This window comes from Palaemon carinicauda, chromosome 39, assembly GCF_036898095.1.
Source record: "Palaemon carinicauda isolate YSFRI2023 chromosome 39, ASM3689809v2, whole genome shotgun sequence".
NCBI classification, from domain to species: Eukaryota; Metazoa; Arthropoda; class Malacostraca; order Decapoda; family Palaemonidae; genus Palaemon; species Palaemon carinicauda.
In genome coordinates this window covers 47,879,219-47,951,307 of record NC_090763.1, presented here as the reverse complement: position 1 = coordinate 47,951,307, position 72,089 = coordinate 47,879,219, and the positions used below count along the sequence as shown (strand labels likewise).

Here is a 72,089-nt window from a genome sequence, read left to right as displayed (position 1 = left end):
ATCAAATATTCATTGGCTAGTTATTTTGATAATCAAATTTTAGAATAGTTCAATCTTATAAGTGCAATTATTAGGCCCTAATAGTAGTTTTTTGTTGTTGCATAGTCCCTAGTAGTAGATTTGTTGTTGCATAGGACCTTGTAGTAGTTTTGTTGTTGTTGCATAGTCCCTAGTAGTAGTTTTGTTGTTGTTACATAGGTCCTAGTAGTAGTTTTGTTGTTGCATAGTCCCTTGCATAGGTCCTAGTAGTAGTTTTGTTGTTGTTGCATAGGTCCTAGTAGTAGTTTTGTTGTTGTTGCATAGTCCCTAGGAGTAGTTTTGTTGTTGTTGCATAGGTTCCAGTAGTAGTTTTGTTGTTGTTCAATAGTCCCTTTCATAGGTCCTAGTAGTAGTTTTGTTGTTGTTGCATAGTCCCTAGTAGTAGTTTTGTTGTTGTTGCATAGGACCTTGTAGTAGTTTTGTTGTTGTTGCATAGTCCCTAGTAGTAGTTTTGTTGTTGTTGCATAGTCCCTTGCATAGGTCCTAGTAGTAGTTTTGTTGTTGTTGCATAGTCCCTAGTAGTAGTTTTGTTGTTGTTGCATAGTCCCTAGTAGTAGTTTTGTTGTTGTTGCATAGTCCCTTGCATAGGTCCTAGTAGTAGTTTTGTTGTTGCATAGTCCCTAGTAGTAGTTTTGTTGTTGATGCATAGTCCCTAGTAGTAGTTTTGTTGTTGTTGCATAGTCCCTTGCATAGGTCCTAGTAGTAGTTTCGTTGTTGTTGCATAGTCCCTAGTAGTAGTTTTGTTGTTGTTGTTGCATAGTCCCTAGTAGTAGTTTTGTTGTTGTTGTTGCATAGTCCCTAGTAGTAGTTTTGTTGTTGTTGCATAGTCCCTTGCATAGGTCCTAGTTGTAGTTTTGCTGTTGTTGCAAAGTCCCTTGCATAGGTCCTAGTAGTAGTTTTGTAGTTATTGCATAGTCCCTAGTAGTAGTTTTTTTCTGTGCTTTGAAATAATGAATGTTAAGAAACATTCTTTACAAGATGACAACGTAATGAACCCTCTTCGCACATTTTTTTTCCTTACATGGAAATTTAAAAGACTCCAAATTGTAATTTCACCCGTCTTTGTTATAAGGATTCTTTTAAAGTCTCCAATCATGCAAAGTCACCCTGGGGATGGGGACCCATCTGTAGATAGGGTCTAAAAGGAGCATCTAATCTATTATGATGCTTCGGTATATAAACCACGCGAAGGTTACCGAGGGCCTGTATTCCTTCGACCGTCGCTGTAGGATCTTCACGTTCAGTATGAAGGTTGGTTAATCTTTTTATATTGACTTCCAGGATTGTTTTAGATCTAACAGTTTTCATAATAATCCTTCAAATAAATTTATTCCGAATGGAGTTCTAAGTCAGTAATGTCATTCAGTATTCCACCGAAGACATCTGTGACTTATTTTCTATTTGATGTTATCATATATTCATAGTTAACATATTATGCCATATAGTATACAATTTTCATAATAATCCTTCAAATAACTTTATTCCGAATGGAGTTTTAAGTCAGTAAGGTCATTCAGTTTTTCACCGAAGACAACGGTGACTTATTTTCTATTTGATGTTATCATATATTCATAGTTAACATATTATGCCATATAGTATGGTGGGACATTTCGTGCAGAACAAATGTAAATCATTTTGAAAATGTACATACACCTCTGGTACGAAGATTTTTTAAAACATTAACTCTCTTGCAATGGAAAGAGTATGGGTAATTAACTTACGGCGCAAAGTCATTGCAAGAATGGTTCAATTTTACCTATCATTTTACTTTTGTTCACGTTAATGTTAATAGGGTTTCGATAATTATAAAAAGGAAATAACAAAAACACCAGTAAAAGGCCTTTCTTCTAAAGGAAATATTCACAACTCTCATGGAATGGAAAGAGTAAGGGTAATTAACTTATGGCACAAAGTAATTTCAAGAATGGTTCAATTTTACCTGTAATTTTACTTTTGTTCACTTTTATGTTAAAACGGTTTCGATAATTATAAAAATTAAATAACAAAAACTCTAGTAAAAGGCCTTTCTTCTAAAGGAAATATTCACAGCTCTCTTAGAATGAAGAGTAAGGATAATTAACTTATGGCACAAAGTAATTTCAAGAATGGTTCAATTTTACCTGTAATTTTGCTTTTGTTCACATTAATGTTAAAAGGGTTTCGATGATTATAAAAAGGAAATAACAAAAACACCAGTAAAAGGCCTTTCTTCTAAAGGAAATGTTCACATCATTTACAAGTATTTATTAATGTTGGATAACATTTTGAAAAAAATACTTACATTTCTAATCTTCCTTCAGTTCTCTTAAGTTGCTTTTATGTCAGTATATATTTAAAATAATCTTACAGGCTGCATTATTGCAAGAGTCCTTGCTTGTCCGCAAAAGCCAGACAATCTTCAGCAACAACAAATCTAAATGAACAATTAGGCTTTGAACTTCATATCAAATCTCTTCTAGTTTAATCTCACGTTTGTCTCAATATCTCAAATTCAATATGGAGAAAAACATAATTCACAGAACGGATTTTAGGTCACAGATCAATAGAAAATTCAATTTATAGATATTGATGCATATTTTTGTCAATAATTTTTTTTCAAAGAATTTATGGTATTGCAAAAATAGTCGGAAACCATCTGAGAATCTGAATTATTTTATTATTGGTGTAATCTTTATTTTCAATTCGGAAAAATCATTAAATTTTTAACTATCTTGTAATGTTTTTGGCGACCAGTAATATGGCTTCAGTAAAGATTACAATTTGGTAACTATTTTATCGTAGTCTGAAGAAAAACCGAGACAAATTTAATTTCAAATATTTCTTAATCCTCCATAGTAGTGAATCAGACTGTAATTGTGTTCATTAAAGAACATATATTTTGCAGAACACAACGAGCTATCCGAGATTTTTTTTTTTTTTTTTTTTTTTTTTTTTTTTTTTTTTTTTTACCAGATTTCCCCTTGGCAGTATTTATACTAAATTATGCTTCCTGGCATTCACCCTGAATTACGTTTCAAGAATTAAATACGATAACTTTCCGTCGTTTAACTCCATAACAATGTAGTCATTTTCGGAAATAGCATTCGGTTTGCTTCTTTTTTAAAGATTTGCCTTTAATTCGATTTTTCATAATCAATAAGAATTTGTACTTTCTAACAACTTCACCAGCTTTGTGAGCTAGGAAACTATTAGGTCTACCGGTCATTGTCTGGCTCTCTTTGGTCCTAGATTGACGAATAAGGGCTTGGGCGCTGATCATATATCATATATTATTGTTAAGCTTAAAATACACGTTCAAAAAAAGCGTCAAAATTTTGCACTAAAATTTTGATGCAAAATTTGAGTATGTGTAGGACGTTTTGATGTCAAAACGTCCTACACACACTCAAATTTTGCATCAAAATTTTTGGTATCAAAATTTTGATGCAAAATTTTGACGCTTTTTTTTTAACGTGTATGGGCCCCTTTAGACTCCAGGGCATTGTCCTGTCCCTTGCCTCTGCCATTCATGAGCGACCTTTAAACCTTTAATTTAAAATATACGGTAGGCCTATATGAGTAGTAACCAGTTGCATTTGATAACAGTTTAATAAAAAAAAAAAAAAAAGTTGGCCTTTATCACAACTGACCCTAAAATTTGTGTTGATTGAGGTAGAAAGAAATCTTTGAGTAACCAGAATAAGATTTTAGTTTTAATTGATGATTCATACACAATTGTGGCACTTGTTTTCCCATTTTCATGATTTTTTCCCACCATACTGCTGTAATAATTTTGTAATAATTTTACAAATATCTTTGGTGTTGATAGGGTTAGAAAGAAATCTTTGAGTAGCCAGAATAAGATTTTAGTTTAAATGATGATTCATTCACAATTGCGACACTTGTTTTCCCATTTTCATGATTTTTTTTTCACCATACTGCTGTAATAATTTTGTAATAATTTTACAAATATCTTTTATAACAAAACACCTGTGATATATTGAAAATGTCACAAAATACGCCAACTTCAGATCTTCAAAACACCAGTGAAACTTTTCAGAATAACCGAGAAATTAAATAATTTTCATTCTCTTGATACTTAAGAATTTCGAATTTACCTCTCATCGGTAGTATGTTGGCCAGGGCACCAGCCACCCATTGAGATACTACCTCCAGAGAGTTATTGGGTCCTTTGGCTAGACAGTATTACATCTGATCCTTCTCTCTGGTTACGGTTCATTTTCCCATTGTCCATACATACACCGAATAGTCTGGTCTAATCTTTACATATTCTCCTCTGTCCTCATACACCTGATAACACTGACATTACCAAATAATTATTCTTTAAATGGATTAACTACTACACTGTAATTGTTCAGTGGCCACATTCCTCTTGATGAGGATAGAAGAGACTCTTTAGCTATGGTCAGCAGCTCCTCTAGGAGAAGGACACTCCAAAATCAAACCATTGTTCTCTAGTCTTCGTTAGTGCCATAGCCTCTGTTCCATGGTCTTCCACTGTCTTGGGTTAGAGTTCTCTTGCTTGAGGGTACACTCGGACACACTATTCTCTGTTATTTCTCTTCCTCTTATTTTGGTACAGTTTTAAAGTTTAAATATGAAATGTTTATTTTAATGTTGTTACTTTTCTTAAAATATTTTATTTTAATTGTTAATTACTTTTCTTATTTTCTTGTTTCGTATTTTCTCTGTTGGAGCCCCTGGGCTTATGGCATCCTGCTGTTCTTACTAGGGTTGTAGCTTAGCAAGTAATAATAATAATAATAATAAGGATTATAATAATAATAATGATAATGATATCCTTTGTAACCATGTCCCATTTCAATTGTTTTATTTTAATGTGTGATTTTTCGGTAATCTTACCCAAGATTAAAGTATTCAGTGAACGCATAAAAACAATTAAATAATGGCACATCGTTTATTAAACATTTGTATTCTTCAGCAGCTCATGTTACATAAATTCAAAGTTCAATGAAATATGAAGAGAACTAAACTAAGTTGTATTATGGTTCCAGAGCTTCTTGGTACTGCCCTTAATTGGCGCTGCTCTTGTAGCAGGCCTCCCGCAGAAGGAGAAGACCAGGATTACCAATTTTGGCGCTGGTGCTGCAGGTCATGGTGCCCTCGGACACGGTGGAGGAATCATTAGCGGCGTTGCCCCTGGTAACGGAGGCTATGGTGGCATTGCCGGTGGCATCGGTGTAGGTCCAAGTATCATCCCCGGAGGCGGTCTGGCAGCGCCTGCTACTTGCAGGTACTGGTGCCGTACGCCCCAGGGCCAGGCGTATTGCTGCGAAGGTGGAAACGAACCTGCAGGACCCGTTGGTGTGAAGCCAGGGAACTGCCCGCAAGTCAGACCGCAGTGCCCTCCGGTTCGTTCTGGTTTCCCGCCCAACCCTTGCTCAAACGATTACAAGTGCGGCGGTCTGGATAAGTGCTGTTATGACGTCTGCTTAGAAGAACATGTCTGCAAACCTCAGAGTTATTTTGGCCGTTGAATATAGCAGGTTTATTTAGACTTCAGAGGCATTAATTTACCAGCTCTATCTTTTTATTATTATTATTCATCATGATGTTTCAGGTATATGTTTTTAAATTCATGTAGGATTTAGCATCACTAAGGCCATGCCATCATTTTTTTACAATAAAATATCTAGCTAAAATTTTTATTTTTATCCCCAAGAGAACAATTCATTGTAAGAAAAAATGAAAATCTCGGTAGTAGGTTGGCCAGGGCGCCAGCCACACGTTGAAATATTACCGCTAGAGATTTATAGGTCCTTTGACTGGCCAGACAGTATTACTGTACATTGGATCCTTCTCTCTGGTTACGGTTTATTTTCCTTTCGCCCACACATACACAAAATAGTCTGGCCTATTCCTTACATAATCTCCACTGTCCTCATACACCTGACAACACAAAGATTACCTAACAATTATTTTTCTCTCAAGGGGTTATCTACTGCACTGCAATAGTTCAGTGGCCACTTTCCTCTTCGTAAAGGTAGAAGAGACTCTTTAGCCATGATAAGCAACTCTTACAGGAGGACACTCCAAAATCAAACCATTGTTCTCTAGTCTTGGGTAGTGCCATAGCTTCAGTACCATGGCCTTCCACTATCTTGGGTTAGAGTTCTCTTGCTTGAGGGTACACTCGGGCACACTATTCTCTGTTATTTCTCTTCCTCTTGTTTTGTTAAAGTTTTTAAATATTTATTTTAATGTTAATGTTCTTAAAATATTTTATTTTTCTTTGTTTCCTTTCCTCACTGGGTTATTTTCCCTGTTGGAGCCCCTGGGCTTATAGCATCCTGGTTTTCCAACTAAGGTTGTAGCCTAGCAAGTAATAATAATAATGATAATTATAATAATAATGAAAAAACAAGGAGCAAATATCTGGCTTTAAAAAAAAATTGAGTACAGTACACCTTACGCTGTTCGTTGTACGCAAGGTCTTAAGGGTTCTTTGAAGCGTTCATTTGGCCCCTTGCTGCACCTACTTTTTAACTCTCTGTTTTACATTAGTCCCCGTTTCCTTTCTTCCATTTTTCTGACCAACCATTTGTAACTGTCTTCATGTTGTAAATATGTGGTTATCCTTACCTTGGGTCTGAACGGTCTCCCCGGTCCGTGCGCTGTCTCAATTCTTTAATAAGTGCACTGTTAAACTGTAATTCTAATCGGAAATTCTTTGTAGAAATATACTGTTCTCAGTCGTATTTCATTAAAATACAGGCAACCGTAATTTTTACTATAGTTTGTTATTATCTTTTACGAGTTGGTGACCGTAATATCACTCATTTACGTCAATATATTTGTTTTTAAAACGGTAAATGCTTGGCAACATTTATTCCTGATATTCACCGTTTTTAATGCACATTTCTAACTGTGTCGTTCGTCAATAGGCGTAGGAGGGGATGATGATGTTGATGAGTTCGTCATTGCGATCCAGCCTACTCTTCTTCCGCCATCCAGATCCCCCCTCTATCACTTCCAGCACCCCTCACCCCTGTCTCCACCCTACCATGGCCTAAACACGAGGCGCTCTCACCTTCTTTTCGCAAAGCATTGGTAACCTGTTCTTCAGTCTCTATGAAACTCCCGTGCAGTGAACAGTTACACCAGGCGAGAGGAATTGACGCTTATTATCTAAAAACTTCAAGCTGACTGCCGTTTTAAAAAGAAGAGAAAGATATATAAGGACACCTGAAATTCGTTGATTTTGACTGACTTTGAAAATAGAATTCTGGTGCTGTTGAACCATAGAAAGATTCTGCTCTAGATTTCAAGTCAATATAGTTTAATCGAAAGAGGAAAAATGCGAGGAAGACTGGGTCCTTTTGTGGACCTTGCGGTCCTGGTCTGTTGTTTTCTGTGTTGCCCAGTTCCAGGTAAGGATTATCTTTAGCCTATTTATCAATTAGTTTATTATGATTCTCTTATCAGCCATAGCTAACTGTGCTGTGACGTCATTTCCTACAGGTAAAAAATTAACCGTGTTTGAACTTGATCATGAATCACTAAGCTTAGATGAATTTTTTATAAATATTTGTTAGTTTTGAGATATTAAAAATGCATCTTACTGGTAAATATTATAAATATTTGTTAGTTTTGGTATTGAAAATGTCTTATACTGGTAAATATTATAAATATTTGTTAGTTTTGATATTGAAAATGCCTTATACTGGTAAATTTTATAAATATTTGTTAGTTTTGATATTAAAAATGTCTTATACTGGTAAATTTTTCCAATTAAAATCGTTGTCTTATTCCATAATTTACATTAGCAGATAATGCAATCTTCGTACTCCCTTTGAAAGATAGTCTTTTAATTATTCACCATATACGCAGTCTTAGGGATGTAAAATATCAAGAAAAATTACACATTGATTATAAGAAAGGATGTAAAGGCATTTAAGCTAGTGTTATTAATAAATCTAATCTTTGTTACTCTTCTTTAGATATTTCATTTAAATTGTTTATTACTTCTCTTGTAGTTTATTTATTTCCTGGTTTCCTTTCCTCACTATACTATTTTTTCCCATTGGAGCCCTTGGGCTTACAGCATCCTGTTTTTCCAACTAGAGTTGTAGATTAGTTAGTAACAATAACTTGTGTTCCTTTCTTCACTGGACTATTTTTCCCCATTGGAGCCCTTGGGCTTATAGCATCCTGCTTTTCCAACTAGAGTTGTAGATTAGCTAGTAAAAATAACAATATGATGTTCTTTAAACGCTTTAATTGTTATATAGAAGATGGAATTAGACTGAAACTGTAACAATAAAAAAAGGAAAAACTATAGCTTTCCAGTGGTGTACAGCCAAACAACGTTATGGGAGAAAGAGAAAGCGGTTTACACAACCATAGAAAGTGTCTTATTAGATGCCTTCCCATACCCATTGTCCTTTTGTACATACGAACAAACTCATATTCTCCCTTCATAAGAGGCGTATATATTAGAAAGTGGGACTCAAGACACCGAGGCACTCACTAGAGGTGGTTTTCACGTATCTCAAAGGGCGAAAGTAGACTTTAATGCCGGAACTGTGGGACCTACAATTGTGCCGGGCGATGTCACAGTGTTTCTCTGCATATATAAATTTATTTACGCTTGTTTCAATAATAGATTTCATGAATTAAATTTATGATCGTTAATAAGAATGTCATTGATAAAAAGGACTGTTTAAGCAAAGGAAATCGTTCATTTAATACTCTTAAAGAAGTTCGAATAACATCGCTTTCTGGATCGTCTTTAGACGTTCCTAGAAAGAGAAAGTCGAGCAACCTCCCTCTCCACTCCCTCCCTCCCTCTATCATTAATTAAATCTATGATCGTTAATAAGATTGTCATTGATAAAAAAAGACTGTTTAAGCAAAGGAAATCGTTCATTTAATACCCTGGAAGAAGTTCGATTATCGTTCTCTGGATCGTCTTTAGACGTTCCTAGAAAGAGAAAGTCGAGCAACCTCCCTCTCCATTCCCTCCCTCCCTCTATCATTAATTAAATCTATGATCGTTAATAAGATTGTCATGTATAAAAAGGACTGTTTAAGCAAAGGAAATCGTTCATTAACCCTTTAAGAAGTTCGAATAACATCGCTTTCTGGATCGTCTTTAGACGTTCCTAGAAAGAGAAAGTCGAGCAACCTCCCTCTCCATTCCCTCCCTCCCTCTATCATTAATTAAATCTATGATCGTTAATAAGATTGTCATTGATAAAAAAAAGGACTGTTTAAGCAAAGGAAATGGTTCATTTAATACCTTTAAAGAAGTTCGATTATCGTTCTCTGGATCGTCTTTAGACGTTCCTAGAAAGAGAAAGTCGAGCAACCTCCCTCTCCATTCCCTCCCTCCCTCTATCATTAATTAAATCTATGATCGTTAATAAGATTGTCATTAATAAAAAAGGACTGTATAACCAAAGGAAATCGTTCATTAACCCTTTAAGAAGTTCGAATAACATCGCTTTCTGGATCGTCTTTAGACGTTCTTAGAAAGAGAAAGTCGAGCAACGTCCTCTCCACTCCCTCCCTCCCTCCCTCCTGCGTTCTTCCGCTCTGAAACAAAAGCAAAAAAAGAAGAAGAATGAAGCTTGAATTAGAAATTCCACACGCATTCTTCGGACCTGACACTGCAACTGGATCCTTAAACTAACAAATATCCGGGTGACACACTTTCCCTAAAGAACCTCAGGTCTAGATGGTGTTCCCCAAGTCGATGTTTTTTTCCACGAAGGTTTTTTTTGTTCATTGGTTCAATGTTTTTCCGCTATTCTGGCAAAGTGGGCTAAAGAGAAAGCTGGTACAGTATACTGTGCATAGGCGAGGCGTTCCTGGTAATTACTTTGTTGTTTGTTTAGTGTATCATTAGTAAAAATTAGTCTTTCAAGTGCATGGCATATTTTCCTTGAGTTTTGTGGGTGCTGTATATTAGATAGAAGAACACAAGATTAAATAGAATAAAATGATTGACAGCTATTTAAACGTTAGTAGAAAATTAGATCTTGAGGGCTCGGTGACCTACTTTGTCACTGATCTTTAGTTCTAAAAAAAATATATAAAGCAACGATAATAACTAGGTGAAACTCAAAAAAAAAAAAAAAAAAAAAAAAAAAAAAAAGCGCCGAAGGATTATCTTGAACTCTCGTTTCAAAATACAAGAATATTTCAGTCATGAATTACATTAATATATATATAATAAGATTAATAGTTTTATTTTTACATCAAAATGCATGAAAAAGTAAACAGATAATAACTAGGTTAAACTCAATTTAAAAAAAAAAAATCTCCAGGATAATGTCATTCGTTACCAGAAATCATGCCATCATACGAAATGGTACAGAGAAATTAATGGGAATTTGTGACTGCTGTAACGTCTTTCTCTCTCTCTTTTTTTTTTAGGTTTGTCAACTTTCTTTTCTTTTCCTTTCTCTTTCGGTGTCAGTGACTTCTCCTGTGAAACTCGTTTTAAGAAATACAGTGATCGTGTGTACGGTTATGTAAATATCTGCTAGCACATGTAAATATGTATATTTCCAAACAGTAAACACCGAATGATACAGCGAAGCTAATACAGTACTGTACTTACACAGAAAATGTAGTATTTGAATCTTACTAGAGCAATAGCGATTAAATTTGTGTGAATACTATAAATGTCTCAGACACGTTTAAAGCTTTTTATATATGTTATGCGCCCATTTTAATTGAGTCATGCTGGGTGCCGACAAAGAAATGGAAAACTATTAAATATATATACATTTTTAGCTTTATTGCAATGAGCCCCATGCCTAGTAAATTGTGATTCCACGCAAGGAGGCAGATGAACATAAATATTGAAAGAAGGAAACTTTATGTACGGTACTCATTTTATTCAATGGGTTGCTCTAGATATTAAGGAGATGAATATGGAAATGTTCTGAAATAAACTAAAGACATATAGTTTAGAAATAGCTAATATGATAAAAGCTTCAGGGAAATCATTAAACAAGTCAGTGCCCACTTGCTGGAACAAGTGAGATCTGAATATATGTATATATGTATACATACATATTTAGGTGATTATTTCGTCTGACGACGATTCATGCCTCAGAACATGAATTCCTTTCAAACTGCATGTTGAATTCAGCATTAAGAAGAAATATAAAATATGAACTTTAAAATGGTACTTAATGTTAGTACTTATACGCCTTTTCCCATTTAGAGATCTTCTTCTTCTTCTTTGTCTACATCTTTTACCACTTCTATGTGGGGTCGATGTTTCTGGTCAGCTTTCTCCATCTACCTCTGTCCCACACTTCATCACCGGTTAAAGATGAGGGCGTTAGGCTAAACAAAAGGGGACTATTTTCTCGAATTAACCCTTTAAATCCACCATCTCCAAATGGGAAAAGTTGTTTTGGCTAAACCCAGCCACTGAGGGGGGCCAAGCCAGCCTCAACTTGGTGCCGGTCCCAAGCCGGGTAAATGGGGAGGGTTGGCGGCAGGAAAGGCATCCGGCCATGAAAAATTAGTCAAAACGACTTTTCCCATTTAGAGATGGCGGATTTAAAGGGCTAATTCGTTGCCGCACGCCCCCATCTGCGACCCACTACAGTTAACGAGGTATCAAGAATGTTTTTTTCTTATGTTGCATAACAACAAAGGCAGATTATCTTACTTAAGGAACTTTGTCCTTTCTATTGAAGTGTCTCGCCAGAGACCCGAATTCCATCTGTTTCCTAGGGAAAAAAAAAAGTCTATTCCTGTGTTAATCATAACTTAAAATTGTGTACCTGGTGGTTGATAGACTGTAGTGTTATAGTAAGGGAAAGTCGAGAACTTATTATTATTATTATTATTATTATAATGATGATAATGATAATTATTATTATTATTATTATTATTATTAATATTATTATTATTATTATTATTATCATTATCATTATTATTATTATTATCAGCTAAGCAACAACCTTGTGGAAAAAGCAGAAAATCCAGATGCTCTGGCTAGAAAAGTAGCACATTAAGGAAAGGGAATAGCAAATAAACTATATACACGTAATGAGTAAAAATATAAAATATCTTAAGATCAGCAACAATGTTCCAATAGATCAGTCATTTATAAACTCTGTACCATGGTCTTCCACTGTCTTGGGTTAGAGTTCTCTTGCTTGAGGGTACACTCGGGCACACTATTCTTTCTTATTTCTCTTCTTCTTGTTTTGTTAAAGTATTTATAGTTTATTTAGAAAATATTTATTTTAATGTTACTGCTCTTGAAATATTTCATTTTCCCTTGTTTCCTTTCCTCACTGGGCTGTTTTCCCTGTTGGGCCCCCTGGGCTTATAGCATCCTGCTTTTCCAACTAGGGTTGTAGCTTAGCAATTATAATGATAATAATAAATGAGATTTGTGTCAACCTAGTCAACAGGAACTCATTTACAAAAAGTTTGAACTTTCCGAAGTTCCACTGATTCAACTACCTGATTAGGAATGTCACTCCACAGACTGGCCATAGCGGGAATAAAACTTCTAGAATACTGTGTAGTATTGTGACATAACATTCTAAGAGGTTTACGACTGACATTATTGTAGAAACTGATGAAAATTATGTTAATCAACAGGAACTCATTTATAAAAAGTTTGAACTTCCTTAAGTCCCACTGATTCAACTTCCTAATTAGGAATGTCACTCCACAGACTGGCCATAGCTGGAATAAAACTTCTAGAATACTGTGTAGTATTATGACAACATTCTAAGCAGTTTGCGACTGACATTAATGTAAAAACTGATGAAAATGATGTTAACCCCTTTCTCCCCTTCTACAGGTGAGGCGTTCTTCTCACTAAATTCCATTTCTCCTACCTTGGAGAGGATGGCCAACTACGGCTACTACATGCTAGGGTATTCGCCTCCAAACTATGGTCACGATGCGGAAATTGACCTCTACGAAAAAGGTCAGTAACCCTATTTAATCATTGACCTTCATTTTATTCTTTTGAATTTTTACTTTGTATAAAATTCAGTGGTATAGTTCAATTGCTGGAAATATTAGAACATTTATCAAGAATAAATATAATTAATTTTAGTATCTTCTTAAATAATTTTGCATTATTAGAGTCAAATATTCATTTATTTAGATGACATACGTTTCATCTAAACTTTCTTTTATCTGATTTCTTAGTGTCAGACAATTCATATGAAATATCATGAGATAATATTCTTTAGATACATACATACATATATATATATATATATATATATATATATATGTGTGTGTGTGTGTGTGTATATATACATACATATATATATATATATATATATATATATATATATATATATATATATAAGTATGTATATATACATACATATATATATATACACATATGTATATATATATATATATATATATATATATATATATATATATATATATATATATATATACATACATACATATATATATATATATATATATATATATATATATATAACCTAAAGTCAAAGATAACTTTGCCTTCTCAATATTAATTGTTCATATCTTCATATAAGGTACATTTAGATGAAGCAGTGTCTGTTATTATTATTATTATTATTATTTTTATTATTATTATTATTATTAATAATAATAATAATGTTATTGTTAATATTATTATTATTATTATTATTATTATTATTATTATTATTATTATTATTATTATTTACTAAAATATAGAATTATTTAAATATAGATAAGCTTAAAGGACCACTAACTTGTTAAGGAATCTTTAGCTAAATAGAAATCCCTCACTTAATTAAAAAAAAAAAACAGCTAAATGATAACAAAATCACAATTCTAATTATTAATCATATACATTTAATACATTCATGCGTGGATAAATGCATTCCAGACGAAGTATACATAGCATATATGACATTTTTTGTATCTCTAACTTAGATTTTATGGATTTTATTGCAGAACCTCTATGGGACGGTCACATAGGCGTTGGAAATCTCCTCGAGCCGATTTTTGATGCCATAAGCTCCCAAACCGGTGATTACTTCTCCAGCACGGATGAGTACGGACGTCCAGACAGAGTTGTCAAAGGTATGTAAATTGGTCAACTTACTTACCTTACTTTACTTTGATGGCTGCTTTTCCGGTCCCATACAGCAGGGGAACCACACTCTCTATAGGACCTCCACTGTCGTTTTACCTTGTTCGTTCAGAGTATTTAACGTTTCATATCGCGTATTGTTCATTTACTGGTAAATCGTCACTGTTGTATGACTGTTGAAATAAGAAAGTCTTCAGTTTCGTGGGAGCTTATTATATAGTCTCGGGGCCGCATATTTAAAGGCTCTGGAGCCTAAAGTAGACATAAATCTAGGTACCAACAGTTTGAAGCCATTTGTAACTATTCTCGTGTCGACACGATTTGTTGCTGCGCAATATGTAGCAATTTTCTTAAGTATTTTGGACGACCGGTTCTGATAACTTGGTGGGTTAATGTACATATTTTAAATTCCATTCTCGCTTTAATCGGCAGCCAGTGTAAATCGATTAGTATAGGGGTGATCCTTTCTCTGAGACCTGTATGGAGGTCACAAGAGTTGGTCATTGTTGGAGAAACGGTTACCCAGTTACGATAGTGGAAACGTGCATTTATTGATCATGAATTGTAGAGATTAAACGTGATCAAAACACTGGAGCTTTAATTTCCAAGGACTTTCAGACGCATAGAAAACGTGACTTTTCAATCCCGTTTTCTTTGGAGTCGTTCGTGGCCGTGTTCATCTTACGTGTGATGATGAATTTAAAGGGCCTTTTATTACCCCCTAGTAGTGTAAGTCGGTCTAAGAGTTCAGAAACCAGTTAACCCAGATCTTCCATGGTAAAATCTGCACATGTGCCTATATTTACTTAGCATTTAGCAAAGATAGACACAATTTATCTTATGATTGATCCTTTGAATAGTGAGATTAAATGTTAATTTCTTATACTGAGATGTAGTGACGTTGTGACATCTATTTGTTTGAACACCTCTGGAAGAGACTTGTTATTTCGTCTCGTTAAACAATGTTGGGTGTATGGGAAACCGCTTTTATATATATATATATATATATATATATATATATATATATATATATATATATATATATATATATATATATATATATATATATATATATATATATATTCTAGTTTTGACTGCGAAAGAAAGATAAACGTTAAATTTTTATTGAATGTAAAAACTGAATTACATAACTATGTAAAGAAAACAATGAATAATTAAAAAATTTAGTTTTCTCATTAAGTTAACAAAAAATTAATTTTCTTTAAATATGAAGATGTAGCGACACGGTAAACCTCATGGCACCCATTCGTATTCAGAAATAGAATATGAGTTTTACTGAATACTTATTTATACAGTATAGGACTATAGATGCTTTATGACGTACAGTATGTACAGTTGGACACAGGAATTCCTGGCTCACTTCTCTCTGAGGAAGTGCTCCCAGTCACTCCCCTACTGCCCAGCGGGTGACCAAACATAGTGTACCACACATGTGTCACCCGAGCATACATAGTAACGACATTTCTATTTTTTGTATACGTTATCCTTTGTATCTTTGCTCTCCCCTCGCACTGACAGCAACTTGCATCAACCTGTCTGCCCATTTCTCATTGTTAACTGTTAACAGAATCGGTTGCCGGTTTGACAAGAAATAGCATGTCTGTATTTTGTGACCTTCTTACCGGGACCTAGTATATATATATATAGTCGATGTGTCGTAATAAAGTTACTCATTTGCTTTCATCTCGCCTTTGAGTCACAACCTACTCTTGGCATGTCAAAGTGTGAAGGGCGAGATGACGGGTGGTGGGCGGAGTGACAGGAACTTGACGAGCAGTAAGGACGTGACAGGAGTTCTCATCCTCAGAGCAAGGTGTCCCATAAATTCCTGTGTCTAACTGTACATGACTTTTGGAGTGTGATATTATATACATATTTCACCTCAATAAGCCGACCTAGACAATAACATACTGTATGTACTTTTCCCTTCTCCCTTCAATAGGATTCGACAACAGATTAGGCCTTCGTATCGCTTTGCCCTACGTTGGGGACTTCCAGGTGACGAGAGAAATTGGACCTGGAAGGTTCCTGGATAAGTTGGGGCCTGGAAAGTATCCTTATTCACACGTAAGTCAGCTTGAAGTTGAATAATTCCAATATTTTTATTTTTATTTCACTCTGTACTGTATTTTTCCAGATGGTTAATTCATATGTTGATCTACATTCGCCTCCTCTCTTGACTCTACACTTCTTTCATATCCCGACATTCTCTGGTGCAGTCGCTTGTTCGGAGACTTGAACCCCACCTCCCCAATTTTTGCATAGCATACACAAATAGTTGATCATCATCCTACTGAAAATGATGGTTATCAGTGTTTTAAGGTATTTGATTGACTCTCTTATTCAAGGAATATGTCATTTCTTGCGACCATTCTTGCAATTAACCCCATTATGAGAGACGAAACTCTCTTTACTTCCATATCACTCATTTCAACCTGATTAAGATCGTGATTACTTTATGTTAAAGTTAAAGTTGCGGGTTTTAGGTCTCCCCTGAGACGACCTTCATCGTCTCCTCGGGCGACCATGAGCCAGATGGGAATATCACTAGCCCCCTCTAACCTCCCCCCCAGGCGCCACCCTGGGGAGTACCCCCGGTAGAACATCTCACACTATTCGCTCCTTAGCGGGGACGCGAACTCGAGACCTCTGAAACAGAAGCCCATGACGCTACCAACCTAGCTATCCGATGTATAGAATAATGGTCTCTGGCATTGTCGATATAAATCCAATTTGATGCCCATCAGAAGTTATTAAATCTATTTTCTAAGGATTTTTTTTTACTGAATATAATCATTGCAACTATCTCATCAAACAATATTCAACTGAAACGTTCATACCTTCTCTTCCCAGCTACCTCCAAAAGCTGGAAAGGGAGATGACTACGGAAGCGGTCATCAGGGCCATGGCCATGGCTACGGCTCCAAAGGCCACGGAGCTGGAACCGGAGGAGGCTATGCCTCAAAACCCGTCCAAACGTACCAGTACGTCATCAAGCCTCAAGTTAAGGGGACGTCGCCACCCATCAACGCAGCAGCTTATCAATCCATGCAGAATTATCCCTGGTATTACAGATAGAAAGAACAGATGAAGAGTTAGGAACATTTGGGTCTTTCTGAGAAATGGAAATAAACATTTTTAGTCTATATGAGAAATGGGGATAGAAATTTTGAAATGTTCACTTGTTCTTAAGAATGGAGATAAAAATTTTGGTCTATATGAGGAGTGAGGATAGAAATTTTGACTTTTGAGGACCGTACATAAAAAATCTGGTCTTAATGAGGGAGTGAGGATAGAAATTTTGACTTTTAAGGAACGTACATAAAAAGTCTGGTCCTAATGAGGAGTGAGGATAGAAATTTTGACTTTTGAGGAACGTACATAAAAATTTTGGTCTGAATGAGGATTGAGGATAGAAATTTTGACTATTTTGAAGAACGTACATAAAAAGTCTGGTCTTATTGAGGAGTGAGGATAGAAATTTTGACTTTTGAGGAACGTACATAAAAAGTTTGATCTTAATGAGGAGTGAGGATAGAAATTTGGACTTTTGAAGAACGTACATAAAAAGTCTGGTCTTAAGGAGGAGTGAAGATAGAAATTTTGACATTTGAGGAACGTACATAAGTTTGGTCTTAATGAAGAGTGAGGATAGAAATTTTGACTTTTGAGGAACGTACATAAAAAGTTTGGTCTGAATGAGGAGTGAGGATAGAAATCAACGAAATAGATTTTGTTTTGCGGGAAAACACGTCGGGATGTAAAGTAACGAGAGATTTTTCTTCCCCAAATAGCAAGACATGAAATGCGGGAAAATCTACTGAATAATTACTTAATCAATCGGCAATAATTTTATTAATTTGATATTTCATTATGAATAAATTTTAGTAAATACAGTAGGCCAACGTTTGGCAAAACTTTTTGGGAAAGAAATGGAGCCTAAAAAAAAAATCTCAGATATTTGTTATTATGAGATGAAATGTCATTTCAACATTGTTTTTATTTATAGAAAATATAGTTTATATTTATAATTAATCTATATCATTCTGGTAATGATATAGAACATCAATGTATCTAAGTTATCATGTGCATATATGATTAGTGGCTTAATAAGCTCTAATACCTTTAATCCCTTTTTCATCATGATCTTCACCTATACAACCTTAATATTTATAACCTCATCATATTTGTTACTGTTATATTTATTTGATTATTGTATTTATAAATGACCTTAAATATGATATTTCACCTCAAGCTTTTCATTGTTCATCTTTTAATTGTAGAGTTTAGTTTAAGAAATTATTGTTTGTTATGAAGTTTGCAGTTATCTTTGCATATAAATAGAGTGTATATTCCTTGTTCTATATTTAGATTATTATGAAATTATTCTTTTACAAAACTAAACTCTATATTGCTTCTTTCTAATAAGTTATTTGAATGAACCAATTTATTTGCACATGACGAATTAATAGTAGAATTTAGATATCTTACATAGACATTGCATTGCTTTCTTGAACATATATTAGACTTTTCTTGTGTTGTTCAGTTCTTTATTTCGAGGTCCTTACCTGTTTGACCAATATAAAAAATTTTCAAATCTATTTTATGGGATAAGATGTACGTATCATTTGATGCTGCCAGAAGAATTCTTTATAAGGGCTGTTTTCATTGTATTATTGATTTTAAATGCTGCATTAACATTGTGTTTTTTAACAATTGGGGAATTTATTATGAAAGAGTTTCTATATGGCAGTACAAGTATGTTTTTTTTTTTTATTGCTATAACGAGTGCTTAAAATGTGGTTGATATTCTACCTAGAAGGTAGAATATCAATCTATAATACATTATAAATGTCCTGCGCAATATTAATCTATGCTTGAATTCAATGAAGTTTGTATCTTTAAAGTTAAAGTTGATGCATTGATTTCTTAAACCGTTCAAGAAATGTATAGAATATGTGGAAGTTGTCAGTTGAAAAGAGGGCCAGTGTTTGGTAGCCAAATGAAACAGTCTTGAGTATGTAATAACTTCAAAAAAGGAGAAATTAAGTGTTTTTCCATAACTGAATTTTTGTTTATCTATGTGAGATCTTATTATAGAACCCCTATTCCATTAAATCAACAGTTTCACCAGGTCAAGAATAAAGCACTTTTATGTGGCTTTAAATTAACAAGGTTTCACCAGGTCAAGAATAGAATTGAAATCTTTGCCAAACATTCCGTGCGAATAATAATTAGCAACCTTTCCAGTTTTCTACATGTTGCCTGGTGTGCTAGAAACCGACCAATTCGAGAGCCCATCTCCTCCCCTAAAAAAACTTGCACTAGAACGGTTGATGGGTCCGTAGAAACCAGGAAAGTAAAACGAGTCCATGCCCGTTCTCCTAAAAAATCTGAGAAATTTCGAACCACCAAATCGATAACTGCTAGAGGTTGTGTAGCTTTTTATCACCGACATTTTCGGACGTGGAGGGAATTAGGGTGAGCCTGCCTGCTAATGGTTGAAATGCTACCCATTTTAAAAATAAAAACGTAAGATATTTGTAACCCTTTGCCTGGTCAAATTTTCTACCTTGATGGTAGTCATGAACTGACCAAGACTTTAAATTTACGTAAGTATATTATAACCTTTACTTACAATCTCGCTTTTCTATCACTGGTCAGTTTGTCAAAATGGAAATTGAATCTTACTCGAAAATCCTCTCTATTGTAAGTAGAAGTCACTTGGCTGTTCATATATTTCTTTTGTGTCTTTCGTCGTTTGGTTTAATATTTTCTCAGTGAATTTTGAGAACTTAAAGAATGACTCCGAAACTACGAAATTGTATAAGTTATCCACTCGGTTCAGCATGGAAAGCCATGCTCAACTGGAAAAAGGTCAAGCTTCCATTAAAAAAAAAAAAAAAAAAATCTTCTATTCATTTTCTTTTTCTTGGGGGTCCTTCTTTCAGCTTTCATTTGGTTCATATTACAATTCTAATTTTTATGTTGCAGTTTAAACTTTCGGTGAAAACTTGTTTTTCTTTGTTTTTACTGATTCTGAAATGCAAGTTTCTTCTGGAAAGTTTTCTAGTTCTTGTAGCAACTTGCTGAATACTCTAGGTGTCGTAAACAAAGGTTGTCTTCCAGAGTATTTTCCTTGCATATATTCATGCTTCAGGGAGTGGTATTTTTTTCTCAAAGTATTTTACCTATATCGGGCTTGTTTTTCTTTATCGAACAGTAAGTGAAAATCCGTTTTACTTTAACTTCGGCATTACTGCATTCTTGCAGCTTAAACACGACGAGAATAGATATCCCTATCTAATGGACAATTATCTATGATTAATTTGGTTTCTTGGTTGATGAAACTATAGCTTTTATGATAAGATTTTTGTTTCCCATATCATAGTATTTGGTGGTCAGCGTTGATAGGACCATAAAACCGAAAAAGCATTTAAGCCTGAAACTTGCCATAAACTTTTATTAAGAATTCCGTTTCTTAAATATCTTTACAACACTAACTTACATGTCTGATACGTGCCGTACTGGATCAAGACTGTACAGTTAGCTCACACTAGACAATCGTAAGACTAAGGATATTAAGGGTTTCAAGAGGAAACTGAAGACTTGTTTTTCTAAGTGCTTCGATAATGCGGATTTGACAATAAACGAGCAATGTGCAGTGTGAAATACTGAATGCCTTGGAATGTATACAAGATTAAATACGAAAGGTCCTGTAGAAAATAGGGTTTCTCTGCAGTATAGTATCATTACAGTTTTATTATTACTAGCTAAGCTACAACCCTAGTTTGAAGAGAATGATGATATAAGCCCAAGGGCTCCAAGAGGGAAAAAAAGCCCAGTGTGGAAAGGAAATAAATAAACTACAAGAGAAGGAATTAACAATTAGAATATTTCAACAGTAACGATAGAATAAATCTTTCAAATAAAAAAAAAACAAGAGGAAGAGAATTATGATAGAATAGTGCGCCCGAGTGTAGCCTACCCTTAAGCAAGAGAACTCTATCCCAAGACAGTGAAAGATCATGGCACAAAGGCTATGTGCACTAGCCAAGAATAGAGAACAAATGTTTGATTTTGGAGTGTCCTTTTCCTAGATGAGCTTGTTAACATAGCTATAGAACCTCTTCTATCCTTACGAAGAGGAAAGTAGCCACTAAATTATTACAATACAGTATTTAACCCCTTGAGCGAAGAAGAATTATTTGGTAATCTCAGTGCCACCAGGTATATGAAGACAGATGAGAACGTGGAAAGAATAGGCAAGACTATTCGATGTATGTGTAGGCAAAGAAAAAATGAGCCATAAACAGAGAGAGGGGTCCAATGTAGTACTGTCTGGACAGTCAAAGGACCCAATAACTCTCTAGCAGTAGTATCTCAGACAAGCAACCCTTAAAATAAAGTAAGTAGTATGATGCTATAAAATTAACAGGACAAAGTAACTAAATCTTTTATAAAATTTTAGGCCTTTTGGACATCATTCATAATGTACAGCTGGATATAAGAATTCCTGGCACACTTTACTTTGAGGAAACGCACCCTGTCAAGCACATCCTTACTTCACTGTAAGTAACCAAGCATATAGTGTAAGCACTAGGCATGGTCCAGATGAAGAAATATGGCGGGTGGAGAACTCGCCGTGCAGTAAGGATATGACAGGGTAGACTACACATCCTCAAAGAGATATATGTCTGAAATTCCTGTGTCCATCTGTACTTAGATAATATATCAATTCTGAGCTCCTCTCATGAAACCCCCTGAGATGGCAACAACTTCAAATATACTTTACAATTCTGGGATTGAAAGTAAGCTTCGAAAAGTCATCTCCGAGGGATCGGCTACACTGAACGCGACGAGTATGGAGGTTGCGGGGAAGGGGCTCCTGCGGCAATTTGTAACGTAAGGTATCTTATGTAAAATACATGGCCGCACTAAGCGAGTGTATAGCCTTGAACCTCTGCTGCTACAGCCAAGCTATGAAACATGTTTCATAAAACCACGGTGGTTTCCCGCGTCTTCACCCAAGACCACGTCATTTTTCATCAGTTCCTGAAGGGGCACGCGTTCAGTTGTTTGTTTCTAGCCATTGGTTAGTGAAAAGTTTATTGGGGATATATATATATATATATATATATATATATTATATATATATATATATATATATATATATATATATATATATATATATATATATATATATAAATAGAGAGAGAGAGAGAGAATATCTAACCAAAGGCTGGAAGGATAACCACAAAAAATCTAAAAGATAGAGTAGAGAAATTTCAAGTGAAAAACTTTCGGTTATATGTTTAAACAGTATATTTTATGCAAACACTTTTTTAATTCGGAGAGTGAAAGTGGCAATAGATTTTCACGAAATAGTCATATTTGAAGCAATGATATTACCTAGTGAAGAGAGTTCGAGGTCGTCTATAGTTCGCCATAAATGTCTTTATATAAGGGGAGGTCCAAAAACTCATGAACGGGTGGTTTGCCCCACTAATCATGTTCAGAAATGCATAAAACACAAGATAGTGAAGAGGAAAATATAGGATTCATGTATTTGGTTAGAAATTAAAGTATCATATATATACCCAAATAGGAAGTATAAACTATTTTTTTTATTTGAAATGTGGAATATTTAGCCTTTTTTGGTTATTTTGCCAGGAATATATATATATATATATATATATATATATATATATATATATATATATATATATATATATATATATATATATATATATATATATATATATATATATATATATATATATATATATATATATATATATACATACATACATACATGCACACACACACACACACACACATATATATATATATATATATATATATATATATATATATATATATATATATATATATATATATATATATATATATATATATATAACATGGATCAATTGAGCTACAACCATATGAAGAAGACTTTAAAAATAAGAGGATTAATTTAATTCATTAAGATAACTATAGAAAAGAAGAAATAGATTTTATACTAGATATGGAAGAAAAAATAAAAAATATGAAAATACACAGCAAGACCACTAGTCAAGGCGCCGTTACAGAGAAAATGCCTCCACCCTGGGCCTGAACCCGAACTTGTACTGTAAAGTGTAAAGTCGTAAATCGTAATTAACACTAGAATTTGTCGCACAAAATTACCAATTTGTCAACTATATCAGATTAATATTTTATCTTATATCATATTTACGGGGGAGTACATTGGCTCCAAGAAGGGGCCATATTTCCTACTAAAATTGTAAAAGAAGAAGAAGTCGTAATTTCGTAAACAAACCAGTCTTCGGCTCTTGAGTCTTGCCTCTTAGTTTAGTTCCGATTCTTCTGTGAACCAGCAAGTTTAAGCAATCGCTATCTGTTGTACTTTTGAAAATCCATTTGGCTTTTCATTAGGCTCTTGGCGGTTTTGTACCAGCACTGCCGATCAACGAAATGTTTTCTGCGACACGTCTCTCCGTACCAATAAGACATTTAGTAAATTCTCGTCACATTCACGAGGCTCTCCATGTCCGGCAGTTCCAGAGTGCAATAAGCCTGAGGGCTTTGTATCCCAAGAGTGATTTAGATATAACTAAAAAATCAGAGGTAGGATGATATAACGTTATTTTAGAAGATAGTGTAAAATAGAGTTTGCATATTGGCAGACGCAGGTTGACTTTGACACATGAGCATTTCAGTCCCATTTTACGAAATCTTTATCGTAGAAAATTGTCATAAGTTAAAATCCCCCTACCTAACCACACTTGTAAAATTATAGGGATGTATGTATGATAGCGGCCACCTGTATGTATTGTTATGTCTGATATAGAATACAGTAGTGTAAGAGGGGTCGCAAAGGGGCGTTAGCCCCCCGTTAGTTAAGTAGGTAAGGACACGGCATATAGGTTAGGGTAGGGGGTAAAGTTTTAGTTGATGTCCATTTCTAATGAACATGTGAGGAACTGGCCGCTGATATACAAAGGCTCCAAATTATAGCTAAGGATGGAACAACGTTTTGAACAGGGAATAAACCTAAAACCCATTAGAACGCATTAAAAGATATTTTTTCGAAAGGAATTAATGGCTTTTGCTCTGCCATGCACTCTCCTCGCTCGCAGAAAAAGAAAAACATCGAGCTCCTGTGTACTGGCAAGCGATACATGCTAAGCTGCCCACGCTAACACCTTTGGTTATTATTTCTTAGATGATTTTTTATTTGTAGTGGAAATCAGTGTAATTTTTGAAGAAATCTAATTTTTTTCTATAGTAAACACTTGTCTCTCAGCAGAAAAATTTTTTCTGTCCGTAATTATAATAAAACCAAGATTTTTTGGGGGGTTAAATTTGCCTGTATAACAACTTTGCTTGACATCAAAAGGATTGGGGGTGATTGATTATTTAGGCAGAGTAAGCTATAAATAAGGTAGTGTGTGGAGGGATCGCATGGAGCGTAGCTAACTGGTAGGTAAGTAGGTAAAGCTCCTAGGTTAGGTTAGGTGGTATGCTAGTCACTAGTGTCTGTTTACCTGTTAAAGGGGGTTTTACATTCTGTCCCAACGAACTACGAAGGCTCCAAATACTGAAATGCAGGCTTTCAAACAGAATTTGAAGAAATTTTTATTCATAAAATGCTACAATAGCATGAGTTTCATAGTTGATGCACAATAGGCTATATGATTGTCTTTATACTTGAAGAATGTATACGAAATGCAAATCATGTAGGTCCTACAAAGCACAGGATTTTACCATGCGTAACAGGACCTGGAAAACAACCTTTAAAATAAACTACCGTGAATACTTTTTGCATGAGAAAAGTTTAGGCTTATTATAACTGTAATAGGGTGCAACGTGAACTAGGAGTATAGCTTAACTAATTGGTTGTTCAGAGGTATTTGTTTGTGCTATCACTAAGAAAATTTTATGTCTTGTTTAAGTAAGGATGATTGAAGCCTCCTTCAGTGAATAGAGAGACGGCATCTTATTGAAGGGTTGTTTAGAATAGGGGGAACAATTTGATATATGTGTACTGTATTGAGTTTATAATCGCCAAAAGAACATCATATCTTAGATGGTTGGAACTTACAAATTCAAATGCATCTCTATAAATGCGATTTATTCCGTAACTGGAATACAAATCTACTCTATTTATTAGGGGTTATTACTTTTGGTGAAGCTGAAAGGACGAGCCATTAAAATTTTAGCGAAGGGTAACTACCCATTCCGCTAGTTAGCAAGGGTAGGGGGGTTAGCATGCTACCGCTCTCACACCTGTGATTTAGCTCACTTTGCTTTTGGCTTGGATGGTGAACGGTCGTTGCCGTTCTTCATCCTTGGCTATTTTGGACTGCCATTTATTGCTTTTGTTTGTGCTTTCTCTTTATTAGTGTGTGTGTGTTGATTCTGCCAACCATGCAAACCTACTTTGGACTTGAGGGCCGGCCCTGCGGTACCTTCATGTCGGCCATGGACACCGATGTCTTTCACTCGGTACCTTAGCACATGAGAAGGGATACGCCTATCAATTATGTTGACTAGATTCTCATTCAAAGGAACAACAGGATCAACACTATTATACAATTATGACCAATTCAGACCCAAAAGATCACTCAAAATGCCATTCCAGTTTGCTTGAGATTTTATATAAATCTTACATGAGTATGATACATCAGGGACAGGCTGCTCAGTCTTCACTACTAATGAAATCAAGGGATGGTCAGATGTCCCAACTGGAGAACCAACCTTATTTGTTCTAATGCCAGGGGAGTCATTGTATACTCTGCCATTCCTCTGGCTCTAGGAATGGCATCCCATTTCAAAATTATTGGTTTCTTATAACCAGTTATAAAGAGCTCAGATGAGTGCCTCTTATTAGAAACCAAAGTTTCTGCACACAAAAGAATATCTTACTGCCTGGATGCAATTGTAAAGTCTTGAATATTTGCATCCAGACTATGAATATTGCAATGAAGTAGATGACACTGACAAAGTCAAGGACGTGCTGGTCCAGGATTTTGCTTAAGGTCTCCAGACAGCATAAGAATTAATGGTAATAAAAATATATACATCATACTTAAAAACTAAATTAACAATGATGATAAAAAAAAAATATACTGTATATACAGAAATATGAATAGTGATTGATAAAACCCATAGACTATTGATAAAAAGTCGAAAAACTGTTCAACTTGGCGGAGCTGATACACCATGCAAGGCTAAATACCCTCCAGGATATTCATTTCAACTGAAGGCAGGACAGTAAGGATGGTTTTGGAAAGAAAGTAAAACATAAGGAAAAGACAACCTCTTGATAAACCACCAGGCATCCATGGCCGTTCTATTAAGCCTCCCCATCTCACCATTGAAAAAACAAGCAGAAAAAAAATTAAGATAGAATAGTGTGTCCGAGTGTATCCCCAAGCAAGTGACGGTTGTTTACCAGTGCTAGTTTGAGCAGGGTGCCAGGTTACCCCGCTACCCGCGGTGGGTAGTTACACTTCACCAAAGCTTTTAATGGCTGGTTTCAACTAGTGCGGAAATAATACTCTTATGTAAAGAGCTTCAGGCTTATATAGTTAGAAAAAATTAAAATTATTCCAAATTTGTCATATTTAACTATTTTCTCAGAAATATTTTTTTTGCTATTTGTGCTGTAGATACTGTTTACATAATCTTTAGTTTAATTAAATGGAAGAAGCTAATCTATTGAGGTTAAAAAGTTACTTCATTATTTGCATTTAATTATCATTTTATATCTTCATATAAGAGCTTTGTTAGTCATATTGTCTAATGTTACTAAGTTTAATATTTTTATGTGGTGGGACCTCCAAATTAAAGTATGTTCCTGTCATTTGAAAATATATTAAGCTTACTGAAACTATGTCATGGATTGGTCAGTTATACTGTTATTTTTTCTTTCTCTTTCCAGCCTCCAAAGAGCATAGGTACAACCTTCTCAGGATATATTCCTATGGGTGAGTGCTTAAAATTCTTTATCTATTGCTATTAGAGTTCAAAGTACAGTCAAATCCTATGGGTGAGTGCTTAAAATTCTTTATCTATTGCTATTAGAATTCAAAGTACAGTCAAATCCTATGGGTGAGTGCTTAAAATTCTTTATCTATTGCTATTAGAATTCACATTACAGTCAAATGCAAATGTTCTGTCGTCCCCAGCCCCCCTCTGTCACCCCCAATATCTATAGATTCCAGAATTTCAGGTGTAGAAGAGTTTGGTGGTTAGGGGGGAGGATAACAGGCAGAAGCGGGACGCCGGGCATGGGGGCGGGGGGCGACGGGCTAGGGGAGGACGCCAGCAAGGGGGAGGTACTACTTATTGAGCTGTGATGGCTGTGAAAACACAAAACATTATGTATGGATGTAAATTCAATATAACTTCATGGTTCCTAATTATATCATTATAGTGATACTTAACTTGCAATTATATAGTATATGTGATGTGATAGTTGCTATGCCATTCTCGCGAACAAGTTTTTTACAAAAATTATCGATATTTCGTTTGACATTGTATTTTGTCCCGACTGAAAAATCTCCCTAAAACACAAGTGCGCTCTCTCTCTCTCTCTCTCTCTCTCTCTCTCTCTCTCTCTCTCTCTCTCTCTCTCTCTCTCTCTCTCTCTCTCTCTATATATATATATATATATATATATATATATATATATATATATATATACATATACTGTATATATACAGTAATATGTGCCTTAAATGACCTAGGGTTTTCGGAATGATAAACCAATAACGGCTTGATTTTGCAGTCCCCTCTGGCGTTGGCACATAGGGCAAGAGTCAACCGATCCTTCGTAGGCTTATGTCCGGGCATTTTCTTCTCTTCGGCAGTGATGTGTGTTCGACTAGGCGTCTTTTTCCAAAACAGACTGGTTTCATCACAATTGAAAACTTGCTGCTCTACGTAGCCTTCATCCTCCACGATCTTTTCAAACTTCTTTACCAAATCGTTAGCAGCCTTGGTGTTCGAACTTGAAGCCTCTTTGTGCTGAACAACTGAATGAATCCCGGTCAGTCTCTTAAATTTCTCAAACCAACCGCGAGACGCCTTGAATTCCTCCGTTATTGGATCGGTTGAACTCTCCCCCGCGTCACCCCAGAGCCCGGCGCCAAGTCACAATAGATAGCGCTCGCCTTCTCGCAAATGATCGTTTCAGTGATCGTATCGCCAACAATCTCTTTGTCCTTTATCCATATTAACAAAAGGCGTTCCATCTCTTTCAGGGTAGGGCTGCGACATTTTGAAATAATGGTGATCCCCTTCGATGGTTTGACTGCTTAAATGGCTGCCTTTTGCTTGATGATCATCGATATCGAAGACATATTCCGGCCATATTGTTTAGCCAGATCACTCACACGCACACCGTGCCCATATTTTTCTATAATTTTTTGCTTCAATACCAATGAAAGCATTGCCTTCTTCCTTTTCTCACCACTAATAATACCTGTACCGAAACTAAGCTTCTTAGGACCCATGATTATACGTAAAGTAAAAAATGAAACATGAAAAAAGGAAGATACAGTAATAAGCACTGTTAATAATGGACTGAACAGGGTACAACCACACAATGCGCACGAGAACAGAGAACTGACCGATGTAACGCTCACCGGTGTCCCTCCGACGTGCTGCCGTCTACCGGCGTAAGCAAGAAACTACGACCGCGTATGGTCTACATCAGATGTTGGAGCATGACTTCGGGTGTCGAGACGAGAATTCGATCGAATTTTATGTCGGATGTTGGAACAATCGTATGTAGAGGTTCCACTGTATTTTTATATAATACTTTGTTACGTCCCCAATATCTTTTAGAGGGAGGGTATTGGGTAAGTCTTAGAACTTTAGGCTTGTACTGTGCTCGAGTTCCTACTTAGAGACAAGCCACTAGTCTCTCACACGCAAGCTTCTACAGGCTGCTATCAGTGCGTTACCGTGTATCGGCACTTGATTTTTGCGAGGGTATGGTTCTTACTACTTCATTCTCAGATCGAAATAGAGAGAACCCCGGGTCATAGCCAAGGCCAGTTGGTAGGACTTCCTCCCTCCTGAAATTAAGTTACCCCTATAAATAGCGAAGGGTTTGTATTTGAGCTGGATCAAATAACAAATTTGGAGATAATTTGTATTTTTCCTAGCATACAAACCTGGAGCTATTTATACAAGTTGGCCAGCCACCCTGTCCCCCAAGAAGTCCTGCCAGAAAGCAAAAGAGGTTACTCAGCCGACTGGTGTGAGTGAGTGGGGTAGCTGGTCTACCCCACCCGCTAACTAGCGGATGGAGGTAGTTATCCCTCGCTAAAATTGTCTTGTCTAGTCTTTCAGCTTTGCCGAAAAGTAATGCCCCTATAAATATCTCCCGGTGTATATGTTAGGACAAATACAAATTACTGTATCTCCATATTTGTTATTTTTGTGTCAACAGACCTTTGTCCCGTTGTGCCTTGTTATGAATCAAAATCACTTGGTTTACAAAACGTAATGTCAACACATGTAGCCATTTTAATTTGACACTCTCTACTAATGTGTCTCTCTCAATGTACTTGTTCACCAAACATATTTAATTCATATATGTCTCTCTCTCTTTTAATTAAAGAAACAAATATATTCATGACACTGGTATAGTTCTTCCGTAAATGACTGTCGATGACAGTAACCCAGCCCTATCCCCTGAAACTCAGATGATAGGAAGTGTATTGGAGTTAAAACACTTGCTCTTCATAAGGACTGAGTGTTAGACTCTTTGCTATTTTAAACCAGTCAGTTTGGTTTTAGGAATTTCCTCCCTCCTAAGAATAAGTCTCCTATTAAAGAACAAAGACTTGTATCCTTATTGGAACAAATCGCAAATTTTCAAAGAAAGCTTTATTTTTCAATATTAAACTTAGCCGGTGATCATATAGCTGTCAGCTCTGCTGCCCGACAGAAAAACCTAAGGACAAAATACGCCAGCGATCGCTATACAGGTGGGGGTGTACATCAACAGCGCCATCTGTCGAGCAGGTACTCAAGTACTCCATGTCAACACAGAACCAATTTTCTCTCTGTCGTGCCACTGGCAAGACCTACTAAATACGCTGTTACTAACTGGATTTGTTTTCACAACTATTTGGTGAAGTACACTATTCTAGTTTTGAGCTTTCGCTATGCAGGGGTTTTATCTTCATCTCAAAATCTTGAACTCGTTTTGGATAGATTTAATTATGGTGACAAAGAGAGTATGGACTCTCTTTCACTTTTAAATGGCCGACCCTTCCCTTAGACGGAAGTGTGTTTAGGTTTTTAGTAATTTTGCTTAACACGTTATAGATCTATATATTTTATATCTCTCCGCCTTTATTAGGCCTCTTCGATTAACTTTCCATTTATTATAAACATATAAAAATAAATTTTTATGTTTTGTTTATATGCGACCTTTCCTGATAGTAGGCGGTCCTAACTTGGAACCGAAGTTAATCAACGTTGAGCCCGTTATATCGTATTTAGCCTTTAAAGAATTTAAAACTTTTTAAATTTAATGTTTTATGAAAGAATTTCTTTGATAGTCTTCGTACTGTTTTCAAAGATGAACTAACGTTTAGTTTTTTTAGACTACGCAGTTGTTGACGTTCAGGACGTTCAACATGCGCTCTATCGTTACGATAGAGAGAGAGTGTATCACGGTTTCACTTTGCAGTAAGAGTAAATCGATTCTGACGTTTCGTTCATTCTTTCTTAACTTAAATGGTTTAAATTCTAAATCAAAGGAACTTTTTATTTGGAAAACCTTTCAGTTTTTTCCTTTAGCCAAATAACATGTTTTTTTTTGACGATATATAATTGGGCTCTTCTCTCAGGTGCGAAATCAAGAGAGAAAGAGAGAGAGAGATAGAGACGGAGGGAGAGAGAGGAGAAAAAACGTTCCGTTCAAGCGGGTAACGTTGTTCTCGTGTTACTCTCCTCCCTAGTCGCTGTACGGGGAAGAAGGTAAAACGTTTCTAGGGTTTTATTCTTGTCCCCAGGCTATGTGCGGTGAGAGATTGTAAACGTAGTTTAATTGAACTGGTGTTTAGTCTCTTTCCCAGCCACTGAATTCTTTATCTTTATATGTTTTCTGTTTTTGCTAGTATTAATGAGCTGCATTATACGACTGTTTTCGCAATTACTACCTTTTAATGAAGGGTAGAATTGCGTGTTTCAGGTAGAAATCAGTAAAAGTTTCGATTTCAGTGAAATAAGTGCAAAACAGAAAATCGAAGTGATAAAGTGATATGCGCAAAGTGTTACAGTGTTGCGTCCGAGGGTTCGTCTGTTCGTGCCTGTCGTTCACCTAGTCCGGGACCTCTTGCAAGCTCCCAAGCCCAGGGGAGAAGTAATGTCGAACGACTTATGGGTTCGTCAGGCCTTGATCAACGAACAGACGTTTCCCTCCGTGGTTTCGGGCGTATCTACCCAAGATCGCCCCACCCACACAAAGACGAGAGAGCCCATTTACTTCTCGTCTGCGGAAGAGGTTTCTCGTAAGAAACCATGGACCAAGGTCTCGCAGCTTATTAAGCGCAAGTCGGTCCCTTCCGCGCAAGTCCAACGACCCAGTTGTAGCCACTGGGTCAGTTCGGACTCGCTGCAGTCTTCCGACGACTGCTCACCTCCTAAGAGAGGCAAAGCGGTACCGCAACAGGCAGTAACACCGTCTGTTGCCGCACCTGCTACTGTAGACCCTAAGTGGTCTTTGCTACAGTCTATGCAGACACAGTTAGCATCTTTTATGCAGGAGTATCGTGCGGAGAAGGTTGACGCTGCACCCGTTAGCCTACAACCAACCAAGGTTGTGCGTACAGTAGACGCTGACGCTACCTGCTCCCGCACTCCGCCTGTGAGAGTTCCACCACCCATGCGCAGTGTACCCTGCCAGCCGCACGTTGACGTTCACAGACGCACGCTACCCTCCGTTGACGTTTGCGAGTTACCACAACAACAGGAGGGTGGAGTTAAGTTGCTTTGTTTTGACGCTGTGCGTCAACCTCCGCATTCTAGAGTTGTTTTGACTGCTCAGTATAGACAGTCAAAGCAGTCTCGAGTGAACACTGTATGTCCTCACGCTCCTGTTGTGGTTGACAGTTCAGTTGTTGACAGTTCACAGTCTATCAAGCAGTTACATGACGTTGCCTTCTGGTCTGCTACTAATGCACCAGTGCTGTATGTCCTCACGCACCTGTTGTGGTTGACAGTTCACAGACTGTCAAGCAGTTACATGACGTTGCCTTCTGGTCTGCTACTAATGCACCAGTGAGAGACTCACTGAGATAACCTAGCTTTTATCGGACAAGGTTCCTGTAGATGAGAAAGTGCTGTTCTCCCTCCTACTGATATTCCTTTGAGGACTCTGTCATTTGGAGAGGAGCCGTAAGCTGCTTAGCCTCCTATGGACTTTAATTAAATCATGATGATTTTTTAAGGATCTTCGTCCGGATCTTGTAACTGCTGCTCCTCGTTCGCCTAAACGTCAGAACTTACACTAGGCCTAGCTACTTCGAAGCCGTTGTTGTTAAGCTAGTGCTCTCTCGCTCTCCTAGAGAGCGTTACGTTGGCTAGGCGACTGGTTTTTGCACCAGGAGGAGTTTTAGGGATACAGCCTTTGATTTCCCTTCTTTTAAACTGGCTTATAGAGCGAGAGAAGTTCTCGGCTTGGAAGTTCATGCCTCTGCCCATATAGACTTCTCAATTCTGGTAGACTCGCCCTGGCGCCTAGCCAGGAGACGCTCCAAGTTGTTTACAGGTCAACTTCTCAACTTTTGTCGAGCCTTTGAAGTTTTGGTGTACTATTATGTCACACATAACAAGGCTTCCAGGGATGGTAAATGGTTCCGCCTCAGTTGCTAACCCCGTCTGTTGCCACACCTGCTCCCGTAGACCCTTAATGGGCTTTGCTGCAAGACATGCAGTCCAAGCTTGTGTCCTTGATAGAGGACTTAAATGCGGAGAAGAACCTTCTGGCCAACAACCTTCCAACCGGTTGGTTGTGCGCCCTGTTGCGCTGAGGTATCCTACTCGCGTCTGCCAGTTGAGGTGGTTCCTCCACCGATGCGACCCAGTGTGGGTTGCCAGTCGCACGTTGACGTTAAGCGACGCTCGGAGGTGGTTGTTGACGTTCAGTGTGTCACTAGGAAGACGTTCAACAACCAGCAGAGGTGACTTGTTGTGACGCAGTGCGTCAACCTCAGCAACCCGGTAGGGTGTTGACTGCACAACCCAGCAGTCTAGACAGTTTCGGGTTGACGCTGTACTTCCTCGCGCACCCATGGTTGTTGACAGTTCACAGACTGTGCAGCAGTGCCATGATATTGCGTCCGGCTCCGTCACGCATCCACCAGTGCGACCGGATTCAGCGAGTCAGACGTTGCCCACTCCGTTGCCGTTTCCTCATCAGTTTCGGATGAGGAACCCTCTGATGAGGACGTTGCTGAACAAGACGATCAGCCCCAAGCCCTGCTATCCATCCAGAAGATGCTGAAGAAGGAACGCTGCCCAGTCAGGCTGTGGATGAGTCTGGTAGGGACACTGTCATCCGTGGATCAATTTGTGTCACTAGGAAGACTACACCTCCGTCCTCTTCTATACCATCTAGCTTTTCACTGGAAAAAGGACAAGACGCTAGAAGCGGTCTCGATCCCGGTTTCCGGAAAGTTAAAGTCTTGTCTGACTTGGTGAAAGGACTATATTAACCTTAGAGAGGGTCTTCCCCTGACTGTTCAGACTTCCAACCACGTTCTCTTCTCGGACGCATCGGACGTAGGCTGGGGTGCGACTTTAGACGGTAGGGAATGCTCGGGATTATGGAACTCGAGTCAAAGGACAATGCATTTCAACTGCAAGGAGCTACTGGCAGTACGTCTGACCTGGAAAAGCTTCAGGTCTCTCCTTCAAGGCAAAGTGGTGGAGGTGAACTCGGACAACACCACGGCTTTGGCGTACATCTCCAAGCAAGGAGGGACCTACTCTCTGACATTGTACGAGATCGCAAGGGACCTCCTCACCTGGTCAAAAGGTCTAGACATTTCAATAGTAACGAGGTTCATCCAAGGCAACTTGAATGTCATGGCAGATTGTCTCAGTCGGAAGGGACAAATAATTCCAACAGAATGGACCTTCCACAAGGATGTATGCAAGAGACTTTGGGCCACCTGGGGCCAGCCAACCATAGATCTCTTCGCAACCTCGATGACCAAGAGGCTCCCAATATTTTGCTCACCAATCCCAGACCCAGCAGCAGTTCATATAGATGCCTTTCTACTAGATTGGTCACATCTAGATCTATATGCATTCCCTCCGTTCAAGATTGTCAACAAGGTACTGCAGAAGTTCGCCTCTCACGAAGGGACAAGGTTGACGCTAGTTGCTTCCCTCTGGCCCGCGAGAGAATGGCTCACCGAGGTACTTCGATGGCTAGTAGACGTTCCCAGAACTCTTCCCCTAAGGGTGGACCTTCTACGTCAGCCACGCGTAAAGAAGGTACACCAAGGCCTCCACGCTCTTCGTCTGACTGCCTTCAGACTATCGAAAGACTCTCGAGAGCTAGAGACTTTTCGAAGGAGGCAGCCAGAGCGATTGCTAGAGCAAGGAGAACATCCACCCTTAGAGTCTACCAATCGAAGTGGGAAATCTTCCGAAACTGGTGCAAGTCAGTATCCGTATCCTCGACCAGTACCTCTGTAACTCAAATAGCTGACTTTCTCTTATATCTGAGGAAAGAACGATCTCTTTCAGCTCCCACTATCAAGGGTTACAGAAGCATGTTGGCATCAGTCTTCCGTCACAGAGGCTTAGATCTTTCCAACAATAAAGATCTACAGGACTTCCTTAAGTCTTTTGAGACCACGAAGGAGCGTCGTTTGGTTACACCTGGTTGGAATTTAGACGTGGTACTAAGATTCCTTATGTCAGACAGGTTCGAACCGCAACAATCAGCCTCCCTGAAAGATCTCACCTTAAAGACTCTTTTCCTGATATGCTTAGCCACAGCTAAAAGAGTCAGTGAGATTCATGCCTTCAGCAAGAACATCGGATTCTCATCCGAAACGGCTACATGTCCTACAACTTGGTTTTCTAGCCAAACACGAGCTGCCTTCTCGGCCTTGACCAATATCGTTCGATATTCCAAACTTATCGCATGGTTGGAAATGAACTAGAAAGAGTCTTATGTCCTGTAAGAGCTCTTGAGTTCTATTTAAAAACCTTTACGAGGCCCGTCTGAAGCTTTATGGTGTTCAGTTAAGAATCCATCTTTGCCTATGTCAAAGAATGCTTTATCCTATTTTATCAGACTGTTATTACGAGAAGCTCATTCCCATCTGAATGAGGAAGACCAAGCTTTGCTGAAGGTAAGGACACACGAAGTTAGAGCTGTCGCAACTTCCGTGGCCTTTAAACAAAATAGATCTCTGCAAAGTATAATCGACGCAACCTATTGGAAAAGCAAATCAGTGTTCGCGTCTTTTTATCTTAAGAATGTCCAGTCTCTTTACGAGAACTGCTACACTCTGGGACCATTCGTAGCAACGAGTGCAGTAGTGGGTGAGGGCTCAACCACTACAATTCCCTAATTCCATAACCTTTTTAATCTTTCTCTTGAAATGTTTTATTATTGTTTTTGGGTTGTCCGGAAGGCTAAGAAGCCTTTCGCATCCTGGTTGATTTGGCGGGTGGTCAAAGTCATTTCTTGAGAAGCGCCTAGATTAGAGGTTTTGATGAGGTCCTTTAGTATGGGTTGCAACCCTTCATACTTCAGCTCCTAGGAGTCGCTCAGCATCCTATGAGGATCGCGAGGCTCAGTAAGGAAGACGTACTTAAAAAGGCAGAGTAATGGTTCAAGTCGACTTCCTTACCAGGTACTTATTAATTTTATGTTTGTTATTTTGAATAACTGCTAAAATGAAATACAAAATACTTAGCTCTTAATGTAACACATAATGCTGGTCTCTACCCACCCCCCTGGGTGTGAATCAGCTATATGATCACCGGCTAAGTTTAATATTGAAAAATGTTATTTTCATTAGTAAAATAAATTTTTGAATATACTTACCCGGTGATCATAAATTAAAGGACCCTCCCTTCCTCCCCAATAGAGACCCAGTGGGCAGAGGAGAAAATTGGTTCTGTGTTGACATGGAGTACTTGAGTACCTGCTCGACAGATGGCGCTGTTGATGTACACCCCCACCTGTATAGCGATCGCTGGCGTATTTTGTCCTTAGGTTTTTCTGTCGGGCAGCAGAGCTGACAGCTATATGATCACCGGGTAAGTATATTCAAAAATTTATTTTACTAATGAAAATAACATTTTTCCTAACTATATAAACCTGGATGTTTTAAGTTATACCTCCAGCCTCATCCACCCCAGAAATTCTATGTGAAGATCAAAGTGGCTTCTTATTGAGCTGAGGGGACCGCTTCTTCTGATACCTACCTGTAACTTCCAATACTTCGTTATAAATTTTAACAGCCAAGTTTCAAGCTGTGCTAAAATCATGCTCCTATTAAAAGGACTTGGATTTGTTTAGTTAAGAAAACTACAATTTACTTTTAGAATTTGTGATTTTTCTGCCATATTTTGTATGATTTGATGTTTTATAATCTGCTCAAAATTTCATCTTTTTTTTTTCTTTAAGTACCTATCTCTCTACTGCATAGAGTACAGGTTTTTCACATGCATAGTAGATATTTTCTCTGTTCTCTAATGGGATACTCTTTATTTACTTCCTTCATTGCTTGGCTTAAGGCCAAAATTTTATATTCAACTCAACTTACTATATTTACTACCAGTCCCACAATCTCTTTCCACCTTACCCTTGTGGTTTCTACTCTATATCTCCCTGTATTTCATTTCGTTTCTTCTCAATGTAGATTGTTTCGCAAATAGCAGAAGTGTTTCCCCTTCAACTATGGTAAGCAGCTCTTCTAGGAGAAGGACACTCCAAAATCAAACCATTGATCTCTAATCTTGGGTAGTGCCATAGCCTCTGTACCATGGTGTTCCACTGTCTTGGGTTAGAGTTCTCTTGCTTGAGGGTACACTCGGGCACACTTCTATCTAGTTTCTCTTCCCCTTGTTTTGTTAAAGTTCTTATAGTTTTTATATGAAATATTTATATTAATGTTGTTACTATACTTAAAATATTTTATTTTTCTTTATTTCCTTTCCTCACTGGGCTATTTTCCCTGTTGGAGCCCCTGGGCTTATAGCATCCTGCTTTTCCAACTAGGGTTGTAGCTTAGCATTTAATAATAATAATAATAATCTTTGGCTTGTCCTTTCACACTGATTTTTAAAAAGAAAGCTCTATATCCCAAGCATACAATAAAGTGAAAAGAGCCTACCTTCTAGTTATGAATATTTTTTTATCCATTCTTGGTGACTCTATGTGTATGTATGGTCATTAATAATCTTCAAATAATGAATATTTATTACTTTCATTGAAATTATTATTACAGTTTATTATTTACAGAAAAATTAGTAATATCATATTCCCGAAGTGGTGGGCCTGGTGGACAAAACGTCAACAAAGTGAACACGAAAGTTGATCTGCGTTTTCATTTGAATGAAGCTCAGTGGCTTCCAGATCAGCTTAAAGAAAAAGTTAGAGAAAAGGTAAGTGCTTTTATTTCACTTTTTTTTTTAACCCTTTTAGCACCAAAGGACGTACTAGTACGTTTCACAAAAGCCATCCCTTTACCCCCATGGACGTACCGGTACGTCCTTGCAAAAAATGCTATACAAAATTTTTTTTTCATATTTTTGATAATTTTTTGAAAAAATTCAGGCATTTTCCAAGAGAATGAGACCAACCTGATCTCTCTATGACAAAAATTAAGGCTATTAGAGCAATTTAAAAAAAATATACTGCAAAATGTGCTGGGAAAAAAATAACCCCCTGGCGGTTAAGGGTTGGAAATTTCCAAATAGCTGGGGGGGTAAAAGGGTTAATGAACTATAGTGAATGGAGACACTGCTCCAGCAGTTTACGTAAAACATGTGCAGTACGTTTATACAGTGCTATACAGTACTTGAATTAAGAGTACGTACATTGTTGGGTACTCTGGATCAGACCCTGTAAGAAAATTAAGCCTGGCACAGATAATTTCTACCAAATATAGAAATATATAATTTTATAGTGTATGATGTGATGCTGCTATCGACGAATTACATCAAAAATTATTTTAGGATTTTGATTTAGCAAATACAGTACTTTTTCCTGATGATATATTTTTATGGAAGTTTATTTTACTTTGATTCTAAGGTAGTGTATTGTCAGCTGATTTCTTCTAATTTAATTTTGTAGCTGGTATGTTTTACGGTGACATTTTAGCTTGAAATGACACATTTGCAGAAGAATTAATTTGCTAAGAATATGTATCATATTTTCAAAAGTCAAATTTTGATCATACAGTATTGCGAACTAAACATTAAGGAGAAAAAGAAGAAGAAAATGTTGTTCATTGAAGGCTGGACGTTCAGGTGCATCCCAATTAATCTTACTCTTTCCAAATTCTGTTGAATGATACCAGTATTTATATCTTAGAAATGGTGCTATAAGGAGCATTTCACGGAGCGACACAGGTCGAGGCCAGAAATAGATTTTTCCTTCGTCAAAATCCCTTTTTTATCTTCTTATGATGCATCTGCTCCATGGCCTCAATCAACATAAGGGGTCTTGAATTTGCATGTTGCAGTTCTGACCAAGTTTTCAATGGAAACTACTTCTACTGTGCTGGGGCCACTAAGGAAGTGATTTGATGTTTTTTATAAGATTTGGAAGATGCTTATTATTATGTCCCTGTTCGTCTGGAATCAAAGAAACTCCTTTGGTTTATTGATAGCTTGAAAATATATCAATTCAAATGCTTGTGTTTTGGACTCGGACTACTTTTCAAGTATTCACCAGCTTGATAGCTGCAATCTCAAAATTGCTGAGATTTCTGGGCATCTGATTTCTGTTGTATCTAGATGACTGGCTAATTTTTTATAATATCCTTACCAAAGATTTGGCTCTAGCAGTATTGATTTTCATGTTATTGAGGGGAATAGAAAAATCTTTGGTAAGGATCTTCTTTTTGGAGAACGCTGGCCAGAAACATCGACCCCACATAGAAGTGGGAGGAGATGAAGGCAAAGAAGATGATCCTTACCAAAGATTTGGCTCTAGCAGTATGGATTTTCATGTTATTGAGAAGGCTGGGAGTTCTGGCCAATGTGGGCAATTCTACTCTGATTCCAACTCCAAAGGATTCTATATTTGGAAATGATATAGCAATAGTTCCTTTTTTAAATTTTCTGTCTGAAAAGACGCCACAGTTTATGCATTTGTTAGAGAAGTTCAAGCAGATGACAGCACTGAAAGTTTGTATGTAGCTGGTTACTAGGAACCATGTCATCTCTCAAGAAATTAATTTTTTATGGTTTGGTAGAAGATGAGGGATTTTCAGTTTCACCTTAATCGTCATCGGAACAGAATGTGTGATCCAGGTATGATTTTTGTTGCAGTGATGTAGAATCAGTTAGAACTGGTTCAGGGTATGTCATTTGAAATGAAGGTTCCAGACATGTGTCTTTTCACCGATACTTCCCAGTAACGTTGAGGTGTCATCATCATCATCATTATCATCATCTCCTCCTACGCCTATTGACGCAAAGGGCCTCAGTTAGATTTCGCCAGTCATCTCTATCTTAGCTTTTAATTCAGTACTTCTCCATTCATCATCTACTTAGCGCTTCATAGTCCTCAGCCATGTAGGCCTGGGTCTTCCAACTCTTAAATTGTCTTGTGGAGCCCAGCTGAACATTTGGTAAACTAATTTCTCTTGAGGATTGCGAAGAGCATGCCAAAACCATCTCCATCTACCCGTCTTCATGATCTCATCCACATATGGCATTCAAGTAATTTATCTTATAGTTTCATTTCTAATCCTATCTTGCCATTTAACTTTCAATATTCTTCTGAAGGCTTTGTTCGCAAATCTACTAGATCTATTGGAGATTGTTTCTTTGTCATACCATGACTCATGTTCTTAATTGTTATATTCTATCGTTCCTTATTAAAGGTTTAGTAAAAGAAGGATACAGAGAATTAGAGGATTTGCTGTTCGTTACTAAGTGTTTAGTGAAAGAAGCACACACACGATTGGATTTGGGTTAGATGAGATTTAAAGGTTTTGGGTTCATGATATTAGAAGTTCAGCTACACCCCTTAGATTTTGTGAAATCTCTTTTGAAAAGGTTTTGTCAGTAGGTCAGTGGCATATCAAGTCTGTTTTTGTCAAGCATTTCTGAAAAGATGGGTTTTCTTATAAGGATTACTGGGCATTGGGTGTGGTGGTATCAGCAGGGATGTTGGATAGATAGAAGTAGATCTTTTAGTGTAACTCCTTAGATTTGCTTGAAGTTTTACTATTAAGGTTCTCAAGGAGAAATTTCGGACAGTTGAGTATTATAGTAGCCATTGTACTGTACAGTGAACCCTCGTTTATCGCGGTAGATAGGTTCCAGTCGCGGCCGCGATAGGTGAAAATCCGCGAAGTAGTGACACCATATTTACCTATTTATTCAACATGTATATTCAGACTTTTAAAACCTTCCCTTGTACGTAGTACTGTTAACAAACTACCCTTTAATGTACAGAACACTTAATGCATGTACTACAGTACCCTAAACTAAAACAGGCACAAATATTAAAGGTGATTTTATATCATGCATTTCCTAAACATGCTAAAAAGCACGATAAAAAATGGCAACCAATGTTTTGTTTACATTTATCTCTGATCATAATGTAGAAACAAACTGGAGGTAGAGCTTTGCTTATTACCCAGACATATTTCCCATACTTTTCCCTTAGAACTACATCACATCTTCCTACTTTAGATATATAGATATATATATATATATATATATATATATATATATATATATATATATATATATATATATATATGTGTGTGTGTGTGTGTGTGTGTGTATATATATATATATATTTATATGTATACACATATACATACCTACATATATACATAAATACATGCATACATATATATATATATATATATATATATATATATATATATATATATATATATATTACTGTATATATATGGGTTATGGAAAAATCCGCGAAGTGGTGAATCCGCGATGGTCGAACCGCGAAGTAGCGAGGGTTCACTGTATATGGTTGTGGCTTTGTGTCAAAAATAATAATTGGGTATGAATTCTTAATTATTACATTCCTTTGCACTGATATTGCATTTCATCCATCTTTGGTGCGCATGTATTATAATTTTTCTATATCTGGATTTGCAAGCTATTACATGAGAATATCTAGCTTACGTCGGTTACCGTTAAAATTATTTTGATTAAAGTTGCCTCTCATAATTTAGAGGGTTTGTCTTCCTCTTTCCTTCACTATCTCACCTCCATGAGAGTGCGGAACTCATCAATATGAATGCCAGAGGAGGTTCCTAGAAATACATAATTAAATTTATTATTTCTATACTTACATGGCATTTATGTTAAGTTCACAATAAGTAAGTGTCTAGGGCATGTTGAAGGGAGAATTAACACTCTTAAGGACACCACAGAATGATCATGACAACTGCTGGGAACCTACCTAGTCATGTGCTTTACTAACTTTTGAATGGGCAGTAAAGTATCCAAGACCTTCTAAGGTACTCGATATGAGTTAGTTATGAAAAGCAAGTTAGTGAAATAAGGTTTATTTAGGGTATACTCAGCTTCATACAGAAAAATTTTACATAGACATTGTTATATTATTTTCAAGACATTACTGTTCTTCGACGATGAAAATATTTGTATATCCGAGAAATTTTGTTTTATTTTCCTTCAAGTTCCAACATTACTATGGTGCTTAATATAATGGTAGAGTTGAGGCATTTGTTTTGGAAGCTTTGAATTGTACGTTTTGTTTTCTTCAGTCTATTGAAATGTACTTCAGTTCTACCCTAAAAGTTTTTGACAAAATTTAGCAAGACAGTATAAATCCAGAGGAACATAGAGAAGTAAAGGTTTATAAATCTAAAATCATTTGTGAAAGATAGGCAGGTCCTTTTCTTTAGAGGTTTCTGATGAGGTAAATGTAAAGGACATGAAGTAAAGCAGATCACAAAGTACATGATGAGATACATGGAAAGAATTGGAGGAAGCACTGTTGGCCAGTACAATCAAAGAAGCAGCAATAAATAATTTTTCAATATTAATCTTACCCGATGATCATGTAGCTGTCAACTCCGTTGCCCGACAGAAATCTAAGGTCGGGATACGCCAGCGATCGCTATACAGGTGGGGGTGTACACAACAGCGCCATCTGTGAGTAGGTACTCAAGTACTTCTTGTCAACAAGAACTCAATTTTTCCTCTGTCGTGCCGCCGGCAAGACCTACTTGGATACGCTGTTGAATCTGGAGTTGTTGTTCACGATTTGGTGATGTATTCGCTCTAGAGTTTAGCCTTCGCTATTCAGGAAGCTTTATCATTAGCTTAGCAAGCTTTTGGAATTAATTTGGATTAATTGTTAACGAACTTTGCTAGATTTTGGAATTCCCCTTGACTACTTCTCAATTCAAGATGTCTGACCAGTCTCAAGCCCCTAAGTACAGGCAGTGTAGCGTTAGGGCTTGTGCTAGGCGTCTTCCGAAGGCCTCTTTAGATCCTCACACCGTTTGTTCCAATTGTAGGAGTAAATCCTGTCAATTGGAAGATCGATGTGGGGAATGCGCTGGGCTTTCGGAATTCGATTTTAACGAATTCCTTAAATATGCATGTAGGTTAGAGAAGGAGAGAATCAGGAGGAGTTCTTCTCGCTCTGTGGATTTTTCCTCTCCCCATGCCCCTCAACCTTTTCCTTCCCCTGTAGTGGTGACTCCCGAACCTGCTACTAGTGCTCAGCCATCCATGGCGGATATGTTGCGTGCCATTCAGGCTCTCGGTGACAAGGTGGAGTCATTGGCTAATGACCGTAATCAGCTTTTGGCAGATGTCAAAGAGCTGAAAGCGAAAAGTGCAGTGGGAAGTGTTATCAGTGCTAGTGATGTGAAAAGTGTCAGTGTCAGTGTTGCGCATGAGGGTACATCTGTGCGTGCCAGTCGTCCTCCCAGTCCGGGACCTCTTGCAAGCTCCCAAGCCCAGGGGAGAAGCAATGTCGAAGGACCAAAGGGTTCGGCAGGCCTTGATCGGCGCACGGATGTATCCTCAGTGGTTGCGGACGTATCTGTCAGAGATCGTCCCATCCACGAACAGACGAATGAGCCCTTACATTCCTCGTCTGTGGAAGAAGTTTCCAGGAGGAAACGATGGACCAAGGTTTCACGACCGCTCAAACGTAAGGTCCCTTCCGAGCGAGTCCAACGGCCCAGGTGTAGCCACTGGGTCAGTTCGGACTCGCCGCAGTCTACCGATGACTGCACACCTCCCAAGAGAGGTAGAGTGGTTCCACAACAGGCTGCTGCTCCGCCTGTTGCTGCTCCAACCACGGTAGACCCTAAGTGGTCCATGCTGCAGACTATGCAGTCTCAGCTTGCGGCATTCATGCAGGAGTATCATGCTGAGAGGGTTGACACTGCACCTGTTACCCTACAACCCGCCGAGGTTGTGCGCTCAGCAGATACTGCGGCTGCCTGCTCCCACACTCCACCTGTGAGAGCTCCACCACCGATGCGCAGTCCACCCTGCCAGACGCATGTTCTTGTCGCACCATCCGTTGACATGCGTGAGCTACCGCAGCAGCAGTGGGAAGGTGCTGCAGAGCTGCCGGGCTCTGCCTCTATGCGGCATGCTCCGCATGGGCAGCATGCGCTGCATACCTTACAGCATGCTCCGCATCCCACCGCAACCTCTCCCACGCACCAGCACTCTGCTTTTGTTGTTGCCAGCTCGCAGACTGACCAGCAGCGGCATGATGTTGGATCCGCAGCAGCTACGCATGCACCCGTACTGCCGGATTCAGCCGTTCAGCCTTCTTCTCTGCCTTTGCCACTTCCTACTCAGCTTTCGGATGATGGAATATCAGTTGACGAAGCTGCACATTTGGATGAACCGCACTCCGACTTTGAAGGGCCCAAGTCTACGCCTCCCTCCTTAGACTTTCGTAAAGTCCTTGCCTTGTTCAGGGACTTGTATCCAGAGCAGTTTGTGTCTGCAACCCCTCGCTCTCCTCCATCCGAGTTTGCTCTGGGCATGCAGTCTGCTGCTCCTGCCTTCACCAAGCTTGTTCTCGCACGATCATCTAAGAGAGCTTTGAGAGTTATGGGAGAGTGGTTGCATTCCAAGAAGCAACTGGGAAAGACTTCTTTCATCTTTCCGCCTTCCAAGCTTGCTTCTAAGTCGAGTGTCTGGTATGCCACGGGGGAGGAACCCGGCTTGGGAGTTCCTGCCTCTGCCTAGGGCGACTTCTCAAGTCTGGTTGACTCTCCCCGCAGGTTGGCTATGAGACGATCAAAGATCTGCTGGTCCTTCTCTGACATGGATCATCTGTTGAAGGGAGTCTTTCGTGCCTTCGAGATCTTTAACTTCCTCGATTGGTGTTTGGGAGCCTTAAGCAGGAAGACTTCCCCTTCGGAGAAGGACTCTGCCATGCTGATCATGTCTAGCATGGACAAAGCCATTCGGGATGGGTCTGGTGAACTTGCGGCTTCGTACGTGTCGGGAGTGCTTAAGAAGAGAGAACATCTTTGCTCCTTCTTATCGGCTGGTATCACTCCTTGCCAGAAGTCAGAGTTATTGTTTGCTCCTCTCTCCAAGTGTCTGTTTCCGGAGGAGCTGATCAAGGGGATGGCTGCCTCGCTTATCCAGAAGGATACCCATGATCTTATGGCATCTTCCGCACGTAAGGCTAAAGCCTTGCCTTCCGTGCCTAGACCCTTCCGCCCTGCAGCAGTAGACACTCCTGCAACTAGGTTCATCCCGCCCTTTCGTGGCAGAACCTCCAGCAGAGGAGGTACCCGTACCGACAGTCACCGTGGCAAGTCCAAGAAGGGTTCCAAGTCCGCAAAAGGCAAGTTCTGACTGCCTTCCTCTCCAGACAGCAGTGGGAGCCAGACTCAAGACCTTCTGGCAAGCTTGGGAGAACAGAGGTGCAGACGCTCAGTCTGTGAAGTGGCTAAGGGAGGGATACAGAATTCCGTTCTGCCGCAGTCCCCCTCTGGCTACATCTCCCATCAACCTCTCTCCCAACTACAAGGAGAAGGACAAGAGGCTAGCGTTGCAACAAGAGGTGTCGCTCTTGCTACTAAAGGAAGCGGTAGTCATAGTCCGGGATCATCAATCCCCGGGCTTCTACAACCGTCTCTTCCTGGTAGAGAAGAAGACAGGAGGTTGGAGACCGGTGCTGGACGTCAGTGCTCTCAATGCTTTTGTCACCAAGCAGACGTTCACGATGGAGACGACGAAGTCGGTCCTAGCAGCGGTCAGGCAGGAGGACTGGATGGTCTCGTTAGACCTGAAAGACGCGTACTTTTACGTCCCCATCCATCCAGACTCCCAACCTTTCCTAAGGTTCGTCTTTGGAAAGGTTGTATACCAGTTCCAAGCCCTGTGCTTTGGCTTAAGCACGGCACCTCTTGTGTTTACCAGACTGATGAGGAATATTGCGAAATTCCTTCACTTGGCAGACATCAGAGCCTCCCTCTATTTAGACGACTGGCTTTTAAGAGCTCCAACAAGTCGTCGCTGTCTGGAGAATCTCAGATGGACTATGGATCTGACCAAGGAATTGGGCCTCCTGGTCAATATAGAGAAGTCCCAGCTCGTCCCATCCCAGACCATTGTCTATCTAGGTATGGAGATTCAGAGTCGAGCTTTTCGGGCTTTTCTGTCGGCCCCAAGGATCAATCAAGCCCTACAATGCATCCAGAGCATGCTGAGAAGGAACCGATGTTCAGTCAGGCAGTGGATGAGCCTAACAGGGACACTTTCATCGCTGGCCCAGTTCATCGAGTTAGGGAGACTCCACCTCCGCCCCCTTCAGTTTCATCTAGCTGCTCACTGGAGAAAGGACATGACGCTAGAGGCGGTCTCAGTGCCTGTTTCAGAAGAGATGAGGTCTACTCTAACGTGGTGGAAGAACAGCATTCTTCTCAAGGAAGGTCTACCATTGGCTGTTCAGACCCCCGACCACTGTCTCTTCTCGGACGCATCGGACACGGGCTGGGGTGCGACACTGGACGGACAGGAATGCTCGGGCACATGGAATCAGGAGCAAAGGACACTTCACATCAATTGCAAGGAGTTGTTGGCAGTTCATCTGGCCTTGATAAACTTCAAGTCCCTCCAGCTAAACAAGGTGGTGGAGGTGAACTCCGACAACACCACAGCCTTGGCTTACATCTCCAAGCAAGGAGGGACTCATTCGAGGAAGTTGTTCGAGATCGCAAGGGACCTCCTCATTTGGTCAAAAGATCGAAGGCTGTCGCTGGTAACGAGGTTCATTCAGGGCGATATGAATGTCATGGCAGATCGCCTCAGCCGGAAGGGTCAGGTCATCCCCACAGAGTGGACCCTTCACAAGAATGTTTGCAGCAGACTATGGGCCCTGTGGGGGCAACCCACCATAGATCTATTCGCTACCTCGATGACCAAGAGGCTCCCGATGTTTTGTTCTCCGATTCCAGACCCTGCAGCAGTTCACGTGGATGCCTTTCTGCTGGATTGGTCCCATCTCGACCTGTATGCGTTCCCGCCGTTCAAGATTGTCAACAGGGTACTTCAGAAGTTCGCATCTCACGAAGGGACACGGTTGACGTTGGTTGCTCCCCTCTGGCCCGCAAGAGAATGGTTCACCGAGGTACTGCAATGGCTAGTGGACGTTCCCAGGACTCTTCCTCTAAGAGTGGACCTTCTGCGTCAACCTCACGTAAAGAAGGTACACCCAAACCTCCACGCTCTTCGTCTGACTGCCTTCAGACTATCGAAAGACTCTCAAGAGCTAGAGGCTTTTCGAAGGAGGCAGCCAGAGCGATTGCCAGAGCAAGGAGGACATCCACTCTCAGAGTCTATCAGTCTAAATGGGAAGTCTTCCGAAGCTGGTGCAAGGCGAATGCAGTTTCCTCAACCAGTACCACTGTAACCCAGATTGCTGACTTCCTGTTACATCTAAGGAACGTAAGATCCCTATCAGCTCCTACGATCAAGGGTTACAGGAGTATGTTGGCAGCGGTCTTCCACCACAGAGGCTTGGATCTTTCCACCAACAAAGATCTTCAGGACCTCCTTAGGTCTTTTGAGACCTCAAAGGAACGTCGGTTATCCACACCAGGCTGGAACCTAGACGTGGTTTTAAGGTTCCTAATGTCATCAAGATTTGAACCGCTCCAATCAGCCTCTTTTAAGGACCTCACATTAAAAACTCTTTTCCTCGTTTGCTTGGCAACAGCTAAAAGAGTCGGTGAGATCCACGCCTTCAGCAGGAACATAGGTTTTACTTCTGAAACGGCTACATGTTCCTTGCAGCTCGGTTTTTTGGCTAAAAACGAGCTTCCTTCTCGTCCTTGGCCTAAGTCGTTCGAGATCCCAAGCCTGTCCAACTTGGTGGGGAACGAACTAGAGAGAGTACTTTGCCCAGTAAGAGCTCTTAAGTTCTATTTAAGACGGTCAAAGCCATTACGAGGACAATCAGAAGCTTTATGGTGTTCTATCAAGAAGCCTTCTCTACCGATGTCTAAGAACGCAGTTTCTTACTACATCAGGCTTCTGATTAGAGAGGCACATTCTCATCTGAAGGAAGAAGACCTTGCTTTGCTGAAGGTAAGGACACATGAGGTTAGAGCTGTCGCTACTTCAGTGGCCTTCAAACAGAACCGTTCTCTGCAGAGTGTTATAGATGCAACCTATTGGAGAAGCAAGTCAGTGTTCGCATCATTCTATCTCAAAGATGTCCAGTCTCTTTACGAGAACTGCTACACCCTGGGACCATTCGTAGCAGCGAGTGCAGTAGTAGGTGAGGGCTCAGCCACTACATTCCCATAATCCCATAACCTTTTTAATCTTTCTCTTGAATACTTTTTATTGTTGTTTTTGGGTTGTACGGAAGGCTAAGAAGCCTTCCGCATCCTGGTTGATTTGGCGGGTGGTCAAATTCTTTCTTGAGAAGCGCCTAGGTTAGAGGTTGTGATGAGGTCCTTTAGTATGGGTTGCAGCCCTTTATACTTCGGCACCTAGGAGTCGTTCAGCATCCTAAGAGGACCGCTAGGCTCAGTAAGGAAGACGTACTTAAAAAAGGCAGAGTAATAGTTCAAGTCGACTTCCTTACCAGGTACTTATTTATTTTATGTTTGTTATTTTGAATAACTGCTAAAATGAAATACGGGATACTTAGCTTCTTTGTTAACATGTATGCTGGTCTCCACCCACCACCCTGGGTGTGAATCAGCTACATGATCATCGGGTAAGATTAATATTGAAAAATGTTATTTTCATTAGTAAAATAAATTTTTGAATATACTTACCCGATGATCATGAATTTAAGAACCCTCCCTTCCTCCCCATAGAGAACCAGTGGACCGAGGAGAAAATTGAGTTCTTGTTGACAAGAAGTACTTGAGTACCTACTCACAGATGGCGCTGTTGTGTACACCCCCACCTGTATAGCGATCGCTGGCGTATCCCGACCTTAGATTTCTGTCGGGCAACGGAGTTGACAGCTACATGATCATCGGGTAAGTATATTTAAAAATTTATTTTACTAATGAAAATAACATTTTACGAAGTCCCCCGATATGTGAGTTGTTCTCCAATCAGGACCTTATGCTAGATCATTAATACTACGGGCTGTAAGTGTGCAAGAGCCTGTGCACAGGCAATCTACAACAAGAGCATTAATATGAGATCGTCCAAAGCTCCTGAGAGAGATAAGATAGGTGACTAACAGTTAGGCATGCCATGCAGAGTTGCTACCAGATATCACAGAGAAGATTTGATAATCCAATTACTTTAGGGAGTAACCTGTAAGTATAAAATTAAGAATTTCTTATAGCTAAAAAGAAAGAGTAATAGTTTGAAAATTCTCAATCTTTTCAAGTCACTGAATTGAAGTTCTACGTATGATTATAAGTAGAATAGATTATTAGATTATGCTACTGAATGACTAATTTGATTTTTGCATTCTTTTTCTGCTTTCAGTTTAAGACTTCTATAAATTCAGAGGGCTTTTTCATTGTGAGATCAGATACAACACGTTCTCAGCAGTTGAATTTAGCAGATGCATTAGACAAACTTCGAACTATGATTCATACAGCATCATATGAACCACCACCACATGCTGTAGAGGATGTCGAAAGACATAGGAGAAGGTAAATTTATTGCTTCTATTCTTCTGCCATGTTTATTTAATACAAAGGTACTTTTTAACAGTATTTTGTGTTTATTGGTCATGGTAATTTTGTAGTAGATTCTCAAGTTCATATTGAAATTCATGTAACAGTCTAAGGAAGAAAATTATGTACAATACATTCCTTACATAACTTTTAAACTTGAAATTTTCAAAGATAACCTGTGTGGGCCATGAATAAAAAAAATGCCAAATACTGTACATAGAAATTAGCTTCTTTTAAAACTAAACTGAAATATAAGGAGGGTAGGGTATTATGGTTACAAGCTGAAGCCCCAAATTAAGTATGCTTGACTTAAAACTTTTCAACTTAGGAACCCACTCTTGGAAGACAATGCGGTCTAAGTAGGGACTTTTTTTTTTTTTTTTTCTTTTTTAAATCCATGTTTGTTTCTACACAAATACAAACCATTGTTCATTGCTATAGGAGAAGGATAACAGCAAAACAGGAATATGGCAGTTAAAACTTTTAACGAGGTGTAAACAACCGGCAGGTAGTTACCCGGCCAGCAGTGGGGAGGCGACTGCATACCCTATAGCTCACTGTAACCTCGTGAGAAACTACATTTGTTCCTCTTTCTGGAAATTTCTTTCTCTTTCCAGCCATGCATGTGTGTGTGTTTGTGACTACTCATCTTGTGAATTTGACCCCAGTTTATGACCTTTTAATAACACTTGTAGGTTAATGGTCCTTTGCTTACATCTAATAGCCAGGCCTTCTCCATCATAAGACTCAATACTACGCAGTACTCTAGAAGTTTTATTCCAGCTGTTACCAAGTTGTGGAATGATCTTCCTAATCGGGTAGTTGAATCAGTAGAACTTCAAAAGTTCAAAGTTGGAGCAAATGCTTTTTTGTTGACCAGGCTGACATGAGTCTTTTTATACTTTATATATGACATATTTGTTTTTGATGTTGTTAATAGTTTATATATGACATATCTCTTTTGACATTACTTTTTTTAGAATGATTTATTGTTAATTTGTTCTCTTCAGTTATTTATTTCCTTATTTCCTTTCCTCACTGGGCTATTTTTCCCTATTGGAGCCCCTGGGCTTATAGCATCTTGCTTTTCTTATTAGGGTTGTAGCTTGGATAGTAATAATAATAATAATACCTGACAATCACTGGAGCCAGGAGGTCGTCCTTCAAAGGGTAGCCGTTCTGGAGGAGACAGGATCCCTTTTCCCTAGGAGTTGTTGAAATCACTAGCGTCCTTTTCCCCTTCCCCATCGACCTCACTGGTCAGAAAAGAGGAATTCCATTAACGTATTACTTATTATTGGGAGTTTTTCTCCTTTCTCATGGGATGTGAGAGTTTTATAGGTAGTTGGTTGGCCAGGGCACCAGCCACCCATTGAGTTACTACCACTAGAGAGTTATTAGGTCATTTGACTGGCCAGTCAGTACTATATTGGATCCCTCTCTCTCTGGTTATGGCTTATTTCTCCCTTGCCTACACATATATCAAATAGTCTGACCTATTCTTTCCACATTCGCTTCTGTCATCATACAACTAACAACACCAAGATTACCAAACAATTCTTCTTTGCTTAAGGGGGTAACGACTACTGCTCTGTAATTGGTTAGTGACTACTCTCCTCTTGGTAAGGGTAGAAGAAACACTTTAGCTATGGTAAGCAGCTCTTCTAGGAGAAGGGCACTCCAAAATCAAGCTATTGTTCTCTAATCTTGGGTAGTGCCATAGTCTCTGTATCATGGTGTTCCACTGTCGTAGGATAGAGTTCTCTTGCTTGAGGGTACATTCAGGCGCACTATTCTATCTTATTTCTCTTTTTGTTTTTTTAACTTTTTTTAGCATGTATGAAAGATTAATTTAATCTTGTTACTGTTCTTAAAATATGTTATTTTAATTGTTCGTAACTTCTTTTGTAGTTTATGTATTCTATTTTGTCCTTTTCTCACTAGGCTATTTTTCCGTGTTGGAGCCCCTGGACTTATAGCATCCTGGTTTTCCAGCTATGGTTGTAGCTTAGCTTGTAGTAATAATAAGGGGAGTTTAGTTTTTTGTTTGATTTTGCAATGCGGCAAATTGATGGAGGATCCCGAAGCACAGGCCAATTGACTCGGATGGGTCCTTTGGGACTCTATAGATTCCTCTGTATGGTTTCGTGAGAGGTATAGCATCTACGTACTCTATCAATCACTCCTGCCCAGGGACATTCTCCGGACACTTCAGGATCTCCTTGATACTGCCCTTCTTGGAGTACTTGTCCAACGATGACTTTGAAGACTTTCTCTCCTGGAAGATATTCTCAGCTGCAGCTCCAGTTTCTGCCCTTCTGGAGGTCCTTCTGCAAAGCTCTATTGCTCCTCAGAGTATGCTCTCAAGGTTGCTTGTCGTCCTTGTTTGATCTTTCCTTTTCAGAGGAAGATCTTTGATGCCCCTGGCCTCCATCATCCTGATCTTCAATGATCTTCTAGATCTGGCAAGGAACTTCAAGGTAATTTTTCAGCTGCAGACCAATCATTGTCCTTCGGGGGTCCTCAAAGTTTGTCCTCTGCGGAGGAGGATCTCTGTTGCTTTTGCCGTCCTTCATCCTGACCTGCATGGAACTACTTTGAGGATCTTCTCACCAGGCTGTGCCCTTCAGGAGGTCCTCCTCCAGAGCGTTGCTCCTCGGACCATGCTCACAAGGTTGTAAGCAACCATGTCCTGATCCTTCTTCTTCGGAGCAGGATCACTGAAGCCCCTGACGTCCTTCATCCTGAGCTTCATGAAACTTCAGGGAACTTCTAGATATGCTACAACTCTGAGGATCTTCTCCTCGGTCATTGTCTTTCAGGAGGTCCTCCAGAGCACACTTGCTTCACGGAGCATGCTCACAATGTTGGTTGTCAACCTTGATCTTGGTGGAGAGGGCAACGGGGTCTCTGAGAAGGCAAAGGGGGTCTGGAGATCGGTCATTGACTTCTCCACCTAACAAGTTTATTTGTCAAACGAAGTTCATGATGGAAACAGTATGGTCTGTTCTGTCTTTCATCAGAGAGAGAGACTTCATGATTTCAATAGGTCTGAAAGACACATACTTTCAAGTGTCTGTTCATCAGACCTCTCTGAAGTACAGTACTGTATGTCAGCTTCTGCCTCAGCGGTACTGTGCACCAGTTGAAGATTTTGTGTTTCAGATTGTTTACGGCTCCTCAGGTGATCACTCTGGTGTTCACAATGGTAGATGTGTGGGGCCACTCATGAGTGGTACTTCTCCAGATGTATCTACAATTGATTGATCCTGACCTTGTCTAAGAGGCAGTTGCTTCAGGATTGAGATTGCCTTCTCGTACTTTGCCATGATCTGAGGATTGGGATAAACTTGGAGAAACTGAATCTCGTACCCAAGCAGAAGGTGAAGTACCAGGGCATGCTGATAGATTCGGCAGCAGCGAGAGTATTTTGCATAGATGATCACATCAGTTAGCTCAGGGAGGTTGTGCAACCGTTCCTGTCCAAGACAGTGGTTTCAGGTCAGCAATGCGAAAGTCATCTCAGACATCTGTTCCTGTTGGAGAAGCTTATTCATTTTGGGCATCTCCACCAGAGATCACTTCAGTGGTGCGTGAATGATCACTGGGTAGCCAACAGCGATTCCCCATTCCTTCCCATGCCAGTGTCATAGGAAATCTGAAGTGATCTTATCTGGTGGCTTGACAAGACCAAACTCACCAGGGGAGTCACACTTGCCTTTCTGCCCCTGGTCCTACATCTGTTCTCAGCTGCAACGAAGGAGTGGTGTGGCACACACCTGGACGATCTTGTAGTGTCAGAAGTGTGGTCTAAGGAAGATAAGCATCTGCACACCAATGTCTTGGAGATGCTACCGCCCTTCCTAAGCCTGCAAGCATTCCAAGAACTTTTGAGGGGTCACTTGGTACTGCTCATGAAAGACAGCTCAACTGTAGTGGCCTACATCAATAGGCAAGTAGGCACAGTCTCACAGCTCCTCTGCGAGTTGATGAAACAGATGAACGTCTCAGTTGCGTTTAATACTGTAGAGTTGACAGCAAGGTATATTCCAGGCAAGTGGAATGACCTAGCAGACACTTGGCCATCAGGGGCAGGATATAGGAGCGGAGTGGTCTCTACATCATCTTGTGACGGAAAGGCTTCTTGCCCTGTGGGGTTCTATGGCGATCGACATGTTTGCCACATGGCTGAACAGGAAGCTCCCGTCTTTTACTCCCCGGTTTCAAATCCATAGGCAGTGTTTGAAGATGCCTTCTTACGCCCCTGGGATCACCTGGATGTTTTTGCTTTTCTCTCCATTAAATCTGATTTTGCCAGTAATCAACAGTGTTGATTACATCAGGAATCAGGATGACCCTGGTGGCTTCCAATGGTATCCCGATCTGCTTGGTATTCTGGTCAAGTTTCCAAGAGAACTACCCCCCTTGCCCATTCTGCTCTGTCAGCTGCACTGGAAGAGGTACCACCAATCCGTGCAATCATTACAAGCTGGTCAGACTAGATGCTGGTAAGTTGCACTTCAGAGCTCCATTATTATTATTATTACTTGCTAAGCTACAACCCCAGTTGGAAAAGCAGAATGCTATAAGCCCAAGGGCCCCAACAGGAAAAATAGCCCAGTGAGGAAAGGAAAGAAGGAAAAATAAATTATTTTAAGAAGAGTAACATTAAAATAAATATTTCCTATGTAAACTATAAAAACTTTAACAAAACAAGAGGAAGAGAAATCAGATAGAACAGTGTGCACGAGTGTACCTTCAAGCAAGAGAACTCTAACCCAAGACAGTGGAAGACCATGGTACAGAGGCTATGACACTACCCAAGACTAGAGAACAATGGTTTGATTTTGGAGTGTCCTTCTCCTAGAAGAGCTGCTTACCATAGCTAAAGAGTCTCTTCTACCCTTACCAAGAGGAAAGTAGCCATTGAACAAATACAATGCAGTAGTTAACCCCTTGAGCGAAGAAGAATTGTTTAGTAATCTCAGTGTTGTCAGGTGTATGAGGACAGAGGAGAATCTGTAAAAAATAGGCCAGACTATTCGGCGTATGTGTAGGCAAAGAGAAAGAACCGTAACCAGAGAGAAGGATCCAATGTAGTACTTTCTGTCCAGTCAAAGGACCGCATGGCTCTCTGGTGGTAGTATTTCAACAGGCTGCTGGTGCCCTGGCCCTGGGAGTTTATCTCCCCATCCCCATGCAAGCTTGGAGATGGTTAATATAATACTAACCTTTTATTCGTAAGTCAAGTATTTTAATCGGCCGATATTTTTCCCCTGTGGGAAAGGATTCCTTTGATTTTGGTAAGGTACATTATGTACACCCTAGGTTCTATCAGTCTTATCATCTTTATGATAAGCAGATAGTGGTGTTAGTGTCTTCACTTCGCTCTCCTCAGATGAAGCGTTAAATGTATTGAGAGAAGTTGAAAGAATTTTCCAGTTTGATTCTAGGTGACTTCCAACCCTCCAAGCAGTGAGGCTCCCTAATCAAAGGACGAGGATTTGCATGTCACATAGTAGCAAATATCAAATTTCAAAAGTAATTGTATTTTTCATAGCTATACAACCCTGAGTCCTTTAATATGATTTCCCTCTTAAAACAATCCCTTTAAGTCCTTGGTCGAAGTAGCAAAAGTGAAAAGGTAACTGACTGCGGAGGGCAGGGCCAAGTTGAATAACTGCTCGTTATTTATTTCAACAGCCGATTCCAGCTTGCACCAAAGTAATTTCCCTAATTAAAGGACTCAAGTTTGTATGGTTAGAAAAAATACTGATTACTTTTAAGATTTGATGTTTTAGGTTTCTCAATCTGGAATCATGTTATATTTCTAAAGGAATAGAAGGAGTTCTGACTTTCAGTGGAGAAATCCATGAGTGATTTGTTAATTTAAGGTGACCTTTGTCAGGTTGGTTCGGGAAAATTTAGGTTAAATTGATCGTATGTTTTAATCTCTTTCCATCACCCACCTCTATCTAATTCATTTTATGATAGATGTTGTGGGGAACGAGGTTCACAGAGAAAGATATGTGAACTGCAGGTAAGTACTGTAGAAATGATAGATTGAATTATGTTTTTGGGGGTTATAGAAATATCTAGACACTGGTAGTAGTGTCACACTAAGAATAAAACTGTCATTCAAACAAAATATGGATTCTTATTATGTTAATGTAAACATTTTCATTATTTGAGACTCATTTACTGTATATTTATTTAAAATTCCATATACTTCATTGCTATTGTGATAATTTAATTTCTAATTGATAAACTTCATTAATAAAAAAGTTCATGATAAAAGAACAGGACTTTGTGGCCATGAGGGACTGATAAAAAATATAAAAAATACTTATAGATGAGAAAAATTATAGGCACAAATATCTTAGGAAAAAAAAAAAGAATTTACAGTATTTGAGAAGGCTAAATATGTATGTGCTTATAACAATTGACAATGGTTTCACGGTACACTACTGGTATGCCTTATAGTCATAGTTTGTATTATAGTAAGATAAATGCATTGGGTGTCAATTTCGTCAGCACTGTACCTTATTGTAAGAGTTTTCTCCATATAGTAGTAGTAAAAATATTACTATATTGATGAATGGAGGCCTTTCGAGGAATAGAATGTGTAGTTTTCTGTATTTTGAGAAACTAAAATGTCATTAGTTGAACTGAAGTTGGTTTCATCATCATCTCCTATGACTATTGACGCAAAGGGCCTCGGGTAGATTTTGCCAGTCATCTCTATTTTGAGCTTTTAATTCAATACTTCATTCATCATCTCCTACTTTGCACTATCATAGTTCTCAGCCATGTTGGCCTGGGTCTTCCAAATCTTTTAGTGCCCTATGGAGCCCAGCTAAACGTTTGGTGAACTTAATCTTTGTTGGCGAGTGCGAAGAGCATGCCCAAACCAACTCCATCTACCCCACATCATGATCTTATGAACATATAGCTCTCGGGTAATCTCTTATAGTTTCATTTCTAATCCTGTCTTGCCATTTAACTCCCAATATCATTCTGATGGCTTTGTTCTCAAATCTACAAAATCTATTGGAGATTGTTTCTTTGTCATACCATGACTTGTGTCCATATAGTAACACTGATCTCACTAAATATATATATAGTCTGATTTTTATATGCAATTGCAGGCAATTTGTTTTCCAAATTTTACTTAACCTAGCCACTATCTGATTTGCTTTTTTCAATCTTTCACTAAATTCTAATTCCAAAGACCCAGTATTGGAGATCATAGTTCCTAAATGCTAAAAGATTCTACCTCATTAATCCTTTTCTCCTTCCAATGATATTTCCTCTTCCATTGCATACTCTGTTCTTATCATCTCTGTCTTTCTTCTATTTATATTGAGCCCAACCTTGTGAGATATTTCTTGCATTCTGGTAATCAAGCAAATCCTGTGGTGTTCTGTTAACAAGGACAGCATCATCAGCATATTCTAGGTCTGCTAATATCCTATCACCAATCCAGTCCAATCCTTCTCCATCTCCAACTGTTCTATGCATTACAAAATCCATGAGGAGGATAAACAACGTAGGTGACAACACATTTCCTTGAGTACTCTGCTGTTCACTGGAAATATCATTTGATAATATCCCTTAAACATTAACATTGTACTTGCTTTGCTCTTGAACAGACTAATCAAATTAACATATTTAAGAGTAATTCCATAATAACCCAGGACTCCACAAAATTGGCTGGTACTCACTCAAAGGCTTTTTCATAGTCCACAAATGCCATAAAAAGTGAATTTTTATATTCTATGCATTGCTGTGTTTGTCTCAAAATGAAAATTAGGTCAGTGCAACTCCTTCCTTTTCAAAATCCTGCTATTTAAGATTACAGTAGTATAATAAAATTGTATTTTCATCTTTCAGGCATGAGGCTGCTGTTAGGGAAAGGCTACGTCAAAAAAAGCATCGATCATTGATTAAGCAAGACCGCCAGGCTCCTGAAGCTGTGATGTAATTTTGTAATATTTATGTTATTGTATACTGTATATACTTTTCACTATTAAATCTTGGTCTGTTTTGTAAAAACTCTAGTAACCTTAATGATTGTTTTAGAGTAGGTATCGTTAGGCAAGATGCAGTACTATAATTAAGACTAAATATCAGATTAAGGTATTAATCATGCCTTTACATAACCTGCACCTGCTTATTAATGTACCTATTGTTTCATGGAAAATAAAGATGACTTGGCATTATGTTTTCAATCTCATCTTAGCGAAGTTTCTGTTTGTTCCGTAACTGGAATACAAACCACGCTATTTGATAAGGGTATTACTTTTGGCGTAGCTGAAATGACGAGCCATTAGTTTTTAACGAGGGTTGACTACCCACACCGCTAGTTAGCGGGGTTAGGGAGGGTAGCTTGCTACCGCTCCCCCTCATACACCTGTGATTGAGCTCACTTTGCTTTCGGCTCGGATGGTGAACGGACGTTGCTGTTCTTCATCCTCGCCGACAATTGGCAGCCATTAATGCTTTTTGCTTTTGCTTTTCTCTTAGACTGTGTGTGTGAAGTTGACTTCTGCTACCATGCGCACCTGCCCTGGACTTAACGACCGCCCCTGTGGAACATTCATGTCGGCGGTCGAGACTGATCCTCATGCCCTTTGTCCTTCTTGTAGAGGTCAACTGTGTGATAGCGTCAACAAGTGTAGTGAGTGTAGGGAGTGGTCTTCCTCCCAGTGGGAGAGGTTTTCGCGGCGGCGGAAGAAGAAGTCAAAGCGAAATATTTCTCCTTCGAAGGTTGCTTCAAAGGGAGAAAAACCCAAGGCCTCTTCTTCCGTCGCCCAAACCTCCTCCGAAGCTCCTACTCAGTCGGTCTCTTTCGAGAGACCGTCGAGTAGTAGCGTAGACCGATTTATGTGACCAACCCCGGGTCTCGAGAGATGAGGTTACTTCCCCTAGCTAAGAAGCACCACCTCTCCCCCCGGGGGAGGCCTTGGCACTAACTTCCGTTTTTCAGATTTGGTCCTCTTTGGGGCTCACAGGTTCGCCCTCCAAGGAGGCATTGCTTGATTTCATCCGCATGAGTGCTTCTGTCAAGTAGTCGTCATCACTGTCAGAGGTAGATCCCCTAACACTTGTCGACGTTGTTGTGTCAGAGGTGTCTCATGCGACATCACCCATCTCCTCGGCCACTCCAGACTCTACGGTAGCTGCCGACTTAGTTTCCCCGTTCCTGACCATCCTTCGAAGGGGGAAACTAAGTTCATCATCGGTCTCTACTGCTAGTGTTTCTATCCCTCGGGGGAGTTCACTTACAGATACTCCTCTTCGGAGGACTGCTGACGGTCAGCTTGCTGATCCAACGGCCCCCAGAGGGCGCATCCGTCGGAATGCTCGCCTTCCTCTTCGCCATAGAGGCCTTCCTTCACCTGCAGTGAGGAGGCACCTCTTTGGTTCAACGTCTTCAATGCAGTCCCCTGCAGAGGAACCTCTAGACCGATCATCCATCACTGCACCTGCAACCAGTCTTGTGACTATGGTCCTGGACCTCTCTGCAGATCGTTCGCGATCTCCTTCGGTGGATGGTTGTCGTTTTAAAGGGCACATAGACCATCCATCCAACAGACCTGCTGACCTTCCATCACCGTTCCTGTATGGGCCTAATAAGTCTCCACCAGAGTGCGTTATTGTGCGCCATCATGCGTACCATGCGCCCTGACCAGCGCTCACCAGCAGCTCGTCAGTCACCAATACTTCGGCACACCACCCATCCTGCTCGCCTTTACAAAGGGCAGCAATCTCACGCGCTTGCGCAACATGTGCCTACGCCCCATCAAGATACTCAACGATCTCCTGCGTGCCAGCACTCTCCTGCATCTATGCGCCCACGCGCGCACGATCTCCTACGCGCCAGCACTCGCCTGCCCGCCAGCGCTTAACCACGAGCCAGTTACCTGCGCGCCAACGTTCTCCTGCGCAACAGTGCTCTCCCGCGCGCCAACATGTGCGCCCCACATCACCTGCTCACCCGCGCTCTCCTGTGCACCATCTTGCGCTCCAACCAACACGCCAGCCAAAACCTGTGCGCCATCACTCTCCTGCACGCAAGTTCGTAGGTGATGCAACAACCTTGTTGCCCTCACCTGGGCGCCAACTTTTACCTGCGCGCCAGCGCTCGCCAGACCATGTGCGCTCACCTGCGCTCACACACAGAGATACATGCGCTTGCCCTCTCTCTCCTACAGATGAGCACCAACAATCTCCCGCGTACCCATCATGATTCTCCTGCGCCCCCGCCCGCTCGCAAACATTGTCCTTCGCGCGCGCTAATTCTTCTACGGACGCACCCCAACACTCTCCTGCGCGCCAGTACGCGCACGAATACTCTCCTGCGCGCGCCAACAGTCTCCTGCTCGCGTGCACCAATATTCTCCCTCTCGCGAGCACCAATGGTCTCCCTCGCGCGAACGCCATTATTCTCCCTCGCGCAAGCGCTAATATTCTCCCGCGCGCGAGCATGCGCACCAACAGGATCATCGTCTGGCAAGGTAGCCATCGCCTCATCCCCCTGCCCGCAAGCCCTTACCACCGCGCATTGTGGGAGAAGGGAAACATGCAGAGGGGTTCAGGATCCCTAAGCTACATCCTAAGACGAACCCACCTATTCCAGTAACTCCTCCCAGGGAACCTTTGGCGAAACTGACTCCACTCAGACCATCGAGGCAAGTTGCTCCTATTCCTCAGACTAACTCTCCATCCCTTTCGGACGAAGATCTCCCGTCACCTAGGGAACCACGCGAAGAGAGACTTTTCCCCATCGTACCAATGGAGGAAATTTCTCCACGCCGAGAGTTCCTCACAGTCTGAGAATAGAAGGGACATGCCACACTCATCGATGTTGGAGTCTTACCTCCTTCCCCGTAAGGAATCTAAAGACTCCAAAACCATGCCAAAGTACTCCACTAGTGCTAGGATGGAGCCAGCCAGCCATTCAGGGAATGTCCGCGACTCTCCCCAAGAAGAGCCTTTGGGGATAGAAGGAGACTTCGCTGCAAGTTCTACAACAGGAGACCAGCAGGAATCAGAACATGCATTCTGGCAGGTTCTGACTCTGAGGGTTCTCAACGGGTTTTCCAACCCAGAGATCCCCCCTCGAGAGGGCAAAGAGACGGTCTTAGACCGCGTCTTTGGTATTCAAAAACCCTCTAAGACCAGTGCAGCCCTGCCCTGGTCTCAAGGGGTGAAGAGTACCAGGGAAAGATCGCCCAGCAGCTCTCCGAGATGTCCTCCTCCAACCGTTCCGGGAACACAAACAAGCTCCTCCCACATCCTCGCGTACAGCAGAGGAGGTACTTCGAGATCCTGGAGGAGCCTAGTTCAGCTCTTCCTCTTCACCACTCGCTGGAAGAGCTAACCAGGGGAGTCCCTCTTGAGAGACTCTCCAACCGGCAGGTCTTGTTCTCGGCAGCCGAGATCCTCAACCAGGAGAAGGTCACGAAGTATGCTATGTAAGCTACTTCGTGGCTTGATATCTGGTTGGGGACCTTAGGTATCCTGATATGATCTGAGGATTTCTCCAAGGAACGTACCAGGAAAGCTGTGGAAACCTTCCTTCTCTCAGGTACTCGCACTATTGAGTTTCTTGCCCACCAAGTCTCGAACTTATGGGCAAATACCATCTTGAAACGTCGGGATGCAGTAGCTGAGAGATTCCACCAGAAGGTCCCTAGCGTCGAGATCAATAGGCTCAGACATTCCTCCATAGAGGGGTCTCTTCTGTTTGAGCCTAAAGATGTGGAACATGCTGCTGAGAGTTGGAGGAAGTCTCATCAAGACTCCCTCCTCCATAGGGCTTTAACATCTAAGCCCTATAAACCTCCAGCACCACAGCAGTCCCCTCCAACCAAGACCACAACGACGAAAAAAACTGCATCGAAGACAACGGTGTCTAAGCCCTTTCTTGTCAAAGACAGGAAAGGCAAAAAGTCCTCCAGGGGAGGTAAAAATCCTAGAGGGAGCAGCCGAGGCCGCAAACGCTAGGATAGGCAGTCCCCCTACATTTCCACCAGTGGGGGGATGCCTACAAAGTTGCGCAAACAGGTGGAAGCAACTCGGGGCCGATTCCTGGACAATCTCCGTGATCAGTCTAGGATATCGTGTCCTGTTCATAACATCTCTACCTCCCCTGACGACGAATCCAGTGTCATTGAACTCCCTTGCCATGGGATCGGCAAGGGGGCAAGCCCTTTGGGGCATTGAACTCCCTTGCCATGGGATTGGCAAGGGGGCAAGCCCTTTGGGCCATTGAACTCCCTTGCCATGGGATCGGCAAGGGGGCAAGCCCGTCGGGCAGAAGTCCAGACCCTGTTGAAGAAGGGCGCTCTCCAAGAGGCCCTTGATAGATCCCCAGGCTTCTTCAGTTGACTCTTTCTTGTAAAGGAGGCGTCTGGAGGCTGGAGACCAGTCATCGACCTCTCGGCTCTGAACAAGTTTGTCAACCAAACTCCGTTCAGCGTGGAGACGGTAGACACAGTCAGACTAGCAGCAAGACCACAAGACTTCATGTACACACTGGACCTAAAAGACGCGTACTTCCAGATCCAAGTCCATCCGTCTTCAAGGAAGTAATTGAGATTCAGCCTAGACAACAGAATATACCAGTTCAAGGTGCTGTGCTTTGGTCTTTCCACAGCACCACAAGTCTTCACCAGAGTGTTCACCCTCGTGTCATCTTGGGCACACAGGATTGGCATCTGTCTCCTCCGTTATCTGGACGACTGGCTAATCCTAGCAGACTCGGTGTCAACCCTTCTTCAACACCGAGACAAACTTCTGAGGCTTTGCCAGGATCTGGGGATCATGGTAAATCTCGAGAAGTCCTCTCTGCTTCCCACTCAAAGACTGGTATACTTAGGCATGATTATAGACACCATTCTCCACGAAGCCTTCCCATCAGACGACAGGATAGCAAGGCTGAGAAAGGTAGCAAGACCTTTCATCGCTGGCCTGTCTAGTTCCCAATGGTCGCCTCAGGATGAGATCCCTCGAGTGGCAACTCAAGTCCTGGTGGAATCAAGCACACGACTCCCCGGAAATCCAGATCCCCTTGGGACCTGCGGAACTGACAGACCTCCAGTGGTGGGTGACAGACGAGAATTTACGAAGAGGAGTGGATCTTCTCGTCCTCCCCCCAGATTTGATGCTGTTTTCAGACACATCAAAAAATGGGTGGGAGCCCATGTGCTGCACCACACGACCTCAGGCCTCGGGTCAGAGTCAGAAAAGTACCTCCACATAAATCTCCTAGAGATGAAGGCCATCTTTCTGGCCCTTCAACAGTTCCTGGAAAGTCACTCTGTGGTGGTGATGAGCGACAACACCACAGTAGTGGCCTACATCAACAAACAAGGAGGTACTTTTTTGCAGCAACTATCCCATCTTGCAGTAGAGAGACTGAGATGGGCTGAAATCCACTCGATACCACTATCGGCACGCTTCATTCCAGGCAAAAGGAATGTGCTCGCCGACAACCTGACCAAGAATCTCAGATGGTGAGTACGGAGTGGTCTTTGTATCATCTAGTAGCCAACAAAGTCCCGACTTTGTGGGGTTCTCCGACTGTGGACCTCTTCGCAACAGCCCTGAACTTCAGGCTCCCGTTGTACTGTTCCCCAGTCCCAGACCCCAAGGCTCTCTGGCAAGATGCTTTCCAACAACGGTGGGACAACATCGACGTTTACGCCTTTCCCCCGTTCTGTCTGATGAGGAGGGTATTCAACAAGACCAGAACATCGGTCAATCTTTCAATGACCCTCATAGCTCTGCTATGGCATCACGCAGAATGGTTCCCGGACCTTCTGTAACTCCTAACGGAGCCACCAAGGGAACTCCCTCCACGACACAATCTACTCAAACAACCACACACCAACATCTTCCACAAAGCTGTAGCTTCGCTACAACTTCCCGCCTGGAGACTATCTAGCATCTCCTCTCTGAGGGAGGATTTTCACAACAAGTTGCGATTAGGATGTCGGGACATCTGCAAAAATCTTCAGCAGCAGTCTACCAGGCAAAGTGGAAAGTCTTCTGTGGTTGGTGTCGTGGAAGGGGTATCTCTCCACTCGATGCCACTATTCCAGCAATAGCGGAGTTCCTCACGTATTTGCCTGAAGAAATGCTCCTATCAGTCTTGGCAGTGAAAGGCTATCGCTCAGCCTTAATCCTCACCTTCAGACTGAAAAGAATGGACATTTCTTCATCGCTAGAACTTTCTCTACTCATACGGAGTTATGAACTTAGCTGCCACCAGTCAGAAGTGACACTCCCCCATGGAATGAGGTTCGAATTCTCAGGTCTCTGAAGAGACCTCCCTATGAACCATTACGCCAGGCAACAGATCGGCACCTGACTTGGAAGATGGTGTTCTTGCTAGCTTTGGCCTTGGCCAAGCGAATCAGCGAACCTTCAAAAGAAATTATTCAGTGACGTAGGTTCTTCAAGCAGGGGTGTGGAAATGTCAAAACACGTTCACATCCCACTACCTGCAAGATGTGACCCACAGGAGACTCGATACGTTTTCTATCGGTCCTGTGGTGGCTGCACAACAGCTGGTTTAAAATCTCAAGCTCCTTATTGGACAAGTAGCAGAAGGTTGAGGGCATTGTTACCCAGTTTTAGTCTGCATGAATGAAAAGGTTTGACTGGCCCTTATTCTTTTCTGCATCCTCTCCTCTTGGGGAAAGCAGCATCCTGGGTTCTCTGCATAGCTGACCTCAAACCACTGCAGGTAAACCATGCTCCCTTGTGTATCTAGTATTAAGATTAATACTGTTGCGTCCCCATACCCTAACAAGGTGGTATTGGGAAAGTGCTAGTGCACAGTTTTCCATCTAAAGAACTTCAGAAAAACTTTCTAGGACGAGTCACATTTCTACATACCTTCACACACAGCTTGCGTAGGGCGCAAAACTTGCATAGCATGGTTTTAGCGAGGTGCAGGGACTCCTTATTTCTTGAGTGCTAACACACTCAGATAAGGAGCCCCCGGAACAGTTACGGAACAAATGACAAATTTGTAGATAATTTGTATTTTTCCTAACTATACAAACCTTAGCTATTTAATCAAACTTGCCCGCCAGCCCTCCCCTTGAAGTCCTACCTCCAAGCAAAGTGAGCTCAGTCACAGGTGTGTGAGGGGGAGTGGTAGCAAGCTACCCTCCCTACCCCCGCTAACTAACGGTGTGGGTACTTAACCCTCGTTAAAAATTAATGGCTCGTCATTTCAGCTACGCCGAAAGTAATACCCCTATTAAATAGCTAAGGTTTGTATACTGTAGTTAGGAAAAGTACAAATTACCTACGAATTTGTCATATCCATTATCATCATTGTAAAAGTTTTAGTTTAACCCTTTTACCCCCAGGCTATTTGGAAATTTCCAACCCTTAACCCCCAGGGGGTTATTTTTTTCCCAGCACATTGTGCAGTATATATTTTTTAAATTGCTCTAACAGCCTTAATTTTTGTCATAGAGAGGTCAGGTTGGTCTCATTCTCTTGGAAAATGCCTGAATTTTCTCAAAAAATTATCAAAAATCTGAAAAAAAATAATTTTTATAGCATTTTTTTGCGAGGACGTACCGGTACGTCCATGGGGGTAAAGGGATGGCTTTTGTGAAACGTACCAGTACGTCCTTTGGGGGTAAAAGGGTTAATAGGTTTTAACCGAAATTCATGGCTATTCCTTCAAAAAAGGGAAAGGTTCAACCATAATAAAAAAAAAGAATTCGTTCCAACACCTAATACAAACCCTCCTGCTCTTTACTATGGATATATTTTTCGGCGAAAGCTGAAACTAGACTTAAAACTTTAATGAGGTATAACTGCCCACTGCTAGTTAGCAGGGTTAGAAGATTACTTAGACCAGCCACCCCCGCTTACATATACATGTCACTTTTTATTTTGGCCTGTTAACCCTTATACAGTACTGTTCAATAAAATCAACTGTTTCTTTAAGTCTTCTTTTGCAGAAGTGCATTTGATTCTTGAGGAACCCTATGATACATATTTGTTCTGGTGTGGAAGGTCGCCCTTGTGGCCCCTTTTTATCGGCTGCGGAGACTGATCCTCATGCCCTTCATCCCATGTACTGAGGCCATTCTTTCTCGTAGGAGTCTCTTTGTAAATAGTGTTGGTAGGGGAAATCCTCCCAGTAGGTGTGGTTCAGTAGGTGAAGGAAGAAGTAGTCCATAAAGGATTCCTCTTCTTCGGGGTCTTCGTAGAAGGCGAAGAAGACCGGACTTCTTACTCTGGCGTCTCGTTCCCTCCCCGTTGACTCTGCTCGTTCGGTCTCCTCCGGAGGACGATTGAGTAAGAGTGGTGGCCGTTTAACCTCTGGACGACCATTAGATTCAGAGGACTCCATTTCTTCTCCTAGCGAAGCGGCGCTACCCTCAGCCTTAGGGTGGCGTCAATGACTTTAGATGTCAGGATGCCCAAAAACTCCAAATAAATCAAGAAATCATTCTTAGTGGAATATCTTTCCACTGACGGTGTGTGTTGGCTTTGGCCTTTCGTGGGGATCTCGGGTTCCCCCCTCTAAGGAACAGCTAAGGACACAGTGGGAGTGCATACCTGTCTCCTCAGGTGTTGACTATGGTCTTCTTCCTCTAGACTTTACGGTACATGATCCACCAGCGCTGCTTGTGTCCTTAACTACAGCTACCTTTGCTTTTGCACTCCTAACCTTCATTCATGCAGCTTCGGCATATGAACAAGAGCAATAATCCTCTCGAAGTGAACCCAGATGGTGACTTCGGTCAGTCCTAAAGCTCGCTGATTACACTGCGTGCCCTCAGACTGAGCTTGCTCCGTACGCTTGAGGCCTGCAGCTTATAAAGCACTAAACTTCATCCAGTGTTGAGTGTCTTTTTCGTCCTCAAGTGAAGCCCTACTCACCTGGTCACTCCTGCTGGGCCTCAGGAAACGAGTGCTGGATTCATCCATGCCTTGTTCCAGCTCTTCGGAACAAGACGATGGTGGGATACGGAGTCTGTTTACACAATAAAGTGAGGCCAGGACCTTCTGGACCTGTACTCAAGCTTCTCCTTCTCACAAGGAAGAACCTGCTGTTCTTGCTGCTCATCTGCGATCAGGGATTCCACCCCAGCCTGGCTCGCCACCATAAAGTTATTCGCCAGCCTTCTGCTAGAGTACTGGTGAGTGATTGTGCTTTACTGTACATTAGAACAGCAGGTATTAACATGGAGATGGCGTGCAACTCATAATCCACCTCTCTGATTCGCTGGCCATCTAGGCTCTGGAATCTTGCTAACTGATTTGCTGAGACGCTTTACTCAGCATCTCTCCCTGCCGTGCGCCCCACGAAGGGAGACCACATTCATTGTTCTCTTTCGCTCGTGTTGCTTAGTCTTGCCGCATGGAACTTTTATCTGTTCTTTTGTGCTTTTTTAGCGCAAAATAGTGCTTGTGACGCTCTTGAAAATGGCTCCTAAATGTCCTCTACCTTCCACATCCTCTGGTGAACCCTAGAAGAAGAGAAAAATTGATGACCGTGAACGAGAAAGGGCAATTATTGGACATGCTTAAGGCAGGCAGTAGCTATGCGTCTGTTGCCCACATGTACTGAGTGAATGAATCGACGGTTCGCTACATAAAAATAAGATGAAATGAAAATTCACAGGTGCCATAATAACGTTCCCCAAGGACACTATGCGTGTTGTGACTCCTCGTAATAAGAGGATTGTGCAAATGGAGAATGCGTTATCAATGTGGATATCAGACTCGGGAGAAAAAGGTTAGTCTCGATACCAACATGATTCGAGCCAAAGCCAAAACCCTGTATAATAGCCTCGTTCCTGAAGGAAAATCGAACAAAGACAATGAAAGGTGATGATGACGACGAAGAAGAAGATCCTGCCCCACGAGAAAAGCGTGGTTTTGTTGCCAGCAAGGGCTGGTTCGAGAAATTCAAGAGGAAGTTTGGCCTTCGCAGCGTTCCTTTGTATGGGGAGGCCGCCTTGGCAGACTAAGAGGCAGCTCTTCGTTACCTCGAGGACGAGTTCCCAAAATCAATTAAAGAGGGTGGCTATCTCCCGGAGCAGGTGTTCAATATGGATGAGACTGGCCTCTTCTGCAAGAGGATACCATCCCGGACGTTCCTTTACAAGATCGAAGTGAAGAAGCAAGGGTTCAAGGGCTACAAAGATGGAGTCACTCTTCTCATGTGCAGGAATGCCGCAGGCTTCATGCTCAAGCCCGGCTTAATTCACAAGTCCTTGAATCCTCGGGCTTTGAAAAACAAAAACAAAGCCTTGCTGCCTGTCTACTGGATGAGTAATAAAAAGGGATGAATAACCAAAACCCTCACACTCGACTAGTTTGTGAACTGCTTTATCCCGCAGGTGAAGCTGTACCTCGCGGAAAATGGGCTGCCTTTTAAGGTCCGCCTCTTGATGGACTGTGCAGGAGGACATGCAATGGACCTCCATTACAACGGGGTCCAAGTGGAGTTTCTGCCCCCCAACACCACTTCCCTCATACAACCAATGGATCAGGGGGTCATTCTGGCTTTCAAGGCCCTCTACATGAAGTCCACGATGGAGGGCCTCATCTACTCCATCGTCGAAGGCGACAAGGACCTCAGCCTCAAGAGATATTGGCGGGAATACAACATTGCGACGTGGCTGGCCAACATTCAGAACGCTCTCAGTGAGAGAAAGAGCAAACACTTAATGCAAGTTGGAGAAAATTGTGGCCAGACGTCAATCATGACTATGAGGGATTTATGCCAGACGAAGTTCACCACTCCGCCATAGATAAGGCTGTGAGGCTGGCACGGTTGGTAGCCAACGAAGGTTTCTCCGACATGACGACTGAAGACGTCAACTCACTGATCGAGTGCCACTCGGAGCCCCTAACCGACGAGGACTTCGTCGAAAGGACAAGATCGGCGAGTGAGGAAGAAGAAGCAGCAGCTGACGTCGACGACGACAACGAAGCTGAAGAATGGGGTCTTACCTTGGACAACCTGCAAGAGCTCTGCAACATGGCACGGGCCATGCAACAAAGGGTGCAAGAAATCGACAATAACATGGTTAGAGCCATCGAATTCAGTAACCGTATTTACGGTGTAATGCCGTTGTACAACAGCATCTTTGCTCAGATGTAAAAACATCAACAAAAACTTCCCATCAGGTTGTTCCTAGTGCGCCGAAAACATCCTGTAGAAACGTCAGATACTCCTCCTGCTGCCTCTCCGGCTTACCACGGAGCCACTACGCCACCACCTGCAGTTTCTTCAGCTCTATCAGAAGCTGCTGTCACCAATCCACCTGAGGAGCAGTAAAGCTATCATTAACCTGTGCAGTAAATCATATTCATCTTCTTCACCTCCATCATACTGCACAAGTGTTTAATCGTCATTTATCAAGATCATCGTCATTGTTAGAGGTGAGTTATGTATTTTGTTATAAGAATAAAAGTTCTAAAAACATATTTATAGGATTAATATACACTTATTGTTATTATATACACATGTACATGTGCACAAAAAAATGTACGTATTTAAAAAATAGGGGAGACGCTACTTCGCACTTTTTTACCTATCGCGGACCATTCACGATAAGTGAATGATTACTGTACGTCAGTTCCGACTTTACGTCAGTCATTCTTAAATATTAAATACAAAAATAAAATCCCACCATAGGACAATTTTCAACGGCAAAAGAAGGAACACTATTCAACAAACATTAGACCAGATCCTATTAAGAGTAGAAAAAGAAAGACTACTGAGTCATCATCTGATTTTGACGCCAAAGAACCACTGCTATGAATGTCAGGTTTTACAAAAATCTTCATATAAAAACTATGATTATAGTATAATTTTTGCCATCAACTATTAAACCAAGCCATCCTCCTTTAGCAGTTAATGTTTTACTTCCAACTCCACCCTCATCTGTAGCCAGTAAGAGTGACAGTTTCTTACTTCAAGATAAAGTAACTACAGTATTATTATTGCCTTCATATTATTAATTTTTCAATATTAAACTTACCCGATGATCATATAGCTGTCAGCTCTGCTGCCCGACAGAAAAACCTACGGGCGGAATACGCCAGCGATCGCTATACAGGTGGGGGTGTACATCAACAGCGCCATCTGTCGAGTAGGTACTCAAGTACTCTATGTCAACACAGAACCAATTTTCTCTCTGTCGTGTCACCGGCAAGACCTACTGAATACGCTCTTGTTTTCTGGATTGATTTTCACGTTATTTGGTGAAGTATTCATCTCTAGTTATTAGCTATCGCTGTGCAGAAGTTATCTTCAATACTTCCTTGCATTCTTTTTTGGATTTGGATTATTTGTTGACGACTTGGATAGATTTTGAATTCCCCCCTTTGACTAATTCAAGATGTCTGACCCTTCTCAAGTCCCCAAGTACAGGAAATGTAGCGCTAGGGACTGTTCAAGGCGTCTTCCGAAGGCCTCTATTGATCCGCACACCGTTTGTTCCAATTGTAGGGGTAAAGCCTGTCAATTGGAAGATCGATGTGAGGAATGCGCTGAGCTTTCGGAATTCGGGTTTCAAGAATTCCTGAAATATGCACGTAGGCTAGAGAAGGATAGGATCAGGAGGAGTTCGTCTCGCTCAATTGATTTTTCCTCTCCCCATGCCCCTCAACCTATTCCTTCCCCTGTAGTGGTTGCACCCGACCCCCCTGCTAGCTCTCATCAACCTTCAATGGCGGATATGATGCGTGCCATTCAGGCTCTAGGTGAGAGAGTCGAGTCATTGGCGAATGACCGCAATCAACTCATGGCTGACGTCAGAGAGTTGAAAGGTAAAAGTGCAGTGGGAAGTGAAGTGAGTGTCAGTGCAGTGAAAAGTGTCAGTGTTACGCATGAGGGTGCGTCTGTTCGTGCCTGTCGTCCTCCCAGTCCGGGACCTCTTGCAAGCTCCCAAGCCCAGGGGAGAAGCAATGTCGTACGACCAAAGGGTTTGACAGGCTTTAATCAGCGTACAGACGTACCCTCCGTGGTTTCGGACGTATCTTACCGAGATCGTCCCACCCACAAGAAGATGAGTGAGCCCATTTATTCCTCATCTGCGGAAGAGGTTTCTAGACAGAAACGATGGACCAAGTTCTCACGGCCTCTTAAACGTAAGGTCCCTTCCGAGCTAGTCCAACGGCCCAGGTGTAGCCACTGGGTCAGTTCGGACTCGCTGCAGTCATCCGATGACTGCACACCTCCCAAGAGAGGCAAAGCGGTACCGCAACAGGCAGTAACTCCGTCTGTTGCCGCACCCGCTGTTGTAGACCCTCAGTCACAACGGACAGTAGCTCCGTCTGTTGCCGCTTTTGTAGACCCTAAGTGGTCTTTACTGCAGTCTATGCAGACTCAGTTAGCTGCGGTTATGCAGGAGTTTCGTGCGGAGAAGGTTGACGCTGCACCCGTTAACCTACAACCTGCCACGGTTGTGCGCCCAGCAGACGCTGAGGCTGCCTGCTCCCACACTCCGGCTGCGGAGAAGGTTGACGCTGCACCCGTTAGCCTACAACCTGCCACGGTTGTGCGCCCAGCAGACGCTGAGGCTGCCTGCTCCCACACTCCGGCTGTGAGAGCTCCTCCACCCATGCGCAGTCGACCCTGCCAGACGCATGCTGACGCTCACAGACGCACGGAGCACTCCGTTGCCGTGCGTGAGCTACCACAACAACAGGAGGGTGGAGTTAGGCTGCCGTGTTTTGACGCGGTGCGTCAGCCTCCGCAACCCACGGTGGTCTCCGCTATCCTTCCACAGTCGGGAGTAGACTCTTTGCGCACCCACTCAGCTTTGGTTGTTGCCAGTTCTCAGACTGACCAACAGTGGCATGATGTTGGGTCCAGTGCAGCCACGCATGCACCCGTGCTGCCGGACTCAGCTGTCCAGCCCACTCCGTTGCCTCTTCCTCCTCAACATTCAGACGATGGTATCTCTGATGATGACGAAGCTGCACATCTTGACGACCAACACTCGGACATCGAAGAACCCAAGACCACGCCTCCCTCCTTAGACTTTAGGAAAGTGCTTGCGCTCTTTAAGGATTTGTATCCAGACCAGTTTGTGTCTGCAGCACCACGCTCGCCTCCCTCTGAGTTCGCTTTAGGCATGCAGTCAGCAGCTCCTGCCTTTACGAAGCTCGTACTCGCTCGCTCGTCCAAGAGAGCTTTAAGGGTACTGGGAGAGTGGTTGCAGTCTAAGAAGCAATTGGGAAAGACATCCTTCATGTTTCCCCCGGTCAAGCTTGCTTCCAGATCTAGCGTCTGGTATGCCACGGGAGAAGTTCTCGGCTTGGGAGTTCCTGCCTCTGCCCAGGGCGACTTCTCAAGTCTAGTAGACTCTCCCCGCAGGCTGGCGATGAGACGCTCCAAGATTTGCTGGACCCCTTCGGACATGGACCATCTTATGAAGGGAGTTTTCCGCGCTTTCGAGGTCTTTAACTTCCTGGACTGGTGTTTGGGAGCATTGAGCAGGAAGACCTCCCCTTTGGATAAGGAGACTTCCATGCTCATCATGTCCTGCATG

The 72,089-nt window shown here is 40.9% G+C and overlaps 3 protein-coding genes across 3 annotated transcripts in view; all 3 read left to right on the top strand.

The window, feature by feature from the left end:
• Positions 1–5,537, top strand: part of LOC137631383 (uncharacterized) — a 7,081-nt gene extending 1,544 nt beyond the window's left edge. The window contains exon 3 of the mRNA XM_068363153.1: positions 5,055–5,537. Within this exon, the coding sequence (XP_068219254.1) occupies positions 5,055–5,537 (483 nt within the window). The remainder of the gene's footprint in view (positions 1–5,054) is intronic.
• Positions 5,538–7,142: 1,605 nt separating this feature from the next.
• LOC137630851 (uncharacterized) lies at positions 7,143–18,391 on the top strand. The gene is made up of 5 exons (XM_068362398.1): positions 7,143–7,430; positions 12,848–12,976; positions 13,978–14,106; positions 16,080–16,204; positions 16,991–18,391. The coding sequence occupies exons 1-5, from the start codon at positions 7,358–7,360 to the stop codon at positions 17,213–17,215; spliced, it is 681 nt and encodes a 226-aa protein (XP_068218499.1). The 5' UTR covers positions 7,143–7,357; the 3' UTR covers positions 17,216–18,391.
• Positions 18,392–23,471: 5,080 nt separating this feature from the next.
• On the top strand, positions 23,472–57,749 carry LOC137631171 (large ribosomal subunit protein mL62). Its single transcript, XM_068362887.1, has 5 exons — positions 23,472–23,770; positions 27,090–27,135; positions 37,668–37,810; positions 49,337–49,506; positions 57,424–57,749. The coding sequence occupies exons 1-5, from the start codon at positions 23,618–23,620 to the stop codon at positions 57,512–57,514; spliced, it is 603 nt and encodes a 200-aa protein (XP_068218988.1). The 5' UTR covers positions 23,472–23,617; the 3' UTR covers positions 57,515–57,749.
• Positions 57,750–72,089: the final 14,340 nt, after the last annotated feature.

Bases quoted from the DNA above. Each gene is read 5' to 3' on its own strand.
- LOC137630851 (XM_068362398.1), top strand. From the start codon at position 7,358: ATGCGAGGAAGACTGGGTCCTTTTGTGGACCTTGCGGTCCTGGTCTGT. The intron at 7,431-12,847 runs GTAAGGATTATC...CCCCTTCTACAG, and splicing joins TCTGTGTTGCCCAGTTCCAG to GTGAGGCGTTCTTCTCACTA. The intron at 14,107-16,079 runs GTATGTAAATTG...TCCCTTCAATAG, and splicing joins TCCAGACAGAGTTGTCAAAG to GATTCGACAACAGATTAGGC.
- LOC137631171 (XM_068362887.1), top strand. From the start codon at position 23,618: ATGTTTTCTGCGACACGTCTCTCCGTACCAATAAGACATTTAGTAAAT. The intron at 23,771-27,089 runs GTAGGATGATAT...TTCTCTTTCCAG, and splicing joins ATATAACTAAAAAATCAGAG to CCTCCAAAGAGCATAGGTAC. The intron at 27,136-37,667 runs GTGAGTGCTTAA...TATTATTTACAG, and splicing joins CTCAGGATATATTCCTATGG to AAAAATTAGTAATATCATAT.